The 62,203-nt window shown below is 39.6% G+C and overlaps 1 protein-coding gene across 2 annotated transcripts; it reads left to right on the forward strand.

The window, feature by feature from the left end:
* Window positions 1–43,787: 43,787 nt before the first annotated feature.
* On the forward strand, window positions 43,788–60,642 carry POU1F1 (POU class 1 homeobox 1; the record flags this gene model as incomplete). 2 transcript variants are annotated; one of them, XM_081087965.1, is made up of 6 exons in its annotated part: window positions 43,788–43,929; window positions 46,934–47,083; window positions 55,623–55,847; window positions 58,555–58,719; window positions 59,470–59,530; window positions 60,432–60,642. In XM_081087965.1, the coding sequence occupies 6 exons, from the start codon at window positions 43,788–43,790 to the stop codon at window positions 60,640–60,642; spliced, it is 954 nt and encodes a 317-aa protein (XP_080944091.1). The 2 variants fall into 2 exon arrangements, with proteins under 2 accessions (XP_080944091.1, XP_080944092.1); XM_081087966.1 differs by having other exon boundaries at window positions 47,012–47,083.
* Window positions 60,643–62,203: the final 1,561 nt, after the last annotated feature.

Below are 62,203 nucleotides of genomic sequence, written 5' to 3' on the forward strand. Positions count from 1 at the left end.
ACACTGTTTTGTTGTTCTCAGGGACTACACAATAGGCAGTAACTGCATTGCAGTGACCACTATCCCCAAGGAAGTCCTTAAACAACATTTTATAAACTTCCACAAATAGTCTCAAGAAAAATTTTTTTCAAAGAAAACAGATTGCTTTCTTTAACATCATTTACAACTATTTCACTCTTTTTTTAAGGAACAATTAATAGTTCAGTCTACTGTAAGGTATTCTTTGTGAGGTCAAATAGGCGTCAGAAAAATCATTTGAAACTTAGAAATAAGCAAAAAAGATTGCTGGAAGTTCATTCAGAGCAATTTTGGATTTGACATTCTACTTATTGCCTATTTTGCCATTATATAAGGAAAAAATATTAACATGTAAATTTTGTTCAATAAAAATGAAAAGAATTCTTTCTGGGGGATGAAAAACCATACATATTTATTGCTCTGTAAACTATTAGCCAGATTTAGATCAAACCCAAACTCAGATTAATCTCTCCTTGCTTACATTGGGTTATGTCCCAGTAAGTTGAAAACACATTTAATATACCTACTTTATGGAACATTATAGCTTAGCCTAGCCTACCTTAAATGTGCTTAGAAGGCAATATCCAAAAAATGTTGGCAACACAGTACAAGGGAGAGTATTAGTTTATCACCCTCATGATCACATGGCTCACTGGGAACTGCAGCTCGCTGCCACTGCCAGCATCACAAGAGAATACCTTACTGCATGTTGCCAGCTGGGGGGAAAACTAAAATTCAAAATTCAAAGTACGGTTTTTACTGAATGTGTATCGCTTTGGCATATGGTAAAGCCGAAAAATCATTAATTTGAATAGTAAGTCAGGGACTCTGTGTGTGTGTGTGTGTGTGTGTGCACACATATATATGTATATTTCAAATGATTTTGAATCATCATAGCTCCTTTGACATGTTTGTTTCATATTTATGAGTTATGATTTTACCACTTAGAATAGTATACTTGAATATAATACAGTTACTATGAATTTTTCTTCAGCTCAATTGAATTTTCTTTAACTTTCAATTAAAAATCACGACACATTGGTTACTTATTTCTCATTTTGAATTAGTCTGTATAAACTGGATTTTGATTTACAAGTTGTTGAATAAATTAAAATATGTACTGATAATTTTTTTACAAAGTGAAGGACATAAAACAAAATTTTTTGTAAGTGAAGAATAATTGATAGGTTTAATTTCACTTTTAATGGTGAAATTAAATGATTCATATATAAGAAAGCATTGGCAAAATGAGCATTTTAAGGAATATTCCTATATCCTAATACTAACACTGGCCTGTGATGTGAGGTATTATTAAAGTATTTGTAATTAATAAGGCAGTTTTCAACCCCTCTTAAGATCACAACAAAAATTTATAGGATTTTAAAGTGAAGGCAAATAGATAGAACAGCACTAATTAAAATTTAGTTGATTTCCAAAATATTCATTGCACTGAAGATTAACTATTCTTTGTCATTGCCTTTTAACAAAGAAGATTGAGTAATGTCTTGTGTTTCAGCCAAGAAAAGTGGCCATTGTGGATTTTTTTTGCCAATTAAATGGCTTTTTAAAAATGCTTCCTTGCTCTAATTTAGTCTCTGCTTTTATGTTTCATTTTTAAGAAATGTATGAAGTATTAGCTGAATGGCTAACAAAGCAGGTGCAACAAACGGTGCTAGAGGGACATCAAGAATTCCTAGAAAAACTGTCACACTGGGGGTTAAAATGCAAATTTTATGAATGTTCAGGGCCTGTGAATGTTCCGGGAATTGATGGTGATAACAGATGGGAACAATAGGTTATTAAGGATTGCTACACATTGTCTTATGTTATAAAAGGCATCATAAAAAATAAGGCAATCTGGGTAGAAGTAAATAACAATGCATGAGTGGCAGCTGAAAAATGCTAAGGCTAAGGGCCAAATCTCCAACCCTGAGGCGATGATGAGAAGCAAACTCCGAATGTCCGGAGCATACCCCTATTCAGCCTACAGCCTGAGAGACCCTGTGTGGCCAGTTTAAGGATCACACCACCTTGGATGGACATCATCTGCCTATAGCTTTTACATTGAAATGTGAGAAAATTCTAACTTGCTTTGAGTGTTATTTTCTCCTTAGAGAGGGAAACAAATTGAGCTAGGTTAAATGTACCTAATGTTGTGATTATCTCTCCTGGTGTGCCCACACTATAGCTTTGCATTGCATTTTACTAATACATTGATGAGCATAACCATAGGATTGCATTTCAGTTATTAATAAGTATGACTTTCAATACAGATGAAGTAAACTGAGTAAATGTGCTTTACAAGAATAGCAAAAGGGTTCAAAAGAATAAATACTTACAGTATTAGGCAATTGAATTACAGCTTATTAAAGGAAGCTTAGGATTTTATAGCATAGTCTATAGATATCTATTAGAGTTTATTTAGCTCTATGAAAATATTTTATTTTTCCATTGTGTGAAAAAATAATGAAAATAATGGCATTAATATACGTATTAAAATATTCCAATCACATAAGTAGTTTATAGTAATAGTTAAAAATACCCTGTAGTAACTTTTTTGTTTTGTCTTTATTTCTAAGCAAGAATGATTATAAGGATTACAGCGTAGAGAGGAAACTTATGCAGAAATAACTGTCCTGTAATGTTTCAGCAAGTAAATGTTTTTAATCACAAAAATAATATAGTTATTTTTAAATGAATATATGTATGATTTTTAATGTTTAATAGTTGTCTTACAAATTAATAAAAATACCTGTGAATATGTAGAACAATGTACTACCAATTCCAGTAATTTGATCCAATGATTGGAACAACAAACACAATAAAAGCAGGATATTAACAAAGGAACAAAAATAATGTTGATTTCCAAATGTATCTATATAACATCAAACAATAGAACATGCAGCAACATCTACAGAACTTTAAAGTAAAAAATGAATGCTCAGTCATTCATCATCAAAGTTTAATAGCTAAAGATACAAAGGTAGAAATCATCTTAATGATTAATTGCAAAAAGGCGTGCTAAAAACTGAAAAATTAGTAAAAATAAGGAACCTATTCCCAGGTGATTTTGGCTGACAAGGATTTGATTTTGAGCATTAAATCAAATAAATATGTAGAGCTAAACAAATTTATTATAAATCTTCATGCAAAGTTAGATAAGTAATGAAAAAGAAAATTGGATAATGATTATATCCTGAGTTAAATTAATTAAATTATGTAATGGATGAGGAGAGAAGAGCTACTGTTATTCCAAAGGTGAAACAAAGATGCTACATTCTTAATCTTTCTTATAGGAGTTTCAAAATTATTATTATACATTTCCATTTATGAGAAAAATTGGAACATACATTTTTAAAGCGTTTTCATACAGAAATATTAAAACCTTTGACAGCAGAAAAGGGCTCTTAGGATTTATCATTAAGAATTAATCCCATATACAGAAAATAAAGTGCATAAAGATCTTTAATATTACATTATTTTTAACAGTGGAAACTTGGAAACAACCTCTTTAATACTAGGGACAGGGTTACATAAATATTTTTATTCGTAGTGTAGTTTAACAAGAGGCCCTTAAAAGTGATGTTGAGAAATAATTCATAATAATATGGGGAAATACTTAAAATTTTGGATGAAAAATTCATGTGTATGTAATTTATGGCATAATTTATTGTATTCACATGCTTAGAAAATATGAGATAATTGGCTAAGAAAAATAATTATAAAATAACTTGCTGATAAAAATTATTAGTTTTCCTGGATCTGAATAAAGAAATCGCATTCATAATGACAACAAAAATAACAAACGTTTTACAATTTTACTGATAGAAATTCTTAATTTTTAAGTTAATATTAACTTTTAATTATATATTTAATTGGTTAATATCAGTCAAAATTACCAAGAATTTCTTTAGGGAAATTTTAATAGTGTTTTAAAGAAATCTGGAAATATATATAAAACTAGAGGCCTGATGCATGAAATTCATGCACTCGGAGGAGGGGTCTCTCAGCCTGGCCTGCACCCTCTTGCAATCCAGGAGCCGTTGGGGGTTGTCCGACTGCCAGCTTAGGATCGATCCACGGAGAGGAGGCCTACACCATCAGTTGGACATCCTTATCGCTGCTGCAGAGGCAGGAGAGGCTCCTGCCACTGCCACTGTGCTCACCAGCAGTGAGCCCAGCTCATGGTTTCTGGATGAGTGGCGGTCCCTCAGTGGGAGCTCACACAGCTCCTGCATTGAGCATCTGCCCCCTAGTGGTCAGTGTGCATCATAGTGACCGGTTGTTCTGCCGTTCAGTTGATTTGCATATTAGCCTTTTATTATATAGGATATCTAAGCCATATTTTCAGAAGTGGAGTATAGAATTTCATAGCAAAAATTAAAACAAATTTTAATGTGGTGATTGCAGGAATTAGAGAGAGGGAGTTTATGTAAGTCTTTTAAATAGTTTTACTATCTATAATAATAAAAGGGTAATATGCTAATTAGACCTGATGTCCTTCTGGACCTTCTTCCTTCTGGACAAAACAGCAGCAGGCGGGGGCCATGACAGAGGCGGCAGAGGCCTCCAGCCACAGTGGTGGCAGGCAGGGGCCGGGGCCAAAGCCCTTGCTCAAATTTCATGCATTGAGCCTCTAGTACAGAAAAAAAGAATGAGGCAGTAGCTAGAGGGCAAAGTAGTGTCAAGACTTTTATTCATGGAATATAAAAGAATGTCTTTGCTTGATGATAGGAAAACCTCAGGTAAGGAAATGTTTTGATGAAGAAGAGATTATAAAGTTACTAGAGGCCAGGTTGACAAAAATTTGTGCACTCAGGGTGGGTCCCTCAGCACGGCCTGTGCCCTCTCATAGTCTGGGACCCCTCAGGAGATAACAACCTGCTGGCTTAGGCCTGCTCCCGGGTGGCAGAGGGCAGGCCCAATCACTAGGTGCAGCCCCTGGTCAGGCTCAGAGCAGGGCCGACTGGGGAGTTGGGGCACCTTCCCCTGTCATGCACAGAGCAGGGCGGATTGGGAGGTTGCGATGCCACCCTCACTCACGTTCAGGGTAGGGCCGATTGGGGGGTTGGGGCACCGCCCCCTGTCACACTCAAGGCAGGGTCGATGGGGAGGTTGCGGCGCCACCCCCAGTCACGCACAGAGCAGGGCCAATCAGGGGGTTAGGTCACTGCCCCTTGTCACTCACAGAGTAGGGCCCGTCAGGGGGTTGGGGAGCTGCCCCCTGTCATGCACAGAGCAGGGCGGATCAGGGGGTTGGGGCGCCACCCTCTATCACCCACAGAGTAAGGCCTATCAGGGTTGAGGTGCCACCACTGTCACACTCAGGGCAGGGCCAATGGGGAGGTTATGGCTCTACCTCATCACACACAGAGCAGGGCCCGTGGAGGGGGGGTTGGGGCGCTGCACCCTGTCACACACAGAGCAGGGCCGATCAGGGGGTTGGGGCGCCTTCCCCTGTCACGAACAGAGCAGGGTGGATAGGCAGGTTGTGGCCCCGCCTCCTGTAACACACAGAGCCGCAGGGCGATCACGGGGTTTGGGCGCTGCCCCCTGTCACGCTAATCCCGGTGCTGGGAGGCCTCTCAGCTCCGCTGATCCTGGTGCTGGGAGGCCTTGCAGCTCTGCTGATCCTGGTGTTGGGAGGCATATTATCCTTTTACTATATAGGATAGAGGCCTGGTTCATGGGTGGGGGCCGGCTGGTTTGCCCTGAAGGGTGTCCTGGATCAGGGTGGGGGTCCCCACTGGGGTGCCTGGCCAGCCTGGGTGAGGGGATGATGGCTGTTTGCAGCTGGTCACACACCCTTCAGGGTGGGGGTCCCCACTGGGTGCCTGGCCAGTCTGGGTGAGGGGATGAGGGCCATTTTTAGGCTGGCGGGTGACTGAAGCTCCCAACTGCTCCTTTTTTTCTTTTTTTAAATTCTGGGCCAGCTTTAGCTCTGGCTCCAGCTCTGAGGCCTCTGCTGCTGAAAGCAGGTATCTGGTTTGTTTGGGTTCTATAATCGAAACACTGTATCAACTCCAGCTCTGAAATCCCGGCGGCCTGAAAGCAGGTTTCTGGGGTTTTGTTTAGCTTCTATATTTGTAACAATGTTTCAAACTGCAAGCTCAGAGGCCAGCAAGGCAGGCGGGGATCGTTGGAGTCCTCCGTCACTGAAGCAAGCAAGCCTCATGTTCAGTTTCAAGCTGCCTGGCTGCCGGCTGCCATCTTGGCTGGCAGTTAATTTGCATATCGCCCTGATTAGCCAATGGGAGGGGTAGCGGACGTACGGCTAATTACCGTGTTTCTCTTTTATTAGATAGGATTAGTAGGAATAGGAAGTCGTACTATCTACACTAATAAAAGACAAACATGCAAATTGACTGTAGTGTTGCTACACCTTAAGTCATGCCCACCAGCCAATCAGAGCGGCTATATGCAAATTACCCCAACCAAGATGGTGGTTAATTTGCATATACTGGCTGGAGTGAAGACTGAAGACAACATAGAAGCGAAACGCTACAGAAGGGAGCAAAATAGAGGTGGTGGAGACAGGAACGGAGCTGAGGTTGCGGAGGTAAGAGGCAGGCGGGGAAACCCAGGAAACCCAGCTGCAGAGGCTGGCAGAGGGATGGGAAACCCAGGAAACCCAGGCACAGAGGCTGGGAGCGGGAGGGGAAACCCAAGAAACCCAGCTGCAGTGGCTGGGAGGGGGAGCGAAGCTCGCCTCAGTGGGTTTCGCTCTTTTCTCTGCTTTGCTCCCACTGCAGGAAGCTCTATTCTTACAGGAATCTTCCTGCAAGGGGCCTCTAGTAAGGCTAATAAAATTCAGTCTTCATGCACCCCTCACTTTCACTTTTTCCAATGCCCTCGGAGGTGCCCTAGCAATGGATTGTCATGTATTTTTTTGTAAAATTTCCAAATGCAAAGTATGTTAAAGCAAAAACTTAAGACCAGTATTGCTACCCATGTTGACTTCCCTTTCATCCACATTCCTGTCAGATTATGTAGTGTCATAGTGACCACAGATATATTGGGAATCAGGTGAAGGGGAAATAAAATTGAGGAATAATTTCAGTTTGGGCATTTGAAGGTAAGTTTTGGTAGTTTACTGTAATTTCTGCATAACTGGATGTAGAATTGACATCCAGACATCCCACCTCCTACAATTCCACAGTGCTGACTCACCTGACATCCTGACAATAAGCTACAGAATCAGAAGTCACATCTCAATTATGAAAGTGACATACAATGCCCAGCACCAGAATTATGTTAGTAGTGTGTGAAGAAAACATTTATAATCTGTGGAAAATTCTTCAAATCACCAGATATCTAAAATTGGAGGTAAAGGATTTGCTTTTCATTGATAACCTGTCCCAACACAAGTTGCTATCTGGGATACATTGAATAGCTCAGTATATAAAATCATAATTGTACCTCCTAATGAAATAATTTTTCATACTTTTCTATATTAAAGCAATAGAAATTCCTTCTGAAGAACAAAAGATCAAAATTTCTAGTCATATCAGAAACAATAATTAATTAAGAAATTATACATCTCTTAGATTATTTGACAGTCCAATTGATAAAAAGAATAAATCATGTCTGCATTGACAAGTATATACATTTATTAAATATTTACCACAAAATAATGTTGACTTAAGAAATAGTATGTGACCTATAATATGAAAACACATTAACAAACTGGTTACTGTTATTCACTGAGTATTTATGTCACTCACAAACTAAAATCTTATAGCTCATAAGTGAAATAAAAACCCTAACAGATATTTTCTTAATTTGACAATATTAAAAATTTAAATGACATTGCCAATATTGAAGGTGGAATGAACTCTCAATAATAAATTAAAATATTGATCAATAATTCTTAAAGTGATTAAAATACCATTCTATTCTCTCTATACAATAAAATTATAAAAATATTGTCATATAAAGGCACAATGTATATACAACAAAAATATGGGGCAAAATGTATTATAGAAACATACCAGGCTGTTAATTCATAAACATGTACAATTTTTATGACCATAAAGATTCTTATGGTATTCCTACATCATTTTATATTTGAAATCTGTAGTGGTTTATCTTATTTTAAACTAGATGCCTGGTGCACGAAATTCATGCATGGGGGCGGGGGTGCCTGAGCCAGCCTGCACCCCCTCACAGTCTGGGAGCCCTCACGGGGAGTGGCCTAAGCCACAGTCTGGCTTCCCTCTGTGGGAGGCGACCGGCCAATCAGGTATGTAGATACTTTCTGGAGGCAGCACAGACTCCTTCCTTATTCCTTTCCTCTGTGGTTGGAGAATAGGGGACTAAAAGGTGGACACAGAACTGTGGCCAGGCCTGGGGTTTTTGTAGGCAGCAGAAAGAAGGAGAGGGCTGGGGAAAGTCTAGACACGGTTTTCTTCAATTGTCCTCCCTTCCTCCGGGCCCCTCCCTCCGTTTTTTTCCTTCTCATGGTGGACACTTGGGCCTCGGACTGACCGGAGCCCAGTGATGGTGGTGTTCAGTCCCCTCATTTCTCAGCTGGATGTACAGCCGCCTGCATTCCAAGCGGGGCTGTTTTTAAGTGACTAACGCACTGGGAATCCACAGCTCCCAGCCTCTCCCTTCTCCGTTTCTTCCTTGGGTTGGTTGCAAAGTTTACCGAGACACCGAAGCAGCTCTTTCCTGGTAGTTCTGCCCTGGCCTCCGCCCAGGCCCACAGTCTGCGCTTGGGGAGGTCGCCTGGAGCCCATTCCCCTGGTCAGGTGGGGCAGGAGGGCTAGCTTGTAGAGCTGGAGGAAGATGGCAGAGTAACAGTTGGTATGAACCGGTGCCTGCTCAGTCAGACTTTTTAAGCTCCCCACTGGGCCCAGGCCGGGCTCCTTCCCGGCTCCGGGAGGACCCCATTTGAGGTCCCTCCCTGCACCCAGCGCCCTCCTCCCCTTTCCACCACCGGGAGCGGGAGCAGCTCGCCCAAACGCTCTGGTCCCTGCCAGCCAGGCAGGCAGCGGCGCAGGCGATGCGTCCTAGGGCGCTTGTGGGCATGAGCCGCCTCTCCCTGCCTGAAACACTGGGCAGGAGACAGACATGGGGCCAGCCGGGGCAGGGAGCGCAGCACTACCAGGCTCAGCAGTCTGTGCACACCCACTCTGGCTCCAGGCCACCAGCTCCTGCTGAGCAGCAGTGGCAGCAGCCAGCAGCAGCACAGCAGCCAGTGGTGAGGCCCCTCAACCCTTGCACCTGCCCCTGGGCGCTGTGCATGGAGACACCGCCTGCCACTGAGCCATCATCCAGCCTGCGGGGACTGGGGCGGCCTTGGGCTCCAGCTGGCCCCACCAAAGCTGGACTGGGGCTTGGCCGCCGGCCCTCATCCCTGCCCACTAGTCAGGAGCAGCCTCCGCCTCCAAGGCAGCTTGATGTAAGCACTGGGCAGGCCTGCACACCTGCTGCTGGGGGTGGAAGTCCCCGCCCCCATCCCCACCCACCAGCTTCTGCCTGGTCATGACTCAGACACCGTTAGGATCAATTAGCATATTACCTCTTTATATCTATAGGTAACTATTCACATTTTATATTTGCTGTTTTGTGCTGTTTTTCCTAAATAAGGCCTCCAAAATTTATAAACTTAAGTTGGCCCCATAAAACCTGGACTTGTCCTATTGGAAGATGTTCTTCCGCAGTTAAAAGTAATAGAATTTAGAATATGAGAAAAGGGATTCATTCATTGAAATTGGAGAGAAGGTAGAGTACATGAAATACTATGCAGGGAAGTGTGAGATGAGATGGAAAGAGCATCTTGAATATTCCTCATTTGCTTATATTTCTGAAAAAAATTAGAGAATAAAGATGAGAAAGGATCCGTTAGATGTTGGAAGAGTGAGAAAATCACATCAAATCACTGTCAAACATAATTTGAAAGTGAATGACCTGGGGAATGCATGATTCTTGAGCAGCATGGAGGCCCACTGGAGGCTGGTGATCATGAGTGTAAAGTGAAATGACTCAGCCTGTTCTTTCAGTTCCCCTCTCTGGGAGAGGATGTACAGAATAGGCAAAGTGGCTTTCTCTGTGATTTCATCAAACTGAGAGAGAAGGGCAAGATAGTTGAAAAAAAAAGTATACCAGAGAGTGTCAGAATGCTTGATAAGAAAGTTTATTTGGATGCAGAGGGGAGTGAGGACACAAGAAAGTGAGGGCCAATTAGAAGTAGAGGTATTGATGGATTACAGGTCTTTGTGGGCTTAAGCAGTATTGAAGTTGAGTTACCAGAAATATAGTAGGTGATGTACGGAAAGTTGTTTATTTTAATAGAGATAAATGGAGATGCCACCATTATCAGTAATATGGAGGTAGGGTAGAGGAGAAATTAAGAAATTCAGTGTCCAGTATCCTGGAATCAATTCTGGGAAAATAGTTTTGATGTGAATTCATAAGGTCATTAAAAACATCTCCAAAACCTAGCTCTAGGTGCAATGATGGCCAGTCCACAAGGCATCCCTCATTGGCTTTCCTTCCTTCATTCCACTCTGCTTGTCCCTCACTCTTGCTCCCTGGCATCATCTCCAAGTGAACTACTTGTCTTCAAACCTTTCTCTCAGGCTCTGCTTTGGAGGATGCCAAACTAAGCATCTATACTAATAAAAGGGTAATATGCTAATTAGAGTGGGTGTCTTCCAGATGACCTTCCAGACAATCTTCCAGACATCCTTCCGGACAAAGCTGCAGTGGCTGTGAAGGGCCCAGGCTCAGGCCGGCAGTGACAGCAGCAGTGGGGTAATGTGGGTGGCCGCCTTCCCCTGATCCGCCAGGCTGCCTCCCACAGAGGGAGGCCAGACTGTGGCTTAGGCTGGGGTCCAAGGCAGAGGCAGTTAGGGGCAATCAGGTCAACAGGAGGGCAAGGTAGGGGCAATCAGCCTGGCATGGGGGCAAGTTAGGGGCTATCAGGCAGGCAGGCAGAGGGGTTAGGGGTGATCAGGCAGGCAGGCAGCGGGGTTAGGCATGATCAGGCAGGCAGGCAGAGGGATTGGGGTGATCAGGCAGGCAGGCAGGCGAGTGGTTAGGAGCCAGTGGTCCCGATTGCAAGAGAGATGTCCGACTGCCGGGATCGGGCCTAAATTGGCAGTCGGACATCCCCCAAGGGGTCCCAGATTGGAGTGGGTGCAGACCGAGCTGAGGGACGCACCCCCCCTCAGTGCACAAATTTGGTGCACCAGACCTCTAGTGTGATTTTGTGACTGATCTATATGCATGTGTGTGTAGATAGAGATGGGTCTTACAATTGGTCTTATTGTGTGCAATTTGTGTACCTTTATAAATTTCAAACACTAAGAGAATCTGATATTACATATGGTTTCAAATGAATATTTAGGATAATTTTATAAATATGAGTTATTAGATCAAGATATTAAATACTAAGCCACGTCATGACAGCTCTTCTGCACAAAAAACCTGTCCGATATTAAAGGTAGTGCATCAATTGTAACCAATATTTTAAAGAGCAGAGGGGAATTCTATAATTTTTCCTCGGATCCTGGAGATAAGCAACTCAAGAAGCTGTGGATGATGGGCCCTGGCTCTCAGTGCAGCAGGATGTGAGGCCTTAGGAGCCCTGAGGGCTGGGACGTACTTCTTTCCTGGCTCCCAGTCATTGTCTATTAAACTCAGTCTGGGGTCCCCCATAGCATGCACACTTCACTGATCACTACCCCTTTCTTAGTCTTTTGAAAATTTAATGTCTCCACTTTCCTGGAGCTTATCATAAATATTCAACTTCAATAGCATCATGTTGCTTATTTTCTCCCAAAGCCTGGCTATTTCTCTTTAGCGAAATTGCTCTCTCTTATGCAAGGACACTCAGAGCAAAGATTCCAAAACCTGAAAATACCTTCGGAGTGAGGAGAGACAGTCAAATGTTGTTTTGTTTTGTTTCTTTCACCATGGCAAAATAACCAAAAAAGCGGGACTCATTAATCAATCAGTGAACATGTTACTCAGTAATGAATATATTCTTATATTTTGAAGTATTTTTTAGGAGAGATTCCCAGAAGCGTAATACTGAAACAAAGTTATTTTTAAAAAGTGCACTGAGTTTGCCACACACCAGAGAACTGAACTCTTTAAGGTACTCACAGAAACCAATAAACACACAAGTTTGCCATCATAACTGGCATTGTTTTTGTTTTTTAAGAATTTGATGGTTTAATAGTGAAAATAAAAACTGACCACACTACCACTGGCATTCTCTGTTACACCTACCATTTTTATAATGACATTCTGTAATTTTGGTAATTATTTTATGAACAAGCAAGTGGAAGCAGTCCATTGCTTGTGTACAGTTGTCATTTGAAACAGAAATTATTGTTTAATTGGATCATAATCCATTGAGAGTAGTCATCTTGAAATTCACAACCAGGGAGTCCTCATTATTTGTGAAAAGCAAGTATAATCAAGTAAGTTAAATGCTTCAGTGAAGCTGAAAGAATTGCCCCCTAAATATTTATTCTGGTCACCTACCAAGAGTATAATGGGTACGCAGCCAAGGCGTGAGCATAAGAACAACCCTAAGCAGATTGGTCTCTCTAAATCTTAGCATTTTAAGTGGTTTTCAATGGTAACAAAATTTCATTAGTATCAGCAGATATTGATTAACATATGAACAGCAAATTGAAATAATTAAGTATGTTAAGTAATCAGTAGTAGGAAACTTACTCTCTTGCCAAATCATATATAGCATCTGACTTGGGCAAAGTTAAATGGAAATCAGAGCTGAAACCACTTTCCCTGTGAGTTCAACATTTAAACAGTAATTTTTGCTGAGTGCTCCAGTTTGTCTTCATCTGGCTAGGGCATAATTGGGAGACATTCTGCCCACCATTTCCAAACTTGGAGCCATTCCAAGGATGTAGCATTGAGAGAGTAAGGTATGTTGAGACCATCTGGTTTGTATAAGTTACTGAAAGCTATTCAGGCCTCTATATAGTAAACTTTTAGGGTTTTGAATGGCAGGTGCAGAGATGCAGTTGTCTGACAAGCCTCATAAGTAAATTCCTTTGCTTATTAAAAGTGCCAACTACAAGCTCTGGCTGGTGTGGCCCAATTAGATGAGCATCACCCCAAAGCTTGCCAGTTTCATTTCCTGTCAGGGCACAAGCTGGGGTTGTGGGCTGGATTCCCAGTAAAGGGTATGCAGGAGGCAACCACTGATGTTTCTCTCTCACATCAATGTTTCTCTCCCTCCATCTTCTTTTCTCTCTCTAAAATCAATAAAAACATATTTTTAAAAGATAAAAATAAAATAAAAATAAACCCGCCAACAACCAATCTGAAAAGTAGTCTGCCTCTTTCTTTGGTTTCCCCTTACCCTCCTCAACTGAGGACCAGTTCGAATTTCACCTGGGGACCAACAATCATATAACTTAGTGTTTTTAACAATTGAAATGCCAAGTTTCATTTCAATAAGAATTCATTTTATATTTTTCCAACCTCTTGAATGTTATTAAAAACTGTGGCCCTTGAAATTAAAGCACATGAATTAAGTTGAAAAGAAAATATATACCAACTAAGAGGCCCGGTGCACAAAAATTTATGCACTTGGGGGTTCCCTCAGCTCGGCCTGTGCCCTCTCACAGTCTGGGACCCCTCAAGGGATGTCCACTTGCTGGCTTAGGCCAGCTCCCCGGGGGATCGGGCCTAAGCTGGCAGTCAGACATCCCTCTGGCAGCCTTGGAGTCCTCAGGGAATGTCTGCTTGCCAGCAGGGAGCAGGCCTAAGCTGCAGTCAGACATCCTTAGCGCTGCTGAGGAGGCGGGAAAGTCTCCTGCCACCACCGCTGTACTGGCAGCCATCAGCCTGGCTTGTGGCTGAGCAGAGATCCCCTGTGGGAGCGTACTGACCTCAAGGGGGCAGCTCCTGCACTGAGCGTCTGCCCCCTGGTGGTCAGTGTGTGTCATAGTGACCAGTCATTATCAGTCATTCTGCTGTTAGGGTCAATTTGCATATTACCCTTTTATTATATAGGATGTTCTTTCTTCTTTTTTAAAAAAAAATATATTTTTATTGATTTCAGAGAGGAAGGGAGAGGGAGATAGAGATAGAAACATCAATGATGACAGAGAATCATTGATTGGCTGCCTCCTGCACGTCCCCTTACTGGGGATCAAGCCCACAACCAATCATGTGCCCTTGACTATAATTGAATGCAGTACCCTCCAGTCCACAGGCCAACACTCTATCCACTGAGCCAAACCAGCTAGGGCATGTTCTCTCTTCTTAATTAGCAAACTCTATTCCCTTGAATTGTTTCTTTTAATACTAGAGGCCCGATGCATGAAATTCATGCATGGTGGGGGAGGGTGGGAGGGTCCCTCAGCCCAGCCCTTTCGCAATCTGGGACCTTTTGGTGTCCTCAGGATCCAGCCTAAACCATCAGTCAGATATCCCTCTCGCAATCTGGGACTGCTGGCTCCTAACTGCCCACCTGCCTGCCTGATTGCCCCTAACCATTCTGACTACTTGCCTAACCACACCTAACTGCTCGCCTGCCTACCTGATTGCCCCTAACTGCCTCTGTCTGCCTGTCTGATCACCCCTAACCACTCACCTGCTTGCCTCATCGCCCTGGTCTCTGGTCATTTTGGTCATTCCACTGTTTTGGTCACTAGGCTTTTATTATATAGGATACTCAGATAAAATTCAGTTATACCCAGGTATTTAAAAACTAGGTCAAATTGTATGACAAGTTCTACTAATATTACTTAAATTATATTTCACTAAAATGAAAAGTATTATTTTTTGGAGAGGGAAGAGGAAAATTTAGGTATAAACTATAGGTTTTAAAGTTATCATGCAGTCATTGCTTTTCTATAAAATATATTTTTTATAGGAACTGTTATTTTGTAAATTGGGCACAAATTTCCATTGTAAATTAAAATACCAGCAAATGTCACAAAGCTAAGTAATATATTAACATATTAATAGTAAAACTATAAAAAACTGAATACCATTAATAGTAAAACTATAAAAACTGCATTGAAATCATTTAAGCTATTCCCTTTGTTTGGAATATTCTTTCCTCATCTTATCTGTTGTGTTTTGGCTGGTTATGATTTCAAATTCACTTGTTTATGATTTAAATGAATTAGTTTACATTGAGGAGGTTGTGCCAGAATGCTATCATAAACATCTATTGCTCTTCATAGGCACTCAGTAGGTCAGCAGTTGGCAGGTGATTCTGGGAACTTATCAGTAAGAACATGAGGAAGAGCAACAATCATGCAATGGACATTTAAATTTTAAATACCGCCCTAACCGGTTTGGCTCAGTGGATGGAGCGTCGGCCTGCGGACTGAAGGGTCCCAGGTTCGATTTCGGTCAAGGGCATGTACCTTGGTTGTGGGCACGTCCCCAGTGAGGAGTGTGCAGGAGGCAGTTGATCGATGTTTCTCTCTCATCGATGTTTCTAACTCTCTATCCCTCTCCCTTCCTCTCTGTAAAAAATCAATAAAATATATTTTAAAAAATAAATAAATAAATTTTAAATACCAAGAATTTGTCTGGGCAAGACTATGCTGCTGATCTAAATGGCTTTCTGAAGATCTTGAGGCACTTACTCCTGCATAGCCAGGCTACTCTTGACCGGTGGTGGTGTTAAATGGTGGAGAAATTTCAGAAAGAGAAGGGACTTTGTGTTTCCTGCCTTGGTGAAGCTAATCTTGTAGGCAGTGGCATAAGCTATGTATTACTCACGGGAGTAATTACCACTGGAGCATCCCACCTTCCCTGCAAACACCAGAGCCTCGGCCTGCTCTAGTGAGGCAGCTGATAGCTAGCTTTTAGTTGGAAGGGCTGACTCTACCAAGAACCAACTCTTAGAAAGGTACATCTCAACTAACTCTGGAATTTATTTCTTTTATCTCCTCTTTGCCTGAAACAGTGGTATAATTAATTTATCATTATTTTGGAATATGTTATTTTTTATTGGCTCATTAAAGGACATTATCCTGTATGCTATTGACTTGTAAAATATTATTATATATTATAATTCCCACAGTGAATCTGTGTTAAATTATTATTGGCAAAGACAATCCCAGTTCTGAGGGTAATTTGCCCCACACAAAACATTGCCAAATTTGTGAATTCTATTAGTTGTGAACAAGTTAATTCTCTCACTTTAAGTGTTCCTGATAATACACCCTCTATATTTAATTAACTAAACAACAATTTCTCTTTTCCCTTAATTCCTAGATCATTTATTGACTGTGCCTTTTCTTTGGAATTTATCTTAACATGGTTTGTATTATTAATTATTTTTATAAGTTTATCATCTCTCCCAAAAGACTATATGCTCTTGGATATGAGAAACTGAGTCTTATAACTGTTTGTATCCCCTGGACTTCACATGGTATCCATCTGTAGAGGAATTCTGTGCTAATTAATGAATTTTGAAGCTTCATTCAATTATTTGTAAGGTGATTGACAGGGAGAAATCACAAATATTACAAATAAACAAACAAGTATATTGTCATTGTACTTTTGTTCAAGAAATTACTTCATGTAATTTGAGGAAAAGATAAAAACATATTTTAGAACTAGACTGGCAAATTATTTTTGTAAAGGGATAGGTAATAAACATTTTGGATTTTATAGGCTATCTCAAGTCTGTCACAATGGCTCAACTCAACTATTACATACTAGTAGTGTGAGAACACCAATAGACATTGCATGAAGAAATGAGCATAGCTAAGTTACAAAAAGTGTATTTACCAAAACAAGGGAGAGGCCAGATTGAGTTGCCCAAATCTAGAGAGATTTTCTAGTGTGGTATTCTAGAGTGTTAGCCAGGATACATCAAACTAAAAAACACAGATCTTACTTCATTTGTACTTAGGGATACAAATTAAATAAAATATTCAGTCAGTAAAGTTTATTTTTCTCACATATCCCTGATATTCAGCAAACAAATTTAATGTAGGCTTTGGTATTGCAGATTTAAAAAATACTTTGTAACACAGCATAACTGTGTTTTACAAGTATTATATTACTGCATGTATCTGTGTTTTCAGTGGCATAATTTTTTAGATAAGATAATAAAATGAATGTGGTTAAACTTTTTTCTTGAGAATGGAAACAATTATCATTTACTTATGACTCAGTTTATTTTTTAAAATTTAATGATGGAGTATAATTTTTTAGTATCAATACATTCACTTGGGAATCTCCTAAACCAGTGATTTTCAACCGTTTTAATCTCATGACACACATAAACTAATTACTAAAATTTTGTGGCACATCAAAAATATATATTTTTGCCAATCTGACAAAAAAATTGTTTCATTCCTACAATACAGCTTTGTTATGCTGGCTGTTGTCATCTTTTATTTGGCAATCTAAGGGAAAAGAGGTCAGTACCCCTGACTAAATAGTCAGGTATTGCATGTTTTAAAAATCCTTGTGGCACACCAGTGTGCTTGCCGTGGAACACTGGTTGAAAATTGCTTCCCTGAACAAATGCTATTTTAACGGTTATCCTGGGCAATAGGGAAAACTTTGCACAGCATCTATCCTCATCCTATTTGTCCTAGAAACACATTTCATGTGCATTCCTGGTGCTTCTCTTTTGTGTAACTCCAAATTTTCTAAAGAAACAACTATTGATAGATAGATGATAATTAGACAATCATCTCTGTATAATTCATAAAAGTACTCAGACGTCAAAGTCAAGCTATGAATTTTTTCTTATAGTTATTATTTAAAATAGTATTCAACTTGTTTTTGAGAAAAGTTTATTTTCCTGAAAATAGTCAGTAGATAAATGTTCTTTTCATTTTCTCTGCTCTTGGTGTGTGATAGTGCCACCTGCTGGAATACTTGAAACAAATGTCAGTATCATGAGTAGATTATCAACATGTTGGGCAAAGTATAAAAATGCACTGTAAGGAGCTAGAAAATTAAATAATATTGAACATTATTTAAGGTATAGAAAATTACTTCACTTATTTTAAAATTTATTTTTTAAGATTCACTTTTCAATTATATATATATTATTGATTTCAGAGAGAAAGGGAGAGGGAGAGATAGATATTGAAATATCAATGATGAGAGAGAATCATCGATCAGCTGCCTTCTGCACGCCCCACACTGGGGATTGAGCCCACAACTGGACATGTGCCCTGACAGGGAATTGAACCCTGACCTCCTGGTTCATGGGTCAATACTCAACCACTGAGCCACGCCGGCAGGGCAAAATTCGTTTTTAAATGCAATAAAATTGTCCATCTCAGACCTTTAGCGAACTTTTTTTTTGTAATGTAAAATGTTTTAAACTTTCTAATGAGGAGTTTACAACTTTAAGTACCAAAAATGTTCTTATTCAACTACTTTGTTTGTACTTTTTCTAAAATTTCTTTATACTTTTAAGCTTTCTCAAATGCAATACTCAGAATATAATATATCTGAATGTATACTCATTGATAGCAAATAGGCCTTCAATCAACTTTCCAATCTATTTTCCAAGTCAATTGATGAGTTATCATTATATGTTATAGTCAGAGTATTTCTCATACTGATCTTTTTATTCACCTCCAGATTTCTTTTTCTAACTTCTTATACTCATGGGAACCACCTAAACAATTTTAAAATATTAAAGCTGCTTTTAAAATAAAATTTTAAAACAGTCAGAATGGAAGTATGAGTGTCAGCTTATATAAAGGTGTGTAATTTAAAGTTAGCATGTTAATAGGGGAGAAGAGGAGAAGACAGATGACTCTGCCTCAGAAAGTGTTTTTAATGAATGAATCCACCAAAAGTTTTAACATCATGTATGAACTCTCAGTACTGAAACTACCTTCATTCACACCATCCCTATAATATATTTTAGATAACTGCTCCTTTCCTGGGACAGAAAAGTAAGTAGAAGAGAAATGGCAAAGCAGATGTACCCTGAAGATGAAATTATGTAGTAGCTCAAGTTTATATCTATATAGTACTCCCTTCATATCAACTTTCTGAGCATTTCTAGAATCCCCTCTGGCAACCATCCCCCATTTAGTATTGATGTCTTCATGCAATACTCTAGCTATGCAGTGGCTGTCACTAAAACATTGAATATTTGGGGTAATTTGCTATTCCCCTTAATGCAGTCATTAATACACCTTCCCTGGACCAAACACCATGGTACTACTCTTTGCCTCCCTGATGCTATGTGGCTTTTGATAGTATCTTTATTTTACTCTATTTTCAATTGTCTAATTTTAAGTGCTTTTGCCATAAGCAGCTTCAATTTTTTTAAAAAAAATAGTCCAGGTAAAAAGAATGAATACATTTAATAAATAAATACTTGTTGTAGACTTTTTTGCCTTGGAGACTTTTTTTCTGAAAAGGTATCAGGAGAACTAGTGACTTTATAAATTCTTGGTATTGGCTCTGCAAGGCTGACCCTCTTTAAAACATTGCTTAAGCCAAAAAGAGTCCTATGAATGTGAGCATTTTATCTAACTGGTATATTAGAGTCAGGTTATGGAGAAGATGCAAGGCCTTATGGGTCCCGGGAAGTCCACAATTTGTCTTTTGCTTTTTCTACTTACAGTCAGAGCTGACCCTAAGAGAATTTAACAGTGAAGGTGCCAGGACACTCTCATCTTAGTTCCTATTAGCATCGCAGCCCATTTTGACCAAACAAAGAGAATTTCTAAAACTTTTGTGAGCTTGTTAATGTAAAATAAGTCTAATGTGACTTTTATAACAAAAATATTTAATGCTTTACAATGCTTATATATTCTACCAAAACATAGCAAAGCCTTATGTTATCACCTATAATGTGGAGACACATTACTTGACCTGAATTGAAAAACTATGTGTTGATTCAAAGCATTAATTTCTTAAGGAGAAAATTCATTTTGTTGCCCTGTATTGCTTTATCATTATACTAGAAGGCAGTTGCATGAAGATTCGCGCAATAGGCCTTCCTTCCCCTGGCTGCCAGCACTGGTTTTCCTCTCGCACCCAGGACCCAGGCCTTTCGTCTGGCCACAGTGGAGAAGCCAAGCCTCTTCAGACTTCAGTCTTCAGTCTTCAGTCTTCAGTCTTCACTCCTCACTCCGGCCGGAGCCTTCAGTCTTCACTTCGTGCCTGTGTATGCAAATTAACCACCATCTTTGTTGGGTTAATTTGCATAGTAGCTCTGATTGGCTGGTGGGCATAGTGGAGTGACATCAGTTTGCATGTTTCTCTTTTATTAGTGTAGACTAGAGGCCCGGTGCACAAAAACTTGTGCACTCGGGGGGAGGGGGGTCCCTCAGCCCAGCCTGTGCCCTCTCGCAGTCTGGGACCCCTCGGGAGATAACAACCTGCTGACTTAGGCCTGCTCCCTGGTGGCAGAGGGCAGGCCCAATCCCTAGGTGCAGCCCCTGGTCGGACCCAGAGCAGGGCCGATTGGGGAGTTGGGGCGCTGCCCCCTGTCATGCACAGAGCAGGGCGATCTGGAGGTTGTGATGCCACCCTCAGTCACGCTCAGGGTAGGGTCGATGGGGAGGTTGCGGCGCCGCCCCCTGTCACGCACAGAGCAGGGCCCATCGGGGGGGTTGGGGCTCTGTACCCTGTCACGCACAGAGCAGGGCCAATCAGGGGGTTGGGGTGCAGCCCTCTATCACCCACAGAGCAGGGCCGATCAGGGGGTTGGGGCGCCGCCACTCTCACACTCAGGGCAAGGCCGATGGGGAGGTTATGGCTCTACCCCGTCACACACAGAGCAGGGCCCGTGGAGGGGGTGGGAGGGTTGGGGCACCGCACCCTGTCACACACAGAGTCGCAGGGCGATCAGGGGGTTGGGGAGCTCCCCCCTATCAGGCACAGAGCAGGGCTGATTAGGGATTTGGGGCGCCTTCCCCTGTCATAACAGAGCAGGGTGGATAGGGAGGTTGTGGCCCCGCCCCCTGTCACACACAGAGCCGCAGGGCAATTAGGGGGTTTGGGCGCTGCCCCCTGTCACGCTGATACCGGTGTCCGGAGGCCTCGTGGATCCACTGATCCCAGTGCTGGGAGGCATATTACCCTTTTACTATATAGGGTAGAGGCCTGGTGCATGGGTGGGGGCCGGCTGGTATTTCCTGAAGGGTGTCCTGGATCAGGGTGGGGGTCCCCACTGGGGTGCCTGGCCAGTCTGGGTGAGGGGCTGAGGGCTGTTTTCAGGCTGGAGGTGACTGAAGCTCCCAACCGCTCCTTTTTTTCTTTTTTATTCTGGGCCATCTTTAGCTTTGAGGCTTGGCTCCAGCTCTTAGGCCTCCGCTGCTGAAAGTAGGTTTCTGGCCTTTGCTTACAATGTTGCGATCCTGCTGGCTGAAGCCTGGCAGACTAAAGCAGGTTTCTGGGGTTTTGTTTAGCTTCTATATTTGTTACATAGTTGCTTAGAGTTGCAGCTCAGAGGCCTGCAGCGGCAGGCAGGGAAGGTTTGTTTCCTCCGTCACTGAAGCAAGCAAGCCTCATGTTAGTTTCAAGCTGCCTGGCTGCTGGCCGCCATCTTGGCTGGCAGTTAATTTGCATATCTCGCTGATTAGCCAATGGGAAGGGCAGTGGTCGTATGCCAATTACCATGTTTCTCTTTTATTAGATAGGATTATGGTCAATGCTGGTCACCTGCTTGAGTGAGAATAGGAAAAATGACTAATTCATTTTGGTGCTAATTTGTTGAAAATTTGAGCTGGCATGTCAGTGAGGAAGCTTTCTTTAATTTCCTTAGCCAACTTATCTCTTTATGTAAATTTGCTAAAAGTATCTTTTCTATCTCTAAAGAACTTTTTTAAGAGATAATTTCTGTCTGAATAAAAAACATCAACTTATTCCTTTACACTTAAAATTCTAGAACTGTACTTGGAGACTTCCTAGCCCATCTTTGACAACTCACAATGTAGACATTCTTAGTGAAGAAATCACTCTGCAGGAGTAAATTGGATACCTTTTGAAGATGCATGGATTACTGAAAGCTAGGAAAATGAGATTTAGTAGTAATTGATATTAATTTAGTAAAAAGTGCCTGCTTATATGACAGAAGATTATTTACTATAAGAAAATAACAAGTTTTCTGCTTGTGTTTTATTAATTCTCATTGTGATTCTCTCACTAGTGTTCACAGACTAATTCAAAGGCAGAAAGTTGTGGCTGTGATTTACTTAAGTGCCAGTGTGCCTACTGTAGTAATGAATGTGAATATACATTAAGAGCCTTGCTGGTCAAATGCCCAAACTTGGGACCTTGGGAAGCATTTCCTGTCATGATGATCCAGTGCTAGGAAGAACAGGGACTCAAGTGTTGGCCCATTCACCTACTTAAGCTTAAATCAATACTGGTATAATTTGCTATTCTGGACACCAACTTGTTATGTAAAGTTTTTTTGTTGCTGTTGTTAATCCTCACTCGAGAATATTTTTTAGTTGATTTTTAGAGAGAGTAGAAGAGAGAGGGAAAGACAGAGAGAAACATCGATGTGAGAGAAACACATTGATTAGTTGCCTCCTGCACAATCCCCAACCAGGGCTCAGGCCAGAGAAGAGCCTGAAACCGAGATACATGCCCTTGACTGGAATTGAACCTGGGGCCCTTTGGTCTGCAAGCCAACACTCTATCCATTGAGCCAAATTGGCTAAGGTGATATGTAAAGTCTTAATACCTAATTATATTAGTTGCTACTGAGATTATAGGTAAAAAGTATTAAATAATTGAAAGGCCAAAAAAGAAATGAATAAAATATAATCATCCTAACTTGTAATAAAAAAGAATCAAATTAAAAAGCAATAATCAGATAACATAGTTTTTCTTATCTATATGCTGTTCCATGCTTCAAGGGTTTGTTGGGAACTTCACACTCATAAATAGCTAGTAAGAGTATAAATTATAAAGGCCTTTATAGAACACTAGAGGCCTGGTGAATAAAAATTTGTGCACTCAGTGGGGGGTAGGGGGGAGCCCTCAGCCAGGCTTGTGCCATCTCCCAGTCCTAGAGCCCTCTGGGGATATCCACCTGCTGGCTTAGACCCACTCCCTGGGGAATCAGGCTTAAGCTGGAAGTCAGACATCCCTCTGGCAGCCCAGGAGCCCTCAGGGGATGTCCTACTGATGTGGAGGCAGGAGAGTCTCCTGCCATTGCTGCTGTGTTCGCAGTCATCAGCCTGGCTTGTAGCTGAGTAGAGCTCCCCCGGTGGGAGTACACTGACCACTAGGGGGCAGCTCCTTGCATTGAGCATCTGCCCCCTGGTGGTCAGTGCGCCATCTGTCGTTCCTGGTTGTTCTGCCATTAGGATCAATTTGCATATTAGCCTTTTATTATATAGGATGATTTCGCAATATGCATCTCAACTCTGAAAATGTTTCTATCTTTTGAACAACTTATTTTCATTTTTGTAACAACTCATTTTTATTAGTCTTGCCTAAGGAGGTAATCATAGATATTAGCAGATGGTTATAATCAAAGATTTCATTGGAACATTATGGATAATTAGTCAAATATTGGAATTTTTAAAAATACTTGATAATAAGTTAAAATTAGCAAATACTTGATATACATAATAACATATATAGATATTTCAAATGTATTTTTTAGACTTTTAAAGATGGAAAATGCTCATGCTAGTAAATAAAGATGATATAAATATACACTGACTGAAATTATTAACTAAATTATATTTATTTGGCTAATTAAACATATATTGCTAAATGTTTTTAATTTGCTTCCTCACTTGGTCTTTTCTTTCTTACATGGGCAAATGTCATTCTGGGCAAATAAGTAGGCTATAATTAAAAATTAATTGTAGGTTTTAAATTAGACCTCAAATACTAATTCAATATATTTTTTTTAAATTTTGTCTTATTGCTTAAAGTATTACAAAGAGCATTACATATGTCTCCTTTTCCCCCCCTGGACATTCCCCCGGCCTCCCCTACCCCCCAGTGTCTTATTCAATAAAAATTTTCCATATCTATCACAATCAGGTTAATAAAAGGAAGAAACACACCTCATTTTTATTAATTTATATATATACTAAAGGCCCGGTGCACAAAAATTTGTGCACTCAAGGGTGAGGGGCGTCCCTCAGCCTGGCCTTTGCCCTCTTGCAGTCTGGGACCCCTCCGGAGATAAAAACCTGCTGGCTTAGGCCTGCTCCCGGGTGGCAGAGGGCAGGCCCAATCCCTAGGTGCAGCCCCTGGTCGGGCTTAGAGCAGGGCCGATTGGGAAGTTGGGGCACCGCCCCCTGTCACACACAGAGCCGCAGGGCAATCAGGGGGGTTGGGCGTTGCCCCCTGTCACGCTGATCCCGATGCCGGGAGGCCTTGTGGCTCCACTGATCCCAGTGCTGGGAGGCATATTACCCTTTTACTATATAGAATAGAGGCCTGGTGCACGGGTGGGGGCCGGCTGGTTTGCCCTGAAGGGTGTCCTGGATCAGGGTGGGGGTCCCCACTGGGGTGCATGGCCAGCCTGGATGATGGGATGATGGCTGTTTGCAGCTGGTCACACACCCTTCAGGGTGGGGGTTCCCACTGGGGTGCCTGGCCAGTCTGGGTGAGGGGCTGAGGGCTGTTTTCAGGCTGGTGGGTGACTGAAGCTCCCAACTGCTCCTTTTTTTTTTTTTTTTTATTCTGGGCAGCTTTATCTCTGAGGCTCCAGCTCTTAGGCCTCTGCTCCTGAAAGCAGGTCTCTGGTTTATTTCGGTTCTCAAAACTCTGTATCAACTCCAGCTCTGAGATCCCGGCTAGCTGAAAGCTGGTTTCTGGGGTTTTGTTTAGCTGTATTTGTTACAATGTTTGAAACTGCAGGCTCAGAGGCCTGCAGCGGCAGGCGGGGAATGTTGGAGTCCTCTGTCACTGAAGCAAGCAAGCCTCATATTAGTTTCAAGCTGCCTGGCTGCCAGCTGCCCTCTTGGTTGACAGTTAATTTGCTTATTGCCCTGATTAGCCAATGGGAAGGGTAGTGGTCGTACATCAATTACCATGTTTCTCTTTTATTAGTGTAGATATACACACACACATATATATTTCACAAAATTCTCGCAAATCTGGATAATTGATTGGTGGTTTTTCTTTTGTTTCCATTAATCTTTTCAAGGTAAAGATCATTGCCCTTCTCCATGCTTTGCATGTGTTCTTAGCCTCTCAGTCACACACTGTCCCATCTGGATGCCCCAAATTAAGTTCACCACCATCCAGTTCCAAAGTCCAAGTCAATATATTCCTGCTGTATTTCCACCTGCAGTTCAGTTGGGTATTATACTAATTTTACAACCTATGATTATGATCATAGCCATGTTTCTTCAACTGTGCCATATATGCATGATATAGAGCTCTTTGTCTCAGTTTACCAAATTTACACCTTCTACCCAGTACAATTTTTAATAGTACCACTTTTCTTCTAAAGACTGTACATATTTGGATGACAAATTATATGGTCAACACAAATCATAAGAGAAGAGGACTATTTTAATAAAGGAATAACCAGTGGTTATCATCAAAGCCTTGTCAGTGGTCATAATTACCAGGGGATATGAAAGCTGTGTTCTATATCATGTAAGCAGCTTTAAATAGCCTTCATGTAGAACTAGTCCTGTTATTGCCTTAGTGCCAGAAATTAAATTACTTATTGCAGTACAATCATTCTATTTTTTGCCATTATTAAGATAACTTTTTGAACCTTAATTTTCTTCTGTTACTAAGACTGACATCTTTTGTAGTCATTACCAAAAATGGATTGTGTGTTTTAATAAATTGTGTATCTTAAGTTCATTATATCTACTTTGGTTACTTCTACTTTTTATTGTGCCTTGTATATTTGTACTTTCATAAAACATGATAATTTAATCTTCATTTTCGTAAGAGCCCTGATTTACTTGTAGCCAAAGGGGTTAAGTTTGACTTTTTAAAACTTTCCATGAAATTATTAATTTCATTTTCAAATATAATCTTTTATATATTAATATTAAATATTAATTGAAGAAGGTGTAAATGTTCTTTCTCAAGTTATGGTTTCAATTAATGAGATAATCATTGCATTGCAAACACCTTTTAAAAATCAAGAGACATGCTTATGCCAGGATCTAGCTCCTCCAAATGTGGTGGGTGATGCCAGGGAGTAGGTGGAAACAGACATCATTCTTACTTATCTCAAAGGTGTAATTAAGAGGGAGAATTGTGAAAAAAAAACCTTCCTATATAATAAAAGGCTAATATGCAAATTGTCCCCTCGACCGGGAGTTCAACCAGGAATTCGACCAGGGGGAAGGGCTGGCCCACCAACTGCCTATGGCCCCTTCCCCTGACCAGCCCCACCCCCAATTGGCCCTGGTCAGGGTGGGCCAGCAGGACCCCACCAGAGCACAAATTCATGCACCAGGCCTCTAGTTAGTTTATAAAACTGAATATTAATGGTAATTTAAAATACTGCTTATTTCATAAATATGGGGAAATAAGATCATGTCAGTAAAAACTGCAACACACACACAAAGAAAGAAAATGTAGTAAAAAACCATTATTCTGGGGGGCAAGTACATATAAAGAGATTTTAAAAGAATTATATAATAGTGATATTCTTTTTAGGTTTTTAAAACATTCATTCAACGACGTTCAGCTCCCCTCCACATCCCAGATTATTTATTCATTTATTTATTTGGATAAAGTTAGACTTGGATTTTTTAAAAGAGCCAATATTAAAAAACAGCAGTGCAATTAGGATATTGCCCTAATAGCCATGAAGACGAGTGGGAAAGCAGTCCCAATTTCTCACTGTATTTCCTTCCACAGCCTCAGCTTTTCTAATTTGTCCTTTCATCCAATTCAATTACTAACCATGCTTCAGGGCTGGATTCCAGTCTCAAACTCTCCATAGTTTTCATGACTTCAACTTCAGCAATATCTTTTTTTCCCTCCAATCTCCTTTACATAAATTTTAGAATTTAGGGCAAAATACTTTTTACATTTTCTTCTTGAATTTTCTATCTTTACTTTCTCCATTATCTCAAGTACTTCCATGGCTTTGTTGCAAGGCTTTCTGGATTGTTTCCAAAAATCTAATGACTTGAGGAAAGGGATATGTGTGCATTCAAATTGTTCCAGCTGAGAGAATAGAGTGGTGCTGGTACTTGGAGAAGAAGGGATGCAAGCAACTCTCTGGCAGGGCCCAAGGACCTTCAGAAAGTGCTTGATGAGGTTCAATCCAACCCAGAGCTCTGCACCAAGGATTTCAGTGTCTCAAGCATGGCAGAGATATAACAGTGAAGGCTTGCAGCAACCATATAGGTCAGAACAAAGGTACCTAAACAGTAACCACTGCAACCAGATGACCATAACTTCAGGGACTTAAGATCCAGAAAAATTGTGGGGCTGGGAATCTGCAGGAATTTTTAAAGTTTAAATTTCAAGCAGCCTTGAGAGATAAAGTATTTGAGTTAAAAAGAAAATGAGCCCTAACTGGTTTGGCTCAGTGGATAGAACATTGGCTTGCAGACTGAAAGGTCCCAGGTTCGATTCAAGTCAAGGGCATGTACCTTGGTTGGGGGCATATCCACAGTAGGAGGTGTGCAGGAGGCAGCTGATTGATGTTTCTCTCTCATCGATGCCTCTAACTCTCTATTCCTCTCCTTTCCTCTCTGTAAAATATCAATAAAATATATTTTTTAAAAAGAAAATGACTTACAGACATTAACATGTATAGTATTTTTTATATAGATGAATTTGTGAATGTAAATTCACATGTTTTGAAATTATTTCATAGAATCTCATGGGAATAAATTATGCCCTATTATGAGCCTTCATTTTAAAGTAGAGCTGGTGGGGAGAAGTTTCTCATAAACTTCCATGTACTTAAACATGGATAGAGCTGAGATCTCAGTCTCCTTCACTATCATTTTTTTTTTTACCAGTCTCACCTCTGCTTGGTAGTGTGTATGTGTGGAGGCTTTTAGAATTAATGTTCACTGAAGTTATGCTCTGACAGATGACTGTTGTTTTTGAGAGAACATGCTTTGCCTTTTAGATGTTCCATTCCCAAAGTCAAATGTACTGTTGTCCTTCCCAGATATAGTGGGAAAGTGTCCCATGGACCATGAAACCTTAAAAAGGAATAAGCCGTGTTCTTACAGTGATAGTAGAGTGGTAGGGAAGAACATGGGTCGGGGCAGCCAAAAGAAACATAGGCTCCCACCCAGAACTTCTCTATTAGGTTTGTTTCCTTTGAGTATCTCTACTCACACCAACTACTACTAGGAATGAATTTCTTTACTTTCTTCTACTTCAAAACTCTTTAAAAAACAGTCAGACTCCCAATTGACAGAGGGGAGGGGGTCAGAGGAATTGGTGAAAGAGGTGAATGGATTAAGGAGTACACATTGGTAATTACAGAATAGCCATAGAGATGTAAATTGCAGCATAGAGAATATAGTTAATAACATTGTAAAAACTATCTATCCTATCTAATAATAGACAAACATGGTAATTGACTGTACCTTCGCTATACCTCCCATTGGCTAATCAGAGTGATATGCAAATTAACCGCCAACAAAGATGGCGACTAACTTGCATACTGCAGGCACTGCAGGACAGCGCCATCTTGCCTGCCCCGCCACCATCCGGGCTTGCTATCTGTGACCCGGGCCAGTGGGAGCCCGAGGCCACCCCAACCCCTATAGGTCCTGGGTGGACGGTGGCTCAGTGGAGAGCGGTGTCTCCATGCATGGTGCCCAGGGGCGGCTGTGAGCTGCTGAAACCCTGCCCCATACTTCAGGGAGGGGGAGAAGGCTCACAGCCACCAGCACCTTAGGCTGCACCGCCTGTGCCTCAGCCTGCCAGGTTGGCAGGGCCCAGAGCAGGTGAGCTGCTCCCTTCCCCCAGTGGTAGAACAGGGAGGAGAGCGCTGGGTGCAGGGAGGGGACCTCAGCTGGGATCCTCCTGGTGTGGGGAAGGGGCCCAGCCTGGGCCTGGTGGGGAGCTTAGGAAGTCTGGCTAAGCAGGCACTGGTTCATACCAACTCTTACTCTGCCATCTTCCTCCAGCTCTTCAAGCTAGCCCCCCTGCCCCACCTGTCCAGGAGAACAGGCTCTGGGTGACCTCCCTGAGCTCAGACTGTGGACCCAGAGACCTGAAGGAAGAGTGCCCAGCCTGGCCCGGGCAGGGGCCAGTGCAGAACTACCAGGGCAGAGTTGCTTCAGTGTCTCAGTGAAGTTTGCAACTGACCCAAGGAGGAAACCCGAGAGGGGAAAGGCTGGGAGACATGAATTGCCAGCACTTTAGCCACTTGAAAACAGCCCCACTTGGAATATGAGGCGGTTGTATGTTCAGCTGAGAAGTGAGAGGGCTGAACTCCACCGTCGCTGGGCTCCTGTCAGTCCGAGGCCCAAGCGTCCACCATGACAAGGGGAGGACAGAGCAAGGGGCCCGGAGGAAGGGAGGACAATTGAAAACCATGTCTAGACTTTCCCCAGCCCTCTCCTTTCCACTGCCTACAAGAGCCCCAGGCCCGGCCACAGTTCTATCTCCACCTTTTAGTCCCCTATTCTCCAACCGCAGAGGAAAGAAATAAGGAAGGAGTCTGTGCTGCCTTCAGAAAGTACCTATATACCTGATCGGCCAGTTGCCTTCCACAGAGGGAGGCCAGACTGTGGCTTAGGCCCGCTCCTCACAGGGATATCAGTAGGACATCCTGTGAGGGCTCCCAGACTGTTAGAGGGCAGGCTGGGCTGAGGGATGCCCCCTGAGTGCACAAAGTTTTGTGCACCGGGCCTCTAGTCCTATCTAATAAAAGAGAAACATGGTAATTGGCGTACGACCGCTACCCTTCCCATTGGCTAATCAGGGCAATATGCAAATTAACTGCCAGCCAAGATGGCGGCCAGCAGCCAGGCAGCTTGAAACTAACATGAGACTTGCTTGTTTCAGTGACGGAGGACTCCAACGTTCCCCGCCTGCCTTGCCGGCCTCTGAGCTGGCAGTTTGAAACAGTTACAAAAATTGAAGCTAAACAAAACCCCAGAAACCAGCTTTCAGCTAGCCGGGATCTCAGACCTGGTGTTGATATAGAGTTTCGATTGTAGGACCTAAACAAACCAGATACCTGCTTTCAGGAGCAGAGGTCTAAGCAGTTGGGAGCTTCAGTCACCCGCCAACCTGAAAACAGCCCTCAGCCCCTCACCCAGACTGGCCAGGCACCCCAGTGGGGACCCCCACCCTGAAGGGTGTGTGACCAGCTACAAACAGCCATCATCCCCTGATCCAGGCTGGCCAGGCACCCCAGTGGGGACCCCCACCCTGATCCGGGACACCCTTCAGGGCAAACCAGCCAGCCCCCACCCATGCACCAGGCCTCTATTCTATATAGTAAAAGGGTAATATGCCTCCCAGCACTGGGATCAGCAGAGCCGCGAGGTCTCCCGGCATGACAGGGGGCAGCACCCAAACCCCCTGATTGCCCTGCGGCTCTGTGTGTGACAGGGGCCAGGGCCACAACCTCCCTATCCGCCCTGCTATGTTCCTGACAGGAGAAGGCGCCCCAACCCCCTGATCGGCACTGCTTTGTGCCTGATAGGGGAGGAGCTCCCCAACCTCCTGATTGCCCTGCAGCTCTGTGTGTGACAGGGTGCGGCGCCCCAACACCCCCACCCCACGGGCCCTGCTCTGTGTGTGACGGGGTAGAGCCATAACCTCCCCATTGGCCCTGCCCTGAGTGTGAGAGTGGTGGCGCCCCAACCCCCTGATCGGCCCTGCTCTGTGGGTGATAGAAGGCAGCGCCCCAACCCCCTGATCCGCCCTGCTCTGTGCATGACAGGGGGGAGCTCCCCAACCCCCTGATGGGCCCTGCTCTGTGCATGACAGGGGGGAGCTCCCCAACCCCCTCATTGACCCTGCTCTGTGCATGACAGGGGGGAGCTCCCCAACCCCCTGATCGGCCCTGCTCTGTGCGTGACAGGGGGTGGCGCCGCAACCTCCCCATCAACCCTGCCTTGAGTGTGACCGGGGGGGTGCCCCAAACCCCCAATCGGCCTTACCCTGAGTGTGACTGAGGGTGGCATCACAACCTCCCAATCCGCCCTGCTCTGTGCATGACAGGGGGCGGTGCCCCAATTCCCCAATCGGCCCTGCTCTGAGCCCGACCAGGGGCTGCACCTAGGGATTAGGCCTGCCCTCTGCCACCCGGGAGCAGGCCTAAGCCAGCAGGTTGTTATCTCCAGAGGGGTCCCAGACTGAGAGAGGGCACAGGCTGGGCTGAGAGACCCCCCTCCCCCCCCCCCGAGTGCACAAAGTTTTGTGCACCAGGCCTCTAGTATATATATAAAAGACTAAGTGACCATTATGACAGGAATGACTAGTTGATCAGTCACTATGACGCACACTGAACACCAGGGGGCAGACACACTCAACACAGGAGCTGCCCCGTGATAGTCAGTGTGCTCCCCCAGTGGGAGCGCCACTCAGCCAGAAACCAGGCTCATGGCTGGCGAGTGCAGCTGCGACAGCGGGAGCCTCTCCCACTTCTGCGGCAGTGCTACTGAGCAGCAGCTGCAGTGGCAGGCACAGCAGGGCTAGGATGAGCTGCAGTGTGGCACCTTGGCCCCCGCTTGGGCTCCTCCCTGGCCACCTGCCACTTTGGCACTGCTACATTCCCTGAGGGATCCTCGACTGTGAGAGGGCACAGACCAGGCTGAGGGGCCCCACCTGTGCATGAATCCGTGCACCGAGCCTCTATAGATAATATTATTGTAATAACTATGTTCTAGAAATACTAGGGGGACCATTTTGTAAAGCACGTGATTGCCTAACCACTATGCTGTACATCTGAAACTAATACAGAATATTAAATGTAAACTGTAAATTAAAAAAAATAACAATAAGTCAATAAAATGAAAACAACAACAGAACACAGTCTGAGTTCTAGCCTCCAATTCCTGATCTCCCTTTTACTTAATTAGTGAGTAATCTGGTCTTGTATTAAATCTTGATTATTTTCTGCCAATGTCCTTATTTTCTTTTTTGATCAAATCTCAATATTTCTTTGGGTAGCTACACCTCTGTTGAGTATAATATTATATATTTATAAAATATGTGGCCACTAAACAGAAGATTCTGACTATTATTAAGACCAACATTCCCTTTCCATACAAAAAAACAGATGTGGCACAGATTCATCAATGTATTCATCTCTGTTTAATTTTATTCTCAGAAGACCTCCTTCCTTCCTTCCTTCCTTCCTTCCTTCCTTCCTTCCTTCCTTCCTTCCTTCCTTTCCTCTCCCTCTCTCTTTCTCCTTCTCTCTCTCTCTCTTTCTTTCTTTTCTGACTTCCTGCCTTCCTTCCCCTTTCCTTTTCTTTTAGTGAGTGTATACACACACACACACACACACACACACACACACTTCATTTTATGTGGTATTTCTTTTTGCGGCAGAAAGTGCCTTGATTACAAGAGTGGCATTTTTCCAGAACTGAAAGTATTACATTGGTGTACTTATGGTGAATTTGACGTATAGGTCTTTATCATATGCTATATGTATGTAGCCAAATATGTATGTCTTTTCCTAATGGAATCATTTTATTTTTCTTTAAAAATCAATTTTCAGCCCTAACTGGTTTGGCTCAGTGGATAGAGCATCCGTCTGTGGACTGAAGGGTCCCAGGTTCAATTCTGGTCAAGGGCATGTACGTTGGTTGCGGGCACATCCCCAGTTGGGGGTGTGCAGGAGGCAGCTGATCGATGTTTCTCTCTCTCGATGTTTCTAACTCTCTATCCCTCTCCCTTCCACTCTGTAAAAAATCAATAAAATATATTTTAAAAAATCACTTTTCATCATCAGATTAGATAATCACCTATAAATCCTCCTTGCAAGATTGCATTTTTTAAACAAATACTTTAATCCATGTGTACTTATTTGATATATGCTTGGAAGTAAAGCTCTTCTTCCAAAATGTTTTTCAAAAGCAAGCCAAGTGTCACAGGACCATTATTAAATAACACTTTCATTTCCTACTGTTTCTTAAAGACACCCTCATCAAAAATTAAATTCTCACATTTATACTTGTATAAATTATTTTGAAGTTATTAATAGAATTTGAAAAGTTATTGGAAATATAAAATACTAAAAACAACTTTGTTAGAAAACAATTCAATTATTATGTTTTTAGGGTAAAATTACTATGTCTTTAGGTTAAAATCTTGCCTTCTCTGTCTTTTGTTTCAAAATGTGACAAGTGACCTTTCACAGGCGCTGGGAGCTGATTTGAATATGCTGATGAAATCACTTGGCTTGCAAGATGTTTGATAAAAAAATGAAACCTTAAACCACCAACTGTGTTTGAACAGATGATGTTTTTCTGCCTAATGCACCAATATTCATTAAACAGAAGTATGTGTCCAAAGTTCAGGTTTGAATAAAAAAGAAATGGATTTTCTGGGTGCTTACATGTTAATCTTGATTAGGTCATCGTTTCTCAATACCATTATGATTTGTACTTTGCTCTTCAATATAAAAGAAGCAATTAAAACATTCTAAAGCCCCCATGAACTCAAAAGAACTTTTGTTCTCATTACTAATAATTTTTTAACTGGAATTCTGTAGTTAGCTTTACAAACTTGCGTAATAGACTAATTCTAGGAACTTGTTCCACTCCTATTTTCATCCTTCTTATTTCTTCAAATTTTCTCTAACGATTATGGATATCAATTAAAAGTAGAAGAGATACTAAGCAGATACTAAGATATTAATTTAAGAAGACACAATTCTTTGTAGTACTGTTATTTTACATTGTGCTTACTCTCTCTACCATAATGAACTGATTCATATTATGCGGTATGTATGTAACTGTCGCTTAGGAAACATGATCAGCATGCCTTGTCATATATGCCCTGTGTGCCTGCCCCTTCCGACCATTACACTGTATTCTGAATGGTTCTTCTAAACACAAGGTCTTTTATTAATCTCCTCCAGTCCCTCCCTCTCTCTTCCCCCAACTCCCTCTTCTTTTACATCCCTATCTCTTTTCTCCCACTCAATCTACTTGACTTCTTAAAAATATGTAGAGTTACAGTAAGACAAGTAAGAAAGATGCTTATTTCACTGTGTAATAATAATCAATATGTGTTATTATTAAAGGGGAATGTATTTTATAAAATAATTTTTTTTATATTTTGTAAATATTGTCAATATTTTAATCCTTCATCATTCATGACTTCTGAGTCACTAATTCACTTTTTCATTAGAAATATGATTACATTCAGTCTAATATATAATGTACCTTTATTTTATAGAGGGAAGTAATTAAGTGATTTTAGTTAGATTCAATTATATGTTTCATTAAATGACTCTATAAAAACTTTTTAATTTTTATTTATTCATAATATCCCAAGAATATCAATGTCACTGGTTTTATTTATTTATTGTCATAAACATTTCCAGGTCAGTTCACTGTTTTACTCTGATTATATATGATCCTTTAAAATTCAGAATTTAACTAATCTAGTTTGAAAAATTTTATCAGAATACTTTGTTTATACTTACATGTTTTCTGAGAACCATGGGAAGAAGAGCTTTATTCTCTAAGAGAGTTCTTTTTTCAGGGTTCAACAGAATGGTTTTTATTTTCAGAATTAATCTATACAAGACAGAAATTCTCTCTTAGGGAGAAAAATTCTAATTTTACCTACTCTTTATTGAGCGCTTCAACTTTTCTTAATTAAACTTCTAGGCTCCTGTCAAAAAGAATGTAATTACCTTTGTTTTTATTAAGAGAACTAAGATTTAGACAGTTAATTATTTATAAATGTATACACACATACCACATATATGGCTCACTACTGTTGTTCAGGTCATGAGGAAGTATTCTATAAATTGTCTTAATCTGTTCTTTCTAAGCTTTCCTGCCGAGACACATTCTGGTTGCTTCATAACGACACTTAAGAAACTTGAGTTTACTTCCACAGACTTGTTCAATTAATATACTGAAGAATGCTAGTACTTGATAAAAATATGTGAAGAGATTTATATCACAAAATTTCTGATATTAACACTACAAGAAATATAAAATAAGTATTTTTAAAGAAATGTAAATAAATTTGTTTAATAATCCACCTATCTAACATTCTGCATGATAAGTAGAAAAGATGAAAGCAGCATGGTAGTATACTTTAAACATGGTAGTATAAGGAAAATAAGCAGCAGAAGACATAAATGGTACTGATAACATTTTTGGACAGGTAGTCTTAAAGAATGTGGTATGAATCTGTCTTCTAAAAGACTTATCATTCTTCACAATGTTTTGCTTCCCTACACTTTTGTGGGTTTTTTTTAACCAAACATTGGGAATACACAGAAATGATTGAATTTTTATTCAACATATTTCGGCCCTCCTCACAAACAGCACAAAACACGGAGGCACTCCCAAATAATCAGATGTAGCCTTTGATCTCTATTAGAGGAAATGAAACACTTTTCTTTCCCCTACTTTGCACCCCTGTCTACATTGTCTCCCTTCTACAACCCCTACAGTAGATTATCCTGGGTCATGAACTAAGCCATGGCCAGATGATTATAATTAAATAATCTCCCTGCTGTAACTGAGGAAAGCATTCTGCTTCTTTCATCTTCAGAGATGCTTAGATGAAAAAGGAGTCAGGCTCTTTCGCACAATACCAATTAAGTTGCTGTGTTCTGTATTCATTTCTTGTTACACCATATGATATCCTTGTGTTACCCGGTATGACTACTAAGAATCTAATCATGTTTTTTTATATCATGGGTACAGTGAATAAAAATATATGTTCTCTAATTCAGGTTCCAATAGCGAACATCTTTTGTGAAAGATTTATACACTCCAGCATGTACCTGTGCGCAGCATGTGTTAATGCTGTCTAATAAAACTGGAAGCAAAGAGGTTTTCCAACTAGATTAATTCAGACACAGCAGTTCATTGTTTAGACAAGACTTACTCTATTTACATGAGTGAGGGAAGTGATAAATTTACCCATGAACTCTAGTACAACAGGGATATGCTCTTATGGGCGAGCATCGTTCCTAAGTCAGTGTCTCACCTTGATGTTTAGGTCCCTTAAGTGATAAGTTTACCCTTCAGACAGCATTAAGGGAGCATTCATCTTCAGCAGGCTTGCAAGCCATTGTCATTATCTCTTCCTTGGGCAATAAAGAACCTTGATTTCTGGATAGGAAAAGATTTAAGCAAGAATAAACGGAATAATCTGCATATCATCGCCGCTTTCATTATCAATAAAGAGCCACACATGGCATGCAAGACTGACGTGTGCTTTAAATAATGTCTGCTTCCAATGTGACTGAGTTACTTTTCAGTCCATATGGCTCTATAACCTTTTTCTTAAAAAACTGCTTTGAGTAAAATTTATCATCTTTTCAAAAGTTATGAGTTGTGGGAAGACTACATTTTATTGCCACTTAGACTAACTGAATAAATTAATTTAGATTCATTTTCATATCTTGATGGTAATGCCCCCTCTTAATTCCTCTCTCTCTCTCTCTCTCTCTCTCTCTCTCTCTCTCTCTCTCTCTCTCATATGTGTGTTTCAAGCACAGACATGAAAAAGAAAAAAAAATCAACATATATGTTAGAGAGAGAGAGAGAGAGAGAGAGAGAGAGCAGTAACCACATATTCTAATTAGTTTTAACGTGATTTGAATAGCAAGTTGGTGAAGAATAAATTATTAACAGAAATTGAACACATTGTTGAATAGAGTTAAATTATTTAGCAGTGTTAGTTCATTGCCATACAAGAAATAATATTGCTATTATTTATGTAATGTACCGGGTGCTAATACAGCCTTATATAGAGATCCAGATCAAGAGAATACTGTCGTGTTTTAAAGAATTACCTTTTCCTCCCATTTTATCTCTCAGAAACCATGTGACAAACAAAAAACCTATACAGAGCTGTACATAGATATAGATATGGAACTAGAACTAAATAAATCTCAGTATCAACATACCTTTTCCTAATACAATATAAGGCAGTAACCTGCTCAGGCTTAAACAACTTGTATTCTCATATAAGCTCCACTACTTATTATATAGCTCTTGGTAAGTCTTAACCTCCCTATGACTCAGTTTCCTAGTCTGTAAAATGGTACCTACCTCACTGCATTAATGAGATGATAAATTGAAATAATGTTCATAAAGCACATTGATTTAATAGTCATAAATATTCATTATTATAAAAATTCACTTAATAAGTGCTAACATTTATTAAAAATTTATTACATGCCAGGCATTTTCTAAATGAAACAAGAATCAGTATTATCTTCATTTTACAGATAAGATAAACTGAAACACTAAAAGGTAAAGTTTACTTGCCAATCAGTACATAGCTATTAAGGTGTAAAGCTTGGGTTCAAGCCCAATTTGGCTCCAGAAACTAGCACATACTGAACCATTATGCTGTAATTTTCATCTGAAGCAAAATGTAGAAAAACTAGAAAGCACAGACATGAAAAAGAAAAAAAATATCAATTCTATACTTGGAGATAAATAGGTTTGAATATTATTTTTAATAGCATTTTTCTGGGCTTATATATTGTCTTAAAATGTAATTATTCTGATAAAACTCAAACAGTGTATTTTTTAAATTATCCTTTGCTTACTTGGAGAGGAGGTACAGAGAATGATCCAGACTAATAAATATTCCTGAACAAGAATTCTACTATATTTTCTTTCATTACCTTAAATTGAAGTAGATTTTTCTTTTATTTATCTGATAGTTTTCAGATTGTGCTACCAATTTTATTTGCATTTAAGCAATTATAAATAACATCTAGAAATATAATTAATGTGGCAGCTTAAAATCTTGAGGAATTTTTAAGGTTCAAAAATAACAAAAAGCAAAACAAGCCAGCAAACAAAAAAACACTGGATGAGAGAGAATAAAACTTAAAATCATTAAGATATGCACAAAATAAAACATCAATGTATTTAGTTTATATATAAAATATTATATAGATCAAAATCCAACTACATTTAAAATACAAGCAGCAAATTAGAAAATATTTAATCATAAAATTATAAAAACAATAAAAATTAATATAGTTAATATATTTAAAAAACACAAATTGATAATAAAAACTGAAGGGTGTTAAATAAAAGGACAAAATATGCTATCTGTTAATTAATGAAATGATAAATACAAATAAATAATATATATATGAAATGTAGCATATTAGCATTGAAAATCGAAATTGAATTAATAAATGCTACTCTCTTATCAGACTAATAAAGCCTTAACATTTAGATTTCATTACTGACATTGAGAATGAAAAAAAAAAGTGTCAGTTTTACTCTACTGGTGCTATTGTAAAATGGTAGAACAGCATCAATTACATTTTAAAGAAGTCTTTCCAGATAATTTCTCAACACCTACAAATGCCTGAATGCTTCCACTGCAAGCCCATTCATTTACAAGTGTGGGCACAGGAACCATGTTGCAATACACCAATAGTCATAGCTAGTGAATAGCCATAGCCAATCAGAATGTTTCTCTCATAGTGTAGATTGAGAAGCAGCAAGTAATCTCTTTACCTGGCTAAATGCTTAAGGTGTGATCTGGAAATCTGTGAGGTAGCACAAATGAAAAATCAGCTAGGCTGTTTTGTAGAAAGTGTGAAAAATGAGAGACATGGAAAAAGAGTAAGAGAGTCAGAGAGATGTGGCAAATGGCTTTCCATTTTTTCTTCATCTCTGCCTATGGCCTGACCTTCTTTTCTGTGAGTTCCAAGAAACCCCCTTATCTCCTAAAAATACACCACTGTTTTTTACTCAACTTGTTTCTGATATTTGAAGTCAAATCATAATAGAACAAGTTATTTGAAAAAGCAATTTGGAAGACAAGCCACAGACTGAGAAAAAAAATATGTGCAGAAGACATAACTGGTAATAGATTGTTATCCAAAATATACAAATAACTCTTAGAACTCAATAATAAGAAAACTAGCAACCCAAGTTAAAAATGGGCAAATAATATGAACAGACCCCTTACTCAAGAAAATATACAGATTCCAAAAAAACCAAACCAAACCAAACCAAACAAAACATGAAGGATGTTAGGCATCATGTACCGTCAGGGACCTGCAAATGTTGATGAGACGTGGAGCAATAGGAGCTCTCATTCATTGCTGGCGGGAATACACAGTGGTGCAGCCACTTTGGAAGACAGTTTGGCAGTTTCTTACAAAGCTAAACATACTCGTACCACACGATCCAGCAATTGAACACCTTGGTAATTACCCAAAGAACTTAAAAATGTATGAAAAATCTGCACACAGATGTTTATAGCAACCTTATTCATAATTAATTACCCAAACCTGAATGAAAGCAACAAGATGTCTTTTGGTAGGTGGATGGATAAATAAACTGTGGTACATCCAAACAGTGGAATATTATTCAGCACTATAAAGAAATGAGCTACCAACCCATGACATAACACAGAAGTAGTTTAAATTACTAAGTGGAAAAAAATCTGAAAAGGCTATATATAGTGTACATTTCTAAGTATATAACATTCTGAAAAAGGCAAAACTATGGAGACAGTTTAAAAGATCATCAGTGGCAGGGATTAGGGAGGAAAAAAAGAATGAGTAGATGAAATAGTGAGAATTTTTAGGGCAGTAGAACTATTGATATTACAATGGTTACAGTCATTATATATTTGTTAAAATCCATAGACTGTACAAAGGCAAGCTCTGATGTAAACTGTGGACTTTGGGCGGTAATGATGTGCAAATGTAGATTTATCAATTGTAACGAACGTGTCACTCTGGAGGGGAATGTTGACAGTAGGGAGGACTATGCATGTGTGGGGACAATGAGTACATGGGCACTCTGTGTACTTTCTGCTCAATTTTAATGTGAACCTAAAACTACTCTAAAAATATCTTTTTTCTTTTTAAATAAAAAAAATAATTTGGGAATGGTTTCAAGAGCTTTAAAAATCTCATAAAACAGCCCTCACTGGTTAGGCTCAGTGGATAGAGCAACAGCCTGTGGACTGAAGGGTCCAGGGTTCCATTCCAGTAAAGGACACATACCTGGGTTGTGGGCTAGATCCACAGTAGGGGGTGTGCAGGAGGCAGCTGATCAATGATTCTCTCTCATCATTGATGTTTCTGACTCTCTCTCTCCCTGCCTCTCTGAAATCAATAAAAATATATTTAAAAAAAAATCTCATAGGACAAAATCAATAATCCTCATTCAAAGAATCTATCCTAAAAAGGGATATTCAAAATAATCTAAAATAGCTATCTGGTAAAAACATATTATGTAAAAAAACATTCTGGACAAAAAAGGTTAATTGTGTTGTTATTTATAAAAGTGAAAAGCAGAAAAAAATACAAAGACACAACAATAAAGAAAAGGTTAAAATGTAATAGATCTATAAAATTCAATGTTATGGTCTGACCGGTGTAGCTCAGTGGTTGAGCGTTGACCTATGAACCAGGAGGTCACAGTTTGATTCCCAGTCAGGGTATATGCCTGGGTTGCCAACTCAATCCCCAGTGTTGGGCGTGCAGGAGGCAGCTGATCAATGATTCTTTCTCATCATTGATGTTTCTATCTCTCCCTTTCCCTTCCTCTCTAAAAATCAATAAAAACATATTTTTAAAAATTCAATGTTATGTAAAATTATGTGTATAAAAAGCTGATTTAAAACTGATAATTTATTAGATTGTAGTATTAAGTGAGAAAGCTATAATGGGAACATATATTTCCTGACTTTACATAATTTTAACTGTAACATTCTGTTTGCATTTTACAGCACAAATGATTAAAAAACTAAAGCTGTTATTAAGGAAATTATGTGCATGAATTCAATTTTAGAATTTTAGGTAGCATGGCAATTCACTGGGTAGGTTTTTTTTTTTGTCCAAGGCAGGTTTTATAGTACTCTTCATTATCTACCATTTGGTTGGTATACTTTATGAACATATTCCAATGACTCTAAGTAATGGCAAAATTATTAGGGGGGATTTCAAGTGTGATTCTCTCTATGTATCATTTATTTAATTTTAAAAATATTCAATGTCCAATGAACTTATTTTTATTTAGTTTTATTAACAAATTATTTTTATAAATATACTGAAAAAGTATTTTTTTGTATATGTAAAGTCTGAAAATTATAGGAATTCTGCAAAAGTAAGGTAATTATTTTTTATTACCATAATCTTCTCTCGTTAAAGAAGACTAATAAAGTTTTAAAAAATGGAAAAATATAAAATAAATTAAAAAAATATTTTGAGGCAATAGCTAGTGATTTGGGCAACCTTATCTTTTTTCCTACAATATATCAACTGGTTATTAACAAAATATTTGAGTTTCAGGTTTTTTGAAAGTGCATTCTCAATATTAACATTAAATGATCACAAAGCAACCAATTCCAAGTTATCTTGAAACAATACATAATATAAAATTTCAAAAAAATATAATGAAACGTGGCCCTTAATAATAATGTCATACTTATATCTATGCCTGTCAGGTAACTTCTGTTTGCTATTTTACTCCTAGTATACATTTTTAAAGTACTGCATTTATTCATTTATATATTGAAATCAGAATCATTGTAAAATCTTGATGCTGATATTTATCTTTGAATCAAGTGTTTGTGGCATATTGTGTGTTCTTATTCTAGTACTCGAGGCCTTGATCCCTTGCCATCCTGGCTTCGTCTGGAAGGACATTCAAATGGCCGATTGGTCGATTTGCACATTATGCTTTTATTATTATAGATAACATCAATATATTCAATGTACAAAGTTTGCACCCAGTGTTACTGTGGTTACTACAGGCTCTGGAGCAGAAAGCCTAATAATATCAGAGGTTCGGGCACAGTTCAAGTGTAGTGAGTATGGTGTGGTATGTAACACATAGAGGTGTTGTGAGATTTGCATGGCATACTGTAGAAAATGCTTAGAATCTCATTGGTATCTAGTAAGAGTTTACTAGATATTCATTTTAATGAGTAAATTGAAATCAAGGGAGAGCTACTACTGTTCATGTTCATTGTCTCTACAGATTGCTACCATTTTATTCAATATATTCCATTAATCCTATCTAATAAAGAGGGGATATGCGAATTGACCGCCATGCCATCACAAATATGGTGGTGCCCACAGTGGAGACCGAGTTCCTGTAACAAGCCTTAATGAGCAATCAGCAGGGATCTGAGGCTGCGTGGCACTGGGCTGGGGCAGGAGGCCTAAGACTGTGCCCCCTGCCCAGTGGGGTTTGATAGGGGACATCAGGCTGTGCCCCCTGCCCAGGCGCCAGGTCGAAGTTACCTCAGGCCATGCCCCCTACCCCGGTGCCAGACTGGGGGACCTCAGGCTGCACCCCCCCCCCAGCAGGGCTTGATGGGGCAACTCAGGCCACACCCCCTGCCCTGGCATTGGGCCAGGGAACCTGAGGCCACGCCCCCTGCCCAGCAGGGCTTGAAGGGACACCTCAGGCTGTGCCCCCACCCCAGTGCTAGGGGACCTGAGGCTGCGCCTCCACCCAGCTCTGGGCCTGGGGACCTAAGGCTGCATCCTCTACCAGGCTGGTTTGACGGGGGACCTCAGGCTGTGCCCCCCCCACCTGGTGGGGCTTGACAGGGGATCTCAGGCCACATCCCCCGCCTGGCAGGGCTTGACACGGACCTCAAGGTGTGCCCCCCGCCCTGGCCCAGGCTGGGGGACCTCAGGCCATTCCCCCCACTCTGGAGCTGGGCTAGGGGACTACAGGCTGCACCCCCAGCCCAGTGGGGCTTGACAGGGGACCTCAGGCTGCACTGCCCACCCTGGCACCAGGCTGAGGCTGCACATCCGTGGCCCAACAGGGCTTGACAAGGGTGGGGCCGGCCGGGTCTGGATCTCTCCCAATGGGGGTGGGCCAGCTGGGTCTGGGTCTCGTGCAATTTTGAGGCACTGCGGTGGACAGGGATTTGACTCTGGGTCCTGTGGCATGCCCCAGACTCTGACAGGAGGAAGATTTTCGTATACATTTTACTAATTTTCTTTCATCTCTGACACTTCTATTATAGAGAAAGGGCAAATAGCAATATTAAAATATTTCCTCTAATTAATTCCCTTTCAATGTGCATGAATTTCATACACCAGGGCCTAATAATATTATAAAAATGAAATTGGTTTCCACAGATTTTTCAAAGGTGCATCATTTAGTATGAATCACTAGTTATATATTAATTCTCATATTTAGTCATCTATGCTTCTTTCAATTTAAACTTAAATATTCATAATTTCTTATAATTGTATAGTATGTTCTCTTGTTTTTTGTAAGTTTAATGCAAAGTTATCAAAAAAGGAAAACTTATAATATACATTTGTCACGTACATATGTGTAACAAAAAGACACCTATTTTTCAATTTATTGTAACATTATTTCTTTGAGGGACACTTTTATTTAAGTTTATTTCTTTCTAAAAGGTCTGTATTACTGAAGCTGTCAGAAAAGTTTCAGATTTCTCCCTTACCCTCAATCTATACCCAGAACAAGCTTTCCTGTGGGGCGTGGATTATGTTTGAGGTAGAGGGAAGGCAGTTCACATGATAAAGCAATACCCCTGGGAAAAGATGATTAACATGTATAAAGGGCTTTCCCTGCAGTATAAATGCCAGCACGCGCCCTCTTGGTGCTTCAGAGCCTTCCTGATGTATATATGCAGGTAGTGAGATTTGAAACAGCCCTTTGAGACAGTGATAGAATAAAACTCTGATTTGGGGAGCAACAATTCTCCTAATTTTTCTACCCACTGTGGGAATGAGTTGCCAACCTTTTACTTCGGCTGATACCTTTATACCTCTTAATTCCGAGTCTTCTGCAACTCTGCCTCTGATCATGCATCACAGCGCTGCCGAGTGCCTACCGGTCTCCAACCATACCACCAACGTGATGTCTACAGGTACTGACTCCAATAACAGTCTGCCGGTAGCTGGGCCTAGAGATTTCAGAATGGATGCTTTGGATCTTGTTAATTTAGATATCTTTGCTACTTTTATTTTTCCTTTCAGTTTAATATGTTTAAAGTTAAATATTAAGGATATTGAAGAAGTCAAAATATCTAAGAAATTTTTCAAGCAATATTAGTAAGTGTCGTAATTTAACTTATTTTTGGTTTCATTATAAAGATCTGTTTTTTTATATAAGTAAGCAGTAAATTTGGCTATTTTTAATCCAAAAATCATTTTAATTGGAAGTTTATGGATACACAGCAAAACTAAAGAAATAGTCTAAAATAATTTAGTGTTTTAAAGCAGTAATTTTCTTAACTTAAAAATTTGTTTTTTAGATTACATTTGCTACTATTATAAAACCAGCCAAATACTTCATCATGAGCACAACTAAATGATTCCCAATACCAACAACAATGGATTTCAAAGAATAAACTAATTAAGTAATTTTAATAAACTTACTTTTAGCATAATTCAAAACTCAAAAATAAAAACTAGAAGCAATATATAAACTTTAGAGGCAAGAAACTGAGTTCTGAAGAGATTTCAACCTCTAACCACGTTTTAATATTTTCTTTACATAACTTTCTTAAATAAAAATTAAACTTGAAAATTCAAATAAATTGTCTTAAACACAAATAAATATGTTTTGTTAATGCATAATTCATTCTTTAATTATATAGTAAAGTAAGTGTTTTAAAATAGAATTATAAATAGACTAAGTCTTGAATACATTTCTTCTATTAAATAGCAATTTGCTATGCTTATTTTCCACTTGTTTTGAAAGCAATCCAAATAGGGAAAATATTATACATTTAGAAATCAAAATTTGAGTTGATAAATTTATGTTCTGATTTAAATGATTTAGGCTTTATTTTATAATTAGTCAGATTTCAAATATATATGTAAATTCAGCATTAAGCTTCAGCTGTATTTTAAAGAATATAGAAACTACATAGCTAGACTTTGGCAAAGTCATTAATGTTGAAATCTTTTTCACCTACCTAATATTCTCATTATTTAACTTGAAAGGTAATAATGGAAGTATAGTGAAACATGTTTCTTGAAATCATAATAAAATATTTTTTAAAAAAATTTGTGCTATAAAAATTTAAACTATCACTAGCTAATTGTATATTTTCAATAATAGAGTTTTCTATAAATAGAGGCTAGGAGAATAATATAATGTTTGTTTAATTTACTGTGTGAATATTATTTCAGAATGAAAATAAAATTTAGAATTGAGGTAATGATTTAGCAAGTTTAGACTCAAAACCCCATTTATTTTTAAGATGTATTTATTTTAAATAAGTAACATATTTAATAAGTTAGCCTGTCATTTATCCAACTGCTCAAAATCAGAGAAACAAAATGTATTTAAACTTTATAAAGTAAAAAAATATATGATGAGTAAAAACGACCTAAATGTATTTTAAATGATAATAGCATTGAATTTATATTTTTTCATCAAATCATAATCATTTGTCCAAATAAGTATTAGAAATAATGGTTATAATAATAAGAGTTCTTGTTTTGTGTTTATTTGTTTAATTTTGTAATATGGAGCAAGGTTTGTATAATAGTAATGTAAAATGACTTTAGTTCTTTCTAAGTGTCAATTGTAAAGTGGGAATTTATGCAGATATTTTAAAATATTAAACATTGTTCTATAGTTAGAGAAAAATGATTTACTTTTGTTAGGAGACTTGATGGCTTTAATTACTAGATAATATTTTAATATTTTCAAAAGATCCAAATTCCCTACTTTTTAATATCTCTTAGATATTTGTTCAAGAAGATATGCCTATAATATATTTATGAAAAGCAAATGCTATATTCAGGATATGACGGAGAATAAGAAAATTAAATATGTGAAGAAACATTAATTAGTGTGAATATTCCCTGGTTTTAGTCATCTTGTTTTTTCATGTTTAAAGCTTCATTTTAAAAAGTTTAGTAATTTAAATTTACTTTCAAAGTACACATTGACTCCATGAAGCATGTAACTACTTATGAACAAGTTTGTGTGTATATAGTAGGTACAACCTTTATAGACATCACCACTCAACAATCAACTTATTTTTGAACAGTTTTATCATTGGAATTATCAAATTGATTGTGTGGATACAGAAACCGATGACCTCAAGGTTTCAACAGCAACATGAACACATTATACATTGTCACAGAGTTTGCACAAACCTCTAAATTTAGTGGGATTTTCATGATTGTATAGAACAGGAGCTTAGTTGCTGTGCCATTTCCTCTTTGATGGAAAAAATATGTTAGCAGAATAACCAATATAAAAACAGTTCAAGAGTCCATTTCTGTCGTCTTTCTTCCAGTGAAAGACCACTTTATAATACCATTTTACACAAGAATTTTAAGAGACTATTCCTCTAGCCAGTTTGTTACGATGTCTATATTGGATGAAGCCTGAACAAATTCTGCAACTCTCAATTAGCCAAGTCCAAACTGGTCAGTCATCCCCCTTACAGAGCATAGGATATTCAGTAAAAGCTGCTGTCCACTGATGATTTTTTTTTATCTCACTACTTGACAATCTTTAACCCCCTAGTTTATGTGTTTTGTTTTATTTTGTTTTAAAATATATTTTTACTGATTTCAGAGAGGGAGGAAGAGAGAGAGATAAAAACATCAATGATGAGAGAGAATCATTGATTGGCTGCCTCCTGCATGACCACTACTGGGGATCCAGCCCGAAATCCGGGCATGTGCCCTTGACCAGAATCAAACCTGGGACCCTTCAGTCTGCAGGCCGGTGCTCTATCTATCCACTGAGCAAAACCATGCTAGGGCACTCCCTAGTTTTAACTTACTCAGAGAACTTTCCCCAAATGAAAACAAACAATTGTCATGTCAATTTAAGAATGGCATAAATGTGTATTTTTGAAATCAAATGAACATGTCTTGAATCATCATACATTTTCTTACCAGTCCCATCTATTTTGTCTTTGATTCAAACTTCTAAATGCTTGCGTACATATTTCCTGGTGACAACGTTGGAAAACACAGCAACAGGACTTCATTACTCTGTTCCTTCCTGTCATTATGGAAATCAGCCATCCACCTACGGAGTGATGGCAGGTAAGAAAAGTTGTCTTTGTATATGAAATTGAGTTTGGGGAAACTTAGATGAATTTTCTGTGTCTAAGAGTATCTTGACCTGAAAGTTACCTACATTTCTTTTCTGGATAAATAAAACATCACTAGATCAAGACTACTTACTTAGTAATGCTTGTCTGGAGCATTGATAGCATATTTCTTAAGAAAGGGAAACATCTGACCAAAGGGATCCACTCATCATAAAACTCATGACTTAATTTTAGGTTATGACCAAAGAAAACATTTTAATGATTTTTACATTTTAATGATTTAAATTCTTTTTGTACACCAATATTTTAGACAATCTTTGATGTTTTGTATTTATTCCTGCTTTGGGGAGAGAAATATTATGGGTGAGAATAAGCTACTAAAGCTCTATGTGAGAATACAAGTATATGTAAGACTGAGAAAGAAACTTTAGATAAAGGAATTTATCAATCATTAATTTCTCAGTTTAAAACTAAATAAAACATGAAAACTTTAAAGTATTTCAGAACTATTAGCTTCTCTTCAGTCTATGAAGCAGCATTCTGAATAAGTTAGTATTGTCGCCTTATGGTAAAATGAAGACTGATGTTCTTAAATACTACCTGTAAATTCTAATGTCTCTTTTTAATTATTAAGAAGCTAGAGGCCCAGTGCACAAAAATTTGTGCACTCAGGGAGGGGCGTCCCTCAGCCCGGCCTGTGCCCTCTCGTAGTCTGGGACCCATCGGGGGATGTCTACCTGCTGGCTTAGGCCCTCTCCCTGGGGGGATCGGGCCCAAGCTTGCAGTCAGACATCCCTCTGGCAGCCCGGCAGCCCTTGGGGGATGTCCACTTGCCAGCGGGGAGCAGGCCTAAGCTGCAGTCGGACATCCTTAGTGCTGCTGAGGAGGTAGGAGAGGCTCCCGCCACCACCGCTGTACTGGCAGCCATCAGCCTGGCTTGTGGCTCAGCAGAGCTCCTGACCACCAGGGGGCAGCTCCTGCATTGAGCATCTGGCCCCTGGTGGTCATCATGTGTCTTAGTGACCAGTCATTCCCAGTCATTCTGCTGTTATGGTCAATTTGCATATTTCCCTTTTATTATATAGGATAGAGGCCTGATGCACAGATGGGGGCTAGCTGGTTTGCCCTGAAGGGTGTCCCCGATCAGGGTGGGAGTCCTGCTGGGGTGCCTGGCCAGCCTGGGTAAGGGCTGAGGGCCATTTTCAGGCTGGCCACACACCCTTCATAGTGGAGGTCCCCGCTGGAGTGCCTGGCCAGCCTGGGTGAGGGGCTGAGGGCCATTTTCAGGCTGGCCAAGCCCCCATCAGTGACCCTCACCCCATGGAGGTGTGGCCAGCCTGGGTGAGGGGTTTAGAGACGTTTTCAGGCTTCCCACAGCCCTTTCAGGGTGGGGGAGTCCCGCTGGGGTGCCTGGCCAGCCTGGGTGAGGGGCTGATGGCCGTTTTCAGGCTGGCCACACCCCCTGGCGACCCAAGCTCCAAGCCTCTCCTTTTTTTTCTTTTGTTTTTTCTGGGATTTATTTATCTTCTGCAATTGAAACTTTGTAGCCTTGAGCGGAGCCCAGGTCTGGCCAGGGCAGGTGGGAAGCTTGGCTTCCTCCATTGCCAGGGGCAACCCAAGCCTCCTGCTCGCTCCAGCTCCATGGCCGCCACCATCTTAGTTGGGTTAATTTGCATACTTGTTCCTGATTGGCCTGTGGGCATGGCTTGTGGGCGTGACTTGAGTGTAGCAGAGGGATGGTTAATTTGCATGTTTCTCTTTTATTATATAGGATAAGGAAAGCCATACTTTTCTTCTTCCCCTTTGAAAACTGATCACTTATGATTCAGACACTCAGTAATCAGTATTCATGGTTAATGAGAACAGCCCTCATTGATGAGAAACCACATTCTTTATAGAAGAGTACAATGAGCCGAAACCAGTTTGGCTCGGTGGATAGAGCATCGGCCTGCGGACTGAGGGGTCCCAGGTTCGATTCCGGTCAGGGGCATGTACCTGGGTTGCAGGCATATCCCCAGTAGGAGATGTGCAGGAGGCAGCTGATCGATGTTTCTCTCTCATCTATGTTTCTAACTCTCTATCTCTCTACTTTCCTCTCTGTAAAAAATCAATAAAAAAAATTTTTTTTTAAAAAAAGAGTACAATGACACACGTTTAGCCACTAGAGGTGCAGGCAGAATGCTTCCCTGGGACCCCCCCGCATTTGATTATGAAGACAGGGATTGACAAGCACGTGGTCGTGTGTTCCTCTTTCCGAGCAGAGGCCTTGCTTTTCATTCACAGCGATTCCCCTGGAGCCAAGTGCGGCTTCATGCATCCTCAAAACCCAGCAACAGGCAGCGATGGACCGAAGTCAGCACAAAGATAAAATCAGCCACAGACCAAATACTTTAAGATGGATTTTACTACCACCTTCCTTCCCACCAGATCAAGGCCAGTGCCTGCAGGCTAGTGAGTTCCCAGCTGGCCTGAGAATTCTAACATCCGTCCTGTTTCTAGGACTGGAATGAACACGCTCAGGCAGCTCAGGTTGTGCTGGTGCAAGGTTCCTGGCAGGCACTCAGCAAACCCAGAGAGGCCCCTGGAAAACACTTTAAAGTAATGGAAAGCCTGGGTTGGCGACATCAAAAGCAAAAATGTTACCTTAAGATTTGGAGGTATCACTGTAGTCTTAAAACAAAATTAAATATGTTTGTTATGTCAAGAAAAACTCCCCAGGAAGCACAGAGATTATATTCAAATATATTTTGAGAGTGCTATCATTAAAATGTAATATGCTTTCTAATTTGTATGAATGTCACTATTTTGACATATATTCAGTATTAGCATTTGCATCATGGCAGATTAAAGTCAGAGAATCTGAACTCTCCTGCATTTATCTCTAGAGAAGCTACACAAATTGAGTTATAAAACACACGAATTCAGAAATAAGATAGTAGAGGTATAAAACACAAAAGAGAAACCCGGTTATGTCATTTGAATTTTCTGAGTAGTCTCAAAGCGTTCATCAAATAAACCACCTCTACACAATCCATGGAAGCGTCTTATCATCAAGAACAAAGGCAGTTCCTTGTCATCTATTCCATATAAAAGTGGAGCTACAGAAAGTGCTATATTTCAAAGGATGTGGTATTGCTTTATTTTAATGTGGTTATTTTATTACCTAGACTCTGATGCTTACATTTAGTTTGAGCATTTCATTAAATGAGTAACCCACTGAAAAGGAAAAGCTATAGCCAATACTTTGTTAGTAGGGAGGACATTAATTATCAGATTAATTCACTGTGCCTCCTGGTCCAAAGAGACAGACTATTGGGAGAGCAATGAGTTAGCCACACCATAAACTAATTGTGAGCCTTGTTCAAGCCATTAACATCTTTAACTTTCAGTCTCTTCATATTTAAGTTGAATGGATATCACAACCCTATTAGAGTTGAGTTGGGGCTAATTTTAACCAACTCAACCTGTCTTTCTCTTTTGCTCTTCTCTTTAGATACCTTTGCAGCTGAATTCCTTCTTCTGTCTCTTTACTTCTGAGAATTTAGATAATTCAACAGCCTGCAATATTGATAGCAGCAACCAGGGAATTATAAGTGCTATTCAAAATCTCTCCTAAACAAAATAAAATAACAGCAAACACTCTGAAAACTTTGATTCTTGGGTGTCTGGAATTGTTTCTCTTCTCTAGTTTCCTAAGCGAGGTGAAAGAAAACAAGCTCAATGGAATGTCCACCCTGCCTGCCCGCCCACGCCCACCCGCCTGTGAAACTGAGCAAATCAGCTCCATGGTACTTCATGTTTAACCCAGCAGGGTTATATCACATAATGTCCAAACCAAGGCCTGGTATGAGAGTCCTTGTTTAAGAACTAATTTTAAGAGGAAAGCAAAATAGCTGAGGTTTGGGAATCAATGAAGAACATGAATGCCCATTTTGCTTTAATGAGCAGATAGTAAAGAAAAGATGACTATGACTGAAAGTGCCCACTCTAGTTGGAATGTCAAGTGGGGGGCGGGGGAGAGGAGACATATGTAATACTCTTTGTATTACTTTAAGCAATAAAACAAAATTTAAAAAAAGAAAGAAAAAGAAATAGCCTACTTTGGAGCTCATCTCTTCATTCTCAAATTTTCTTTTTTTTTCTCGCCCCCTCCACCTAACTTGTTCTGGTTGTGTTGACTCTGAGGGAATGAGTAATTCTGAAGGTCTTTTGCCTCTGAATCATGAAGGGCCTCTCAGTGGCTGTAACCTGATGTATTTTCCGTGTTTTTTAGTCTCTGTTGCAGCTACTCAAGTGGTAGCAGGAAAGCAGCTACAGGCAATATGTAAACAAATGGGTGTGGCTGTGTTCCAAATAAACTTAATTTACAAAGCCGGCAGAGGACTCCTGTTGTACGTGGATAGGATTTACCAGTACCCAAAAGAGAAAAGGTCACAATTCAAACTTAGGATTTTCTTCACATTGTCATGCGTGGGGGGAGAAAGAAAACAGAAATATTCAAATGCACATTCTTGTATGTCTACAACAAGGCAGAGTATTTTGCTTTGTTTCTCTACTTCCTGTGTTTGTTCCTTTAAGGCTTCAAGCCTGTGACCTCAGAGGCATTGTCAGCATCTGTCAGAGCCACATGCTGCAGGAGCGCAATTTTCCCGGGTACCACGGTACATTGAACCAGCGCCCTGCAAGGCGAGCCCTCCTCATCCCCATTGCCTGCCTTAAAGATTCACCTCTGCTCCCCCAGACAGAGACACATTTGGAGCAATTCAGCAAGGCTGTAGTAGATTCACTTGCAATGTGAAAATATAGCTGGGCTGTGAAGAATATGCAGACACTTCCAAGCTATTTAGATGAGTGCTTGTCTAGGCTTACAGACAACTTTGCTTTATTAATCTCTGGGAAGTTGAATATGAGACTCACCATTGTTCAGGAGTCACAGCATCTTTTACCTTGCTTTTTCCCTATCTAGGCTTTAGAAAAAAATATATATATATGTATTTAAAATTATGTTTTATTGATATTTAGAGAGGAAGGGAAAGAAAGAGATTGAAACATCAATGATGAAAGAGAATCATTGAATGGCTGCCTCCCGCACTACCTACACTGAGGATCGAGCCCACAACCTGAGCATGTGCCCTGACAGGGAATCAAACTGTGACCTCCTGGTTCATAGGTGGATGCTCAACCACTGAGCTACGCCAGTGGGGGCAAAGCTTTAGGAATATTTTAAAAACATTCTGCCATATATACCATACTGATCAATGCCTCCTCTCCCCCAAATACAGGATCAGATAATAGGAAACATACTGTGTTTGGCTGTGCTTATGACTCATTATGAATTTCTGTTTAGGGTTAGTTCCAGAAAAACTGTGTCCCTGTGGATAATTGTGGATACTTTCACTTAATGAAAAATAAAGACATATCACACGTTTTCCTTTTTGCTCTGGATGCCAAGCCTTTGAACATGGCATTTCCTGTGCACTTTTCAGACTCATGATGAAATTTACTTTCTGAATGTTTGTTTTCCAGATAATTTATAATGTATAAAAATACCTTTAACGCCAAAGCCGGTTTGGCTCAGCGGATAGAGCGTCGGCCTGCGGACTGAAAGGTCCCCGGTTCGATTCTGGTCAAGGGCATGTACCTGGGTTGCAGGTACTTCCCCTGTGGGGTATGTGCAGGAGGCAGCTGATTGATGTTTCTCTCTCATCAATGTTTCTAACTCTCTATCTCTCTCCCTTCCTCTCTGTAAAAAATCAATAAAATATATTTTTTTAAAAAATACCTTTAACATTTTCTGGAAATAGAGATGGCCCACTTCTAATATTTTAATAAATAATTATAATATTTTTGTCTGAAAATATTTGTTTTAATGTAGACTAATGAATTTAGACTGCAGAAGTCTTTTAAAGAAAGAATTTGATCTACCTGAGTGGAGATTTTAATGAGGTTCATTGCAATGTTCATGGGATTTTAGTTCAAATTTCAACTGTATAGTTAATTCTTTATGGCATCCAAGGAAAGTCATTTAATTTACTTTTACTTAAGTTTCCTAAATTTTAAATTTTGTGTAAAAAAATTGTGAATTCTTCCTACCTCATTTGTTTATATAAGAATAAGAAAATGAGAAAAGTGTAATGAACCCAGCATGAGGTGTCCCAGAAAGCTTATAGCAGTGTGTGGCTATGATCAGCAAAAAAAAAATGAAATGGAATGGTCAAGATTGCTAACCAAGTCAGACCTTAGGGCATCTCATGTAAAATATATGCAAAAATTACTTATCCTATATAATAAAAGCCTAATATGCAAATTGTCCCCTCGACCAGGAGTTTGACTGGGGGGTAGGGCCAGCTGGCCAACGGCCCGTGGCCCCTCACCCTGGCTGGCTCAACCTCCCCGATTGGGAGTGGGCCCGGCCAGCAGCCAACCTCCCATGTCCCCTTCCCCCAGCCTGATTGGCCCGGGCCAGACGGACCCTACCTGTGCATGAATTCATGCACTGGGCCTCTAGTGTAAAATAAACATAATTTGACATAGGTTAAGCGAGTTGTCTAAAGAAACTTAAAACATGTTAAATGTGCAGAATCAAACAGCAGCCTGATTTTCTTGTCTCTGCTTTTATTGTTTCTCAGAATATTTCATCATTAAGTGTATTAAGTTGCATTTGATATTTCTGAGTGATGAAAGAAGTATAATTCTTTAACATATAAGAACCAACTCTGAAAGCATAAGTGAAAGAAAAGTCTTGAGATAAATATTAACTAGATGCCAAAATAAATGTGATGAGTTTTCTTCTTGTATGTATGAATCTTTCTTTTACTTCAACTAACAAAAAATCCAAAATTAATAGAAAGCTAAAAACGAATCCCAAAATTAAACATTTCCAAAAATAAACTATGTAATAAATTAAACATTGATATAATTGTTCTGAACATTTTTATCTTCTTTGATCACTTTAATATCCACTAAAGCATTAATTGGATGATTAACTGACCTTTTAAAAGTAAAACTGGATAATTTGGGTTTGTAAAGTACCATGAAATTTTTTTAGATAGGAATTACTTCTTTCAAATATTTTTCATACCTGTGAAACATCTAAATTTATTTTATACTTTTTTTGTTTAATCTCTCACTTATATGTCCACTTTGCTTCAGAAAATGAATATAGTCTATTGGATAGGGGTCCACTTTATAATTACATATTCTCATATAAATAATAGCTGACAATTTGCTGACTTACACTATTCTTTTACTCATTACATATTGATATATTAATGTAAGATCTTAATATTCTGGCAAAATACATTATTACTCATGTCTTTGATTTGTGAATTTATTTATGAAGAAATTATAAGTGGTATAAACTCGATGTATATTTTCAGTGTTTCCAAGAATTATTATTGCATATAGTCTGTAGTAATTTATTTTCAGTTTAAATATTTATTAATACTCAGAAACATGATTAATTACTAAATACTTTATTTATATCAACGTGTCTTGGTTATACATGTGTTATTTAATATAAATTGAAGTGAAATACAATTAAAACATAATAGATTGATGAAGAAAACCAAAATAAAGTGTCTGGGGATTTGGCTTATATTCTCTCACCCAAGCTCCCCAACTGAGACAGACTCTTCTCTAATAATGAAGACTGAAATCTGGAAGCAATTTAAAAATGTTTACATATTTTAGTTTTTTTGATTTATTATTTAACCTACTCAGTCAACACAATGCTTTATTATTCATAGGTGATTACCTGTCATATCTAGAATTGCACTCTTCCTTGTCATTTACTTTTTGCTTCTTAAAAATTATCAAGAATAATTTCACTATATTGAATACTTTTCAAAAAAATCGTGTTGCTGACTTTTTAATAGAACTTTAAAAGTTACCTTTTGCTAATATCTACTCCTCAAATATATTTAAAACATATTAATGTAGTTTATGTTCTCATAATTCTCTTTTTATCTGCTCTTGTTACATTTTTAAAAAAGACATAATTATTTCTCTGTGAAGTTAAACATTTATTGATAAAACAGTTGGGCTTCTATTGTAAAATCAATTTTCTGATCCTAAGAAAACTTTCCGGCATAGCACTTAACCATGTCACTTGATTATAAAAAACATCACAGATTATTTGTTCAATGGATTAAGATAATAGATATCAAAATATACATTCTGCTGGAGTTGAACTTCAAATTCCCAGGAATGTGTGTCTTCTTAAGAAAAGAAAATGGTGACAAACTTACACTCCTGAAAGTATTTGCTTATTTCTGTTTTAAATATTTGCAATTCCAGGCTTATTTTCTTTGGCATTATCTTTGCTTTTGTTGCTCTGGGGAAGGTGGGAAATAAATAATCACATTTATACTAAGCTACTCTGACCTCAGAGGACTGAATGGCAGTTAACTTTTTAGAATCCAGACTGGCTGTGGCAGAATAATGGGCTCTAATGGGCAAAACCCTTGCTTGTATAGAAGTGGTGGGTAGTTACAAATGGCCCTTTATTTTCTTTCTTTGTTTCCTTACAGGCAGCTTAACCCCTTGTCTCTATAAGTTTCCTGACCACACCTTGAGCCATGGCTTTCCACCCATGCACCAGCCTCTCCTGGCAGAGGACCCCACGGCCCCTGATTTCAAGCAGGAACTCAGGCGGAAAAGTAAATTGGTTGAAGAGCCAATAGACATGGATTCCCCGGAAATTCGAGAACTTGAAAAGTTCGCCAATGAATTTAAAGTGAGAAGAATTAAGTTAGGTATGCACTTGGTCTGCAGATCCTTACTGTATAACTGTTCAATCTCTTCTATTCTGCTGAAAAGTCCTAGACAGTTCTCATTCTCCATCTCTACTGTGGATTTAATTAATCCAAGTGTGAAAATTCTACAAAAACCTGTATTTCCTTGTAAATTTTTGAGAGCCAAAATACATAGATTTTTAAATTAATGGCACTTATTTTCAACTTAACCACCTCAAATTAGTTTAGAAGTACCCAGTTTTCTCTACACAGTATTTTATTTGAACTTTTGAATAAATGATGCATTCATATTATTCAAAATCATAAAACAATATATATAAAACATATCCATTTTGCTTGATTTTCCTGTTTTTCAATGTTGTTAGTTTTTTGTGTATCCTTTTAGAGGTATTTATGCATATATAAGTCAATACATATTTTTATTTCTTCATACAGATTTTTTTTATTTAACTATTTTGGAGAGCTTTCCATATTAGTTTGTGGTTTTCTTTTTAAAGATTGATTATTTATTTATTTATTTAAATTCTCACCCAAGGATATTTTTTCCATTGATTTCTAGAGATTACTAGGGAGAGAGAGAGAGACACATCATTGGTTGCCTTCTACACTCACCCCTACCAGGGCTACAGAACCAAGGTACATGCCCTGAACAGGGAATTGAAGTAGAGACCCTTTGGTCTGTGGGCCAACACTAAACACTGAACAAACTGGCCAGGGCTTTATTGATTTTTTCTTCTTTTTTTTAGAGCAAGAGACGAAGGGGGAAGGAGAGAGAGAGAGAGAGAAGAAACATTGATGTGAGAGTGAAACATTGATTAATCAACTGCCTCCTGCACACCCGCTACCAGGGATGGAGCCTGAAACCTGGGCCTGTGCCCTAAACAGGAATCAAACTGGCAACCTTTTGGGATGACACCCAACCAACTGAGCCACTCCAGCCAGCTTTCTTTTTAACAAATGAATATGTCATATTCCATTTTACAATTTATTTCACCAGTCCTCTAGTGATGGTAAATTTATGTGGTCTCTGATATTATTCTGTTAAAAACAATAGTACAGTCGTTAACTTCATAAATGTCATTTTGTACCTATACAAATATATGTGCAGGAAAAAGTGCTAAAAACAAAATTGCTTGATCAAAAAGCAGGAGTGCTTGTAATTTTGATAGACGTTGTCAAACTTGTCTGTGTCGGCATTGTACCAAATTTACTGCCATCAAGAGTGTCCCTGGTAAGGGTCCCTCAGATCTCCATGAAAGCGGGGGTGCTTTGTTGCTGGTTTGTTTGTTTGCTTTTGTTTTCTCCTTAATGACATATCCTCAGTACTTAGAACAGTGACTGGCACATAGGATAGTTAAATAGTTATTGAAGGAAAAAATGCAGTTAATCTTTTAGATCTTTGCAAATCAAATAGCTCAAAGTCGTACCGCAGGGCAGTTTCTGTCATGTGTTTGACAGTCATTGACAATTTTGTTTCTGTGAATTGTCTGTTCATAGCCTTTGCTTACTTTCTATTGAAGAGTGTTTTTAACAAAATAACTGAAACAACTAACCTTAATTTAAATTCATGAAATAGTGAATTTTTCAAAAAGGGTTTGAAAATGATAGTTCAAACGTCTGTAGTTGTGGAATGAACCACAGGTTATTTTGTAATAATATTTATCCATGGGTGTCATATGTAACCACTTTATGCATACAGGTATATATATAGCCGTAGGCCCTGAATTAATATGTAGTTACAATATGCAATAAACATGGCAGTAGGCAATTTAAAACATTCATTTGCAGTTTGATATATCTATTGTTGTGAATGGTTCAAATTCAATATTGATGGTTCATAGCAACTTGAACTCTAAACATGTTCCAGACAATCAATGAGAATCTTTTGCCAGGAGATAGAAGCATTACCAAATGATGTAACAAATGTGCTTGGAGGTGTTTATAAAATGTTGGGTGATTAAAGTCTCATAATAGACATGTTTTTAGAAAAAGTAAACATAATTTTTAGTTTTACTTGGTACCCTTCAACATATAATTCTTTTCACTCTTAACAGTTGAAATAAAAATATTTATGATAAAGCACCATTTATTTTATGCATTATATTCAATATACAATAGACTTTTAAGCATATTCATCAGATATTTAATAATAATAACAAAGAATACAAGAATTTTTAAGTATCTAATGCAGTGATGGCGAACCTATGACACACGTGTCAGAGGTGACACGCAAACTCATTTTTTTGGTTGATTTTTCTTTGTTAAATGGCATTTAAATATATAAAATAAATATCAAAAATATAAGTCTTTGTTTTACTATGGTTGCAAATATCAGAAAATTTCTATATGTGACACGGCACCAGAGTTAAGTTAGGGTTTTTCAAAATGCTGGCACGCCGAGCTCAAAAGGTTCGCCATCACTGATCTAATGACTCATCTATCCAATCTGGCTAAAAATTATGAATGGCAGATATTCTTATCTGAATGATTTTTACTTCTAGAAAAAATAATTAACTAGAAATAATATTTTTTTGAAGTACAGGGCAATTTTACACTGACCCTTACAAAAAAATTATCATTTGCCAACAAATATATGCTTAAAAGTGGTATTGACCAATTGACAAAGATTCGCAGATGTATGCAGTCTTGCACCAGAAGGAATGATTCCTGACAGCTGAAGCTGATGGCCTTCCTGTTCCTTTCGCAGGGTACACCCAGACAAATGTTGGGGAAGCCCTGGCCGCTGTGCATGGCTCGGAATTCAGTCAAACAACTATCTGCCGATTTGAAAACCTGCAGCTCAGCTTCAAAAATGCATGCAAACTGAAAGCAATATTGTCTAAGTGGCTGGAGGAGGCTGAGCAAGTGGGAGGTACTAACGCTGCCTCTCTGAAGGCTCTGGGACGTTTTAACCTAAAAACAGTGGCATCGATTGGTAGGAATAATGCTAAAGCGAGAGGTTTGAGGTTTAGTTTTGTCTTTTTTTCTTTGAGATAAAGAATAACTGTCTTGTTTCATCACACTAAAAGGAAGGAAGGCTAATGCAAGTGCAGGAATAAATTTACTGCGATGGTAAACGGTGAGAGGATCAGCTGCGTGAGGACGGCTTTCCGGACTGTGTGGCATAGATGAGAAGCGGTGAAATGAAATTTTTAAAACACATTTAGACTTTTTTCTTACCTTTATGCTATACTGTAGTGATTGTACATGCAATCGTTTTTATAACCTAATACTAATGTAACCAGAGCATTTTCTCACACTAATCTTCCAAGTGAATAGCACAAGCAATTGTCAAATGAGCAATTTAATGTGAGAAAATGATCTACTTATACTAATATGTCAAGGCTGGATAAAGAGCAAGTTTTGAGAGCAAGAGTTCCAACAAAAGCAAATAGAGATATGATTTATAGACAATTGTCTTTGCAAAGTTAATATTTGTTTCTGTATTAACGTTGTTATCTAGGACTTGTAATACAAAATGTCATAGGTTGCAAAAAAAATTAAAAAATGTATGGTGATTTCATTTTGCATAGTTTCATAATGAACATTTGATATCCAAATCTGACTTGTTGTTTTAAACCCTACTTGGTTTCTGTAATTATCCCTCTTTTCCCCATTACAGCTTTATACAATGAAAAAGTGGGAGTAAATGAAAGGAAAAGGAAACGGAGAACAACTATAAGGTATGCTTTTGAATATTAAATGTCTCTAAAGGAAGAAAAGGACATTTTACAAATGGAATAAGCTCTTAGCATAATATAGGTACAACCTAACATATAAATTTAAGATGGATATAGCCAATTGAAAAATACAAAATATATTTTAAAAAGCAGATTTAGATTTCAATAACTTAATAGTAAGAAGTGGAGAGCTATTCATTTTAAACATTTGTTGGAATACTATGTATTGTTTGATTCAAGAACACGTTTGCTCTACAAGTTTTGAATAAAACAGAAACTGAGCCATCATTTCTAAAAATAGTGACTATTTCTACTTTCCTGTTATATATAAGTCTTGCTCTGGCAATATGGCATTTGTGTTATTAAAAATAACAAAATTAGTAATCAGTATTTTAGAATCTTAAATTCCAAGATGACTTCTTACAATTTAAACCAGAAAGATTGTTGTTGATTCTTTTTGTAATCTTCATGAGGCTCACAGAGGAAATGCTAAAATGTCGGTTTTGTTTTGGTTGGTGAGTTGTTCACTGAACATTTCATCTATTGTAAATAACAAATGATTTCTGGGGGACCTTTAGAAACACCTACAGAAGTGTTCCTTTCATCTCAGGAAGTCAGTGCCCTCTTGTGGTGCAAAGCGGGATAAACATAGAAAGTCTGTTCCTCCACTTGTTTCTTCCCGTGACTGGTAATGAATGGTACCCTGCAAAAGACAAGTATCTAAAAATATGACAAAGCATACACCTATCTTTGTCGGAGAGTTTTAAAATGTTTTAAGAGCCTTTAAGTTTTATTTTCATGTTAATACTTAAAAATTCAACCTAATTTAATTTTGATCTGCCAAAAACATAATCTTACCCTGTCTCTCCACCCCCACCGCCTGCTCCCCAACCCGGTCTCCCAGTATTGCTGCAAAAGGTGCCCTGGAGAGACACTTTGGAGAACAGAATAAACCCTCCTCTCAAGAGATCATGAGGATGGCGGAAGAACTGAATCTTGAGAAAGAAGTAGTAAGAGTTTGGTTTTGCAACCGAAGGCAGAGAGAAAAACGGGTGAAAACAAGTCTGAATCAGAGTTTATTTGCTATTTCCAAGGAAAATCTTGAGTGCAGATAAGATTTCCTATTGTGTAACTGCAAATTTTTCCATTTTTCGTTCTTTTCTGTTCTCCCAACACAAATAGAAATTTGTTATTTGGTTGGCTTCAAAAATCATTCTATATCAATAACTTTGCAGAAGCTTTTCTTTTCTACATTCTTAAACTTCAATTTAAATTATTTTGATGAATTGTTTTATTTAAAAGAATTATTCTCAGAGGCCACATTGTATATTTTAAGCAAAAGATACTAGCAGAAGTAAAACAATGATTCCTTCTCTCCCAGTCTCTCTCTCCCTATCTATTTATCATCTATCTGAACACACACACACACACACACACACACACAACACACCTACACATACATGCACACATGAGTGTACACACAGGTCTTTTAAATGTTCCTTTTATAAAGACTGTATGTTAGCTTTTTAATGTTTCAGAGTAATGTCACGTAGTTAAAGAATATCATCAGAGAAAATCTAATTAGATAATTCCTTAGCCAATGTTCTGCTTATCATCAGCTTTAATGGTTGGCTTGAACTCAAGTTTTTGCACTTAAGAGCTAGCGGTGCCTTAGAATTTTAATATTGCGTTTATGAATACAACTAGAGGCCCCATGCACAAAAATTTGTGCACTCGGAGGGGTCCCTCAGCCCAGCCAATGCCCTGACCACCTGCTGGCTTAGGCTCGCTACCCGGGGGATTGGGCCTAAGCTGGCACTCAGACATCCCTCTGGAAGCCCGGGAGCCCTCGGGGGATGTCCACTTGTCAGCGGGGAGCAGGCCTAAGCTGCAGTCTGACATCCTTAGTGCTGCTGAGGAGGCGGAGAGGCTCCCACCACCACCTCTGTACTGGTAGCTGTCAGCCTGGCTTGTGGCTGAGCAGAGCACCCACTGTGGGAGCGCACTGACCACCAGGAGGCAGCTCCTGCATTGAGCGTCTGCCCCCTGGTGGTCAGTGTGTGTCATAGTGACCAGTCATTCCTAGTTGTTCTGCTGTTAGGGTCAATTTGCATATTACCCTTTTATTATATAGGACTAGGGGCCTGGTGCACGAAATTCATGCACTGGGTGTGGGGGGGAGTGTCCTCAGCCCAGCCTGCCCCCTCTCACATAGTGGGAGCCCTCAGGCATTGACCCCCCATCACCCTCCAATCGCAGGATCGGCGCCTTGCCCAGGCCTGACGCCTCTGGCAGAGGCGTCAGGCCTGGGCAGGGGAACCTCATTTCCCCCCATCACTGGTTCTGCCCCCAGCATCAGGCCTGGGCAGGGGACCCCCAGACCCCTCCGATTGCTGGCTCTGCCCCTTGCCCAGGCCTGATGCCTCAGCCAGAGGCATAGACCCCCATCACCCTCCGATCGCCTGATCGGCCCCTTGCCCAGGCCTGACGCCTCCGCCAGAGGTGTCAGGCTTGGACAGGGGACCCCCATCTCCCCCCCGATCACTGGCTCTGGCCCCCGCCCAGGCCTGATACCTCTGGCCCAAGCATCAGGCCTGGGCAGGGGCCCCCCAGCTCCCCGCGGTTGCAGGCTCCGCCCCTGCCCCTGCAGGACGCCTCTGGCTGAGGCGTCTGGCC

The sequence above is a fragment of the Myotis nattereri genome (assembly GCF_964212035.1).
Source record: "Myotis nattereri genome assembly, chromosome: 3".
In the NCBI taxonomy this organism is placed as follows: domain Eukaryota; kingdom Metazoa; phylum Chordata; class Mammalia; order Chiroptera; family Vespertilionidae; genus Myotis; species Myotis nattereri.